The sequence below is a fragment of the Phragmites australis genome, chromosome 6 (assembly GCF_958298935.1).
Source record: "Phragmites australis chromosome 6, lpPhrAust1.1, whole genome shotgun sequence".
Taxonomy (NCBI): Eukaryota; Viridiplantae; Streptophyta; class Magnoliopsida; order Poales; family Poaceae; genus Phragmites; species Phragmites australis.
This window is the reverse complement of record NC_084926.1, coordinates 2,665,741-2,735,221: the sequence shown is the minus strand read 5'-3', so window position 1 is coordinate 2,735,221 and position 69,481 is coordinate 2,665,741. Positions and strand designations below refer to the sequence as shown.

The window sequence follows — 69,481 nt, the reverse complement described above, 5'->3', positions numbered from 1 at the left end:
GTAAGATTGAAGACAACCTTAGAAGAATTATAGATACAGAAACCATTAACAAATCTTATATTAACAGTGAAAGCACTAGATAATTCGTTTTATGCTCATGCCACAATTATAGTACGTTGAAGTGTTCTTGTTCATAGTTGCTAACGTCACTATCGATGAAGGTAGTTAGTTTCCATCTGGATATTAAAATTCTGGAACTCATAGATAATCGTGACGAAGAGTTTGAACTTCTTGACGAAGAATGGCGGAGTATTGAGTAAGGAGGTATTCTGGCTAACGGATCCCATGAGGAAAATGACAACCAGCGGGGGATATTGCTTGAACCCTGGCCCATCGCGCGACCAGGTCAAGGCTCGCTCGACTAGTGTGAGGCTTGTGCGACCATCCTCCTTGCGATATATTGTGCTCTCATGATCAGTTCTTGCTGGTCATGGGACATCCATACCTAACATGTCTAATCGCATTTATTAATTTCTACTCAAGTGTTTTTCTTCCCGAGGAACCCCCTTCAGCAAACAAAGTAGTGATCGGCGCAGATGGGTGGTGCCCCGTCTCGTATCATTAAATGCTATGGAGTGGAGTTTTACGGACCGACTTGGTGCCGCATGACAGATGAGACAGGGTCTGCAGAACAACCAGACAAGTGGATGAGTTCGCAGGCGGGCTCATGGAAGGCTGAGTGGGAACAGCTTGGCAGATAAGCTTCCTGCTCACGGCGAGGGGGGCATGCAGGGCTACCGAGGTAAAGTAAAAGTGGAGACATCCAAGAGGATGGAATGGATCCTGTAGTACCACTGGCGCAAGGTGCAGCGCGCATGCTCTACATGGTGATGGCTGGAGAAAAGAATATCTAACTAGGTATGGATCTACTGAAAGGGACTCACTTATACGTTTTCCTTCTCTTGTATATAAAGGGGAGGAACATGTCTAGATTGGGGAGGAGTAATTCATTTGTAACCAGTTTACAAACATTCATAACAAAATACACATGACGTTGAGTTATTATCCTTCAGGAGGCATGAACCTGAATAACCTCTGGTGTTCTCGAGTTCATCACACCGTAAGCGTCGTTCACGCGCCTATCAACTGATACACCCGGAATCATTATCTGGGATTAGCCCACAACAAAGAACCTCCACAAAATATTTTTCCTCACGTTGTCATCTTCTTACTTGTTGTGAGTGCCAGTAGAGGTCGTTGCAGTCGAACTCCATCATACTTTATTTGATATTTACTATAAACTTTGAATAACTTAGAATGAATATTAGTATAATAATTAGAATAATCATGACTAAGAGCATCATCTAGAATTGAGAGAACTCACATAAAGCTACAATTTTAGCTTTATGATATAAAATAAAGGCAAAGGTGTACAATAAAGGAATTTCTTTCCAATACTTTAAGAATTTAAAATTTATAGGAACTACACAATCTCTTAGAAGATTGTCATTTTCATAGCTGCTTAAATGAGTACAATTTTAACAATATTATGCATTACTAAGCAAGGTGTTGGATAATAAACTCCTGATAAACTCATTGTTGAATCATTAGAAATTCTGGTATCCTTTCGGTAACATACCAATACGCTTTTGTGAGTAAAGTGTGACCCCATGCTAATGATAGTGTGCATGAATAAGTATACCAAATGTACTCTTATATGGTATAATATTTTTTAGCATCAAGAAAGTAAAGTTACATCTTACCGGTATGCGCACAACAAACTTACATGGATACACACCCATCGCAACATAATATTGCTTATATAATGCAATTCGTTAGTTAGAGGAGTTCACAAAAGATATTGCAGTATGAAAATCTTCTAGGTATTGCAATAACCTCTTCAAATCGAATTTTATAATAATATTGATAATATGACAAGCACAACGTTGATGTAACAAGAAAGATTCAACATATGTACTAAACAACGGAGTAAGAATATCTATTTATCTAGATTTTACACCGGTATTATCTAAAGTGATAAAAAATATTTTATTTGTGAGATCAAAGTCTTCAACTACTTGAGATATTTTGCAGCTATATTTTTATCGGTATGCGTATTGTCAATCAACCGAAAACCTATTATTCTATTTTCTAGTTCCCAATCATTATTAACAAAATGAGAAATCACACTACAATACCTCTCTAACTCCACCTATCCATATGTTCGAGGTCAAAGCAACTTAAACTATACATGTTTGTAACAATTATTTAAGTTTGCGATAACACGTATTGTAGTATTTTACCATATTCCTACTAGTTATCTGTCTAAAACATACATGAACCTAGACTTATGAGCTTGCTTAATTTAATCTTCAAATGTAGCAGACTCACTGATGTTGAGTGGTAGATCCGCTCTTACAATGAAGCAGCATAAATCTTTTCGTGCATTGGTAGAGTCACACCCCAATGATGAACATAGCCATCAGGATTGTACTGCAGCACCGTCTGTTTTATAGCTGCTCCACTCTTTCAATTGCAAGTTATGGCGTGCCTCTTCAAGTGTCTCATTCCACCTGAGGGTTTGTAAATAATTTATTTTCGCAAATATAATATTTAGCATAACTGATATCTACCCCATCTTCCTCTCTATAGATCTTTGTGAAGTCTTGCCAAACTTCAAAAGTAGTGACTCTTGATCTTTTAGAGCTGGTGCTTGCTGATGTGTGTACACTTGTAGAGCATGATGATAGAGGTGTTGCTGGAGGGTCACCGTTGGATCTATCACATGTAGCACCATCAAAGGAGCTGTAGTCCTTTGAGAGTCCTTAATGAAAAAAATATGATCGATAGACGTGTCATCATGATCATGACCACCGACGTCCATGATCAATATCGAATAGCACTACAAATAATTCAAATATTCAGAGTTAGAAATAATCAAATAATAAAATAAAGATTGGAATAAACAACATAGAACAATGATGCAAAAAATCACTAAGATTTTTTCAAGACAAGAAGATGACGGTGTTGAAATTTCTCAAATTTTTGGCAACAATTCAATCTAATTTTGCCAAAATAAATTTTGCAAATTCATAGGAACCTTGAGACAAGAATGAGAAAAGAAAAGAAGAGAGTAAATGATGTTACTGGTGTGGAATAAAATGGTAGGGTGATGCTCTATTTATAGGTGAAATTAGTAATTTTTGTAATTTTTGAATTTTTTAGAGCTCAACCAGTCAAAAAATAACTATAAAATTCAAAAAACCAGGTTAACATGTTAAACAGGCCGAACGTATCCCATTTAACTTGTTAACGAGTCGTGCCCCCACGTGCTTTGGCGCGCCCCTGTGCTTTGGCATACCGACCGTGCCACTCGTGCTCTGGCCATGTTGACCCCATGCCCCCAATGGGTAGCGTAAGCCAATGGCGTGCCGAGCATCCCATGCTGGGCGGGGCGATCGTGCCACGTGTGTTGCATCGGCCATTGGCATGCCGTGTTGGGTCGGGCCAAACGTGCCGCTGGCATGCCAGGGCAAGCCATGGCCGGTCGGGTCGTGTCATGCGCTCGGCCTAGGCACGATTTATCGCACCGTGCCATATCAGCCTAGCCTGGCTACGCTCAGACCGTGTCTTGCCTGAGCCGTACCTATAGTGATGGGTCTCGAGCTAGCCCAGTAAACATGGTCTATTTGCACAGGTCTGGGTCAATATGTGTATCAAATGTGTTTCTTTAATTTCCTGTCTGGAGCCTAAGCTTTGGTGCAGATAGCCTACTCGGCTAAAAGCCTAAAACAATGCTAGCTTCTTGCATCGCTAGCCCACCTTGACCCAAATGTCAAACCTCAAAGAGACATGGATACGTCTGAGAAGGTTCGGTTCGGGGTTTGTCTGTCCGGCTACTGTCCCCAACAACCAAGTCCTTCAGTTATCTGCCATGTATTTTCCCTAGATGAATAGTCAATTTCCTCTGCAAGCAAAGCAACGGCATGAGAACACTGCCAAATTTGTTTTTAGTAGATTCAAGTGTTTGGAGTGCATTACACAAGCCAGCGAAACATTTCCATATTTTCTTATTTTTTAAGATGGTTGAAAGAAAGACTTAGGTTAATGTCCCTTGAGCAGCCTCTCGGCTGGGAGAGGGAAGATAAGCGGTAGCACTTTGAGCCAATGATAGCGAACTAGCCCTGTCAACGAAGTGGGTCGGGCCCAGGTGCACTAAGAACGCAATCGATTTGAAACCCGAATAAAAAAATCCGACTCTACCCCTAGAACGCATAACGAGTGAAAACTCATCCTGACCTCGAACCTAGTGGGGACACGAAACCCGATGGGGACCCCGCGAGTGGCTCACGGGAGGGACCGACGACGACGGGCGCATACGGCGATTCAGGACGGCGGAGAGCGCGGATGGCGACGCGGATGGGTGTTGTGCTGTTACAGTGCTATTGGCAGGCACCCGCGGGTGGATATGGGCTCTCGCCCCAAACCTGAACCCAAATTGGGGCCTAACCCAGGACTCAGCGGGGCAAAATTTGCCTTTGGCCCCGCCCCTGCAATGTGTAAAACCTACGTGATCCGATCTAGCCTGTCCCGTTGACAATCCTACGACTAAGAAGATGAAGTATAGTAAAATAAGATAAAATAGATGGACGACGGTACCACATGATTCTTTTCTCTTGTGCATTTTCAGAAAAAAAAAAACCAATAAAAAAGCAAAAAACCTTTTCCCACCTCAAAACAACACGAATCTCAAAGAATAAAATAATGATTGCTAATCAAAAGATTGGCCATTTGATCACGATGCCACTTATGTCAACGAAATATAGGACCATCTGAGTTAATGACTATGGATCAGAGTGGCAAGCCATTTCTTGATGGTGAAAAAAATCAATTAGTCCGAATCTCAAAGCACAATGGACGGAAAGGATAGTGCCTCCCACTCAAATTAGGTCCAGATCAGAGTTTCCTGACTGAATGTAATTTTCTTTGAAGCATTTGGATGGTTTTGTCTAGCACTTTTTCACGGATAGACTCATCCAACATCTGAGAAAAATATTATCTTTAGATAATCATCACTTACAACTTGTCCTATAATCAAATATCTAAAAAACAGATGAACATATCTCATGTAAGAATATGGCTCCAACCAAATACACCCTAAATTCCCACCCCGCCCACAGTCCAAAACAAACATCAGGTCCAGCCCACTAAAGGCCTGTACTAAACCGGGCCAGCAAACCAAAACACGTAGCGACTCGCGCTATGAGTATTAAACCGGGCCCAGCCCACTAAAGGCCTGTACTGACTCGCGCCAGCAAACCAAAACACGTAGCGAGCCCGCGTCCCCCCCCCCCCCCACCTCCAAAACCCTAGCGCGTCGGCTTCCGAGCTCCCAAGGCTTTCGGCGCGTTGCGGCTTCCCACACACGCGCTGACTCGCACACCCGCCATGGCCGACGTCGACATGGGCGAGCTCCCGCAGACCCCGCGCTCCACCGCCGGCGATGACGACCTCTCATTACCGGAGGGCGAGGCCGACCTCGCCGCGGCCATCTTAGCGCGGCTCGGCAGCTCGCCCAGGGAGGACGACCAGCACCTCTGCGCCACCGCCGCCGCCATGGCGCAGGCCGTCAGGGACCGGGGCGTCGCCGCCACGCCAGTGGCATACTTCGCCGCGGCAGCCGCGGCGCTCGCTCCGCTAGCACGCGCGGGGGCGGTGGGCGCCGACCGCCACGTCGCCGGTGCGCTCCTCGCGTTCCTCTCCGCGGCGGTGCCCGGGCTCCCCGCAGCGGTGGTGCGCGCGCGTGGGCGCGAGGTCGCCGAGGACGTGGTGCGCGTGCTCGAATTCCCGTCGATGCCCGATTCTGGTGTGAGGGCGGGGATCAGGTGCCTCGCGCATTTGATATCCGCGGGGGAGAGGGCGAGCTGGGAGGCAGTTGAGCCTCTCTTTGCAGTGATTCTATGGTTTTCCACCGATCACCGGCCAAAGGTACCGGACAAGGGAAAGCTCTCAAACTTTTTTATTTCAAAAGTTCGTTCTGTTTCGTAGTATAGAATGATATTCCTCAGTGGGTAGTGCCATTGTGTGTCGCATGTTTAACTTGGTTGAAATGCCGGTTCAGTCAGGGTTCATTATTATGTACTATGTAGGAATTTCTTGCTGTTGCCCCTCATTTAGCCAGGTTAGAGGTGCAAAACAGCCAAACAATTAGAACATTTTGGTAAAGTATCGTCCAGCATTAGTGAGAATTTTGAAACTGTCCACTTTTACAATTACCTAGCAAATGACTATGAATGGGGATTTTTCATGACTTAACTACATGTCTCAGAGTTTTGACTCATGAACAAAATGTATTAGTCCATTATCATTGAGAGAGTAATTCATAGCTTTCTTTGGTGGGTTGTAGGTGAGAAAGCAATCTCATTCATGCTTGCGAGATGTTGTCCTAAGTTTTCAAAGGCAAGCATTTTTGGTTCCAGCAAGTGAAGGAATAACAAGATGTTTTGAGCGGTTTCTGCTGCTTGCTGGAGGATCAAGTGCTGTAAATACAGGTGTAGCAGAAGAAGGGCCCAAGGGGGCTAAGGAGGTCCTGTATATTTTGAATGCTCTGAAATGCTGCCTTCCTCTTATGGCATCAAAGCCTTCCAATACCATCTTAAAATATTTTAAAGCATTGTTAGATCTGAACCAACCGATTCTGACAAGGAGTATATTGGAGATTCTGCATGCCGTTGGTGACAGTCCAACTTTACATGTCAAATCTGATGTGTTATTGGATCTTCTGTGCTTGTTGGGGCTGTCAGTGTCTTCAGAAAGGAAATCAGGAGATGAAATGGCTTCAATTGCACGGCTTTTACATGTTGGTACTAAAAAGGTTTACAATCAGAATAAGAACATATGCGTTGCAAAGCTTCCATTGGTATTTACTTCGCTTGGAGGTTGGTTCTTCTCATAAATTTGACATTTCTTAGTTGGTCTTGATACTTACAAAGCATAATTGCGTATTTTATCTATATTTTTATTATTAATTGTTTGTCAGATATATTGTCAAGTGAATTTGAAGAGGCGAGATTTTCAGCTGTGGAGGCTTTTAAAGGTTTAATAGATAATTGTGTCAATGAAACCTTGGTGTCACAGGGCATTGCACAGATCAAGGCTAGACATCAAGGGTTAACATCGGATCCCACAATCATAGAGAAGATATGTGCTATCCTGGAAGGCTTGCTAAATGTACGTTATAGTGATGTCTGGGACAAATCATTTCATATAATTTCAGTGGCATTTGACAAGTTAGGTATGTATTTCAGTGCCTTAGCTTATCCTCCCCTCATCCATATGGATAAATTAATATATTCTTTCTCATGCTTTAGAAATACCCTAACTATCTGGTTATGCTTGGGGATTAAACTTGGCGTCTGCATCATGTTATTGATTTTGTTATGATGGTGATAGTAGATAATCATTTTCATTATCAATAGCTTCACCCTACTGGAGATTTGGAATTCCTAATTTTATGTCTTATCTGGTCAGAAAGGCATCATGGTTCGTTTTAACTTTCACTATATTTGTTCTTGGGCACTGTGACTTGTAAATCAAACCAACTGCTCATGTCCAAATATTTTCTGATGAATTGAATTATTGTATCATTGTACTTTCATCAGTTAGTTGCTTGTAATCAAGTGCCATGAGTTCCTGAGCTGATGGCTAACATTAAAAAGAACAGGAGAATTTTCATGTGACCTATTGCCTGAAGCACTCAAGAACTTGGCAGACATGCAAAACTTGTCAGATGACGACTTTTCTTTCCGGAAGCAGGTACCTTTTTTTCTGTATAACTACACAGACACTTAAATCCTGCTTGCTTACTTGCCATGCCACATATAAGAATATATGTTTTGTGGTAAAGTACTTGGGGTATGCCGTAATGTTGCATAGTGGAATCATGACTGTTGTATGCTTGTGCTATTGTATAACTCTACTTTTACTTCGGTATATTCTATACTAACTTATGCTGGTTAAGATGTTCCTATAAGAATGGATGATAGATAAAGCTGTGCACTTGCATGGCCTTCATACTGCTCGAATTTATTTGGTCTCTGTATGATTAGTTAATCCCCTGGTCCATGTTTATTTGCTTCTATTCTGCAGCTCAATGCATGTCTTGGTTCAGCGGTTGCTGCGATGGGGCCAAAGAATGTTCTTGAAATTCTTCAGATTCAGTCAATATGTGATGAAAATGAATGGATTCTTCCTATTTTGGAGAAGCACATTGTTGGTGCAAGTTTACAATTTTTCTTAAGAGATATTTTGGATATTGTTAGAGCTGTAGAGAAAAGCATTCCTAAGGTATTATGCATTCATTGAAAATTCTTTGTGCTTTACTGGATATAAAAAGACTTCTATTTTGAACTACTTTCTTACTATGTTTTGAATATATCAATTGAACAGCTTTTAAAGGGTGATAAGCTTTTCTCCGCCAAGAGAGCTGAAGGTTATGTGTATTCTCTGTGGTCTTTGTTACCATCTTGTTGCAACTATCCACGTGATACTTCAAGCAATTTTAGAGTTCTACAAAATGTTTTATGTGACACTCTCCAAAACCAGCCTGACTTGCGTGGCATTGTCTGCTCCAGTATTCAGGTGCTTTGCATTGGCTCCTTTATGTTACACGAACAGTTTGCTCTTCTGAATGTCTTCTATATTTCTTTAACTTGTGTTCTTTGTAGGTTCTAATAAAGCAAAACAAAGAAGCTCTGTCAGTTGAAGACATTCTTGCTGAGGATGAAATAAGCAAATCTGAACGAAGAGCAAAGGAATGCTATACTAAAGAACTGGCAGAGGAAAACTTGAAAGCGATACGGGCTTTTTCTTCACAGATTTTGGAAGTTCTTTGTTCTATATTCTTGACGTCTTCGATGGATGCTATTGGATTATTACAGGTATATTATTGTTTTGTGTTATTTAGATATGCTACCTTCTGATTTGTGTTGGTCCCGCCATTTATGATCCCCCCAACAAGAGACTAGCATTCTTGTTTGAGAAGAGACTTCTCTACCCTATGAAATATTGATCGTATTGTTGTGGTTGAGTGATCCAGTTTTATGGCCAAAGAAACTTAAAGCTTCTGTATTTTTTGGGGATTGCTTATTTTGGCTTCTGATGTTGGTCAGCAAAGAGCCAATTTTGCAGCTCTCCTGCCGGTTCGAGAAAAAGAGAGCCAATTTTTTCCTTGGTAGGCCAATGGTCATAGTTCTCAAAGTTCTGTAATAATCTCCATGATGTCATCAGAAAAGATTACTTGGACTTCCACGGTGAAATCTATAACTTGGGTGCGCTGATTGTTGATTTTTTTAATTTTTTTCGGGAACCAAACTATCATCTGTACTAAGGAAGTCTCCTATTTTGTGGTTTGAAATTACAGTTCTTGTTGTGCAAGTCTCTTAATTGAATTATTTTCTGATTGCATTTCAGTTATGTTACTTGAAAATACATAACTTACATACTCTTGCCCTCGTGATTGAACCTGTAGCCTGCTATAAGTGAGATAGCTTCCATATCAGACAAAGATGTCATTGGCAAGTTCTTCCGCAACTCAATAAGAAAGTTGTTGGATGCCACAAAAGCTGTTAATTCAGAGCCAGTGGATGATAGTTCTATGCAAATCGAAGCCAATTCCAACACAAATAGCACGGCGAGGTTTGCACAGACTTTACGCTCTCGCAAATTTTTAGTTATTTGTAGATTCCATTTGAAGTCTAATGTTGATCTTATTCCTTGATTTGAATTTCAGGGCTCTACTATTAGACTTTGCAGCTTCATTAATGCCTGGTTTGGCTGCGAAGTCTATCAATGTCCTATTCAGTTATGTAAAACCTGCAATTAAGGTACATATATGGTTTAATGCAAGTTATCCTTTCCTTTTCCATGTAACCAATAACCTAATTTCAGTGGACCTGATGATTTTTCTGGTTCTAGGACAGTGACTCGTTGATTCAAAAGAGAGCATACAAGGTCCTCTCTATGCTACTTAAGGTCTGTTGATGTTTTCAGTTTGTTCTTCATATGAACTATTGCACATAACAAAATTTAACTTCCATTTTTAATTAATATTTGATCAGGATGCTGAATTTATTGAAAATAATTTGGATGTTCTGTTGGAATTGATGATTTTGTCGTTGCCATGTCAATTTCCCTCGAAACGCTACAGGCTTGAATGCCTATATCACCTTATCGTTTATATTTTGAAGGTTGGTAAAAAAAAAAGTAGTTTTTTTCCCTGACAAATAGGCACGCTGTACCCGAGAGAGTAGTAACAAGAACTCTACACTTGTCCTTGTCTGCAGGATTCATCTACGGTTAGAAAGAGGGAAATTGTTAGTTCATTCATCACTGAAATACTTCTTGCATTAAAGGAGGTAAATTAAATTTTACATTTGGTTTTGCACGATTTCTCAATTATAACCAGGAATTTCTATACCGCTGAACCACGATGCAGGCAATTTGACCTTTTCGTTGTGTGAGTTGTTCATGTTGAGATGGGTTGTACTTTATTCAAGCAAACTAATTTATTCTGATAGGACAGCTTCTGCAAGTACATTTATGGCACACCAAAGAAATCTGCATGATTAACAGTGACTGGCGGATGTTTATTGACAGGCTAACAAGAAAACCAGAAACCGAGCTTATGATTTGCTTATTGAAATTGCCCGTGCATGTGAAGATGCTGGAAATGATGAGAGGAAGGAGAGCTTGCACCAGTTCTTTGACATGGTACTTCTATGCCAATTGCCTGACCCACTCAGCATTTTCGCAGAGTGCCTAATTGTTATGCCATGAAATATAGTATCTCTTTGCTATGTTATGTTCCTATGCATAAGAACACACATTCATAGTTTGGTTGAACTTTTGCCTCATTTTATGTTTAGGTTGCTGGTGGTCTGATTGGTCAAACTCCATATGCAATTAGTGCTGCTGTAACTGGGTTAGCTCGGCTGACTTACGAATTTTCAGAACTTATTGGAGTCGCCTACAAGCTCCTCCCTCAGACTTATTTGCTTATGCAGAGGAACAACCGGGAAATAGTCAAAGTGAAACACATAACACAATTCTGTTTATTTCTTTCCCTTTTGACCATTTTATAACTTCTATTGGCTCCTTACACCGACATCAATATTGTGATTAGGCAAACTTAGGTTTTATCAAAGCTTTAGTGGCTAAATCTAAAGCTGACATGTTGCATGAGCACTTGAAGGGAGTTGTTGAGGGTTTGTTGAGCTGGCAAAGTGATACAAAGAATTCTTTCAAAGCAAAGGTATCTGTTGCTTGCTTTTAATATTACAATATTTATTTGTGTGACGAAATCTATAACTCTTGTTGAATTACTGACACTTCACTAGTTCAAATAAATGTGCGGGCATGATACTATTTGTTTTATTACGAGGTTGCTTCCTTATTCTATGTTTAGACAGATGAAAGAAGCTTGAGAAAAGAAATATGTATTGTTGACCTTTTCTTGGAGCTTGCTATTAACCCCACACCCTATTGTTAGGTCAAGTCACTCATAGAAATTCTTGTGAAGAAATGTGGCTTAGATGCTGTAAAGGCTGTGATGCCCGAAGAGCATATGAAATTGCTTACCAATATTAGGAAGGTAACATCCAGTGTTTTATGCTGCCCTCTTTACAAACTACAAAGGAAAGGAGGAGCATATTTTTCTCCTATCCTCTAATCTTTTACTATTGACTGCATGCGGTATTTAACAGATTAATGAACGAAAAATGCGTAAGGCAAAATCTTCTGAGGATGGGGATGCCGTGTCTATGACCTCAGGAGCCACAAGGTATTATGGGAGTAGTTGTGCCTTGATAGTTCTGAGCTTGACATAACTAATGTTTAATGTATGCTTGAGTTTGTGCTCCCGCAGCTTCTGTTTGCTCAACTGTCTTGCCCATGTTTCCTACAGGCAAAGTAGATGGAATCACACACAGATGTTTTCGGATTTTGGAAGTGACGATGATGCATCCGATGGTCCCTTCTCTACCCAACATACTGTTGCTTCTCGAACTGGATCAAAAGCTTCAACGCGGTAAGTGAGATGACAGTGGCATACACGTGAAATTCCGGTATGCAACTGAAACAATATTCTTTTGTTCATCCTGTCTAGGTTGAGTCGGAAGCGCCAAGCAGACAAGAGCTTACTGGAAAAGTTCATTGACCAGTCGACTGGTGAGCCACTAGATTTACTTGACCAGAGAACAGTGCGGTCGGCTCTCAAATCAGCAGCAGGGAAAGAGAGGGCCACACCCAACGACGATGACGACGATGAGTTGGAGATGGACCCTGAAGGTCGTATAATTGTGCGCGAAGAGCGAGAGAAGCGTAAAAAGAAGCCTGTCTCTCGTGACGACGAGGTTGACGAAAGGAGCTCTTTCAGAAGCCAGTCCGTTAAGAAGAGAAAGACGTCCAGCTCTGGCTGGGCCTACACTGGGCACGAGTACACCAGCAAGAAGGCCGGCGGTGATCTGAAGAAAAAAGACAAGATGGAACCTTACGCATACTGGCCATTGGATCGTAAGCTGCTCAACCGCAGGTCAGAGCGCAAGGCGTCTGCGCGCAAGGGCATGGCCAGGGTCATGAAGGTCACTAAGAGGCTTGAAGGGAAGAGTGCAAGTGCCGCGCTTTCTGCTAAGCGGACGGCGAAAATGAAGCACAAAAAGAACAAATGAGAGGGGTCGAAGGAGCTTTGTATAGAGGAGCTGGCCAGTTGTGTCAGAGCAAAATTTTGATTTGTACAGTGCGAGGATGCAGAAGTAGTTGTGTTCTTGTGCCGTTATTTTTTGTTGCTCTTGTTTCATTGACGCGGACATGTGTTGATTAGAAGCTCGACACTTGAGTTTGTATCACATTGGTTTTTTCTACTTGTTTGATGACTGGTAAAAATCTTCGATATTTGTTGTGCATTCGATTCATTGACGCAATGACGCTAGTTGGCCTCAAGGTAAAGGTGCCGTCGCGGCAAGAACAGCCACCGGGGACGAACAGCGAAGCTAACTGAGGAAGATGAACGGACGAGAGGCGTTAATAGTTGTGTTTGGTTGACTGATGCCGTTTCGTGTTTTGAAGTCACTAACACTTTTACAGTATCTATAATTCTCAAGCGGGCAGACTTAATTCAATTTGTGGTTTGATTCCTGCAGTAAGTTTGTACAACCACATAAGCACTGTGCAGACGGCAACGCTTGCATGTTTTTTGGCCTCAGGAATCAGTTCTTTGCTCCGGTCCATGCATAGCGTTGCCTGGTGAGGAAGCGGGTGGATGATCCAAACTGTTGGTGGAGATAATTTACGCAACTGATTGATTGAATATTTAAGGTACATGGGTCATACGTATATATAGACGGCCGAGGATGGAGTGAACACAAGGTGTGAACATGACATCTGTCTAATAATTGGTGTGAACATGAGACTGGTGTGAACACAAGGTGTGAATACGACATATATCTAACACGCTCCATAATTTGAGCATCTACTCACAGACGTTCAGGCTAGACTAAGATAGATATAGGCAATCCCTTAGTGAAGACGTAAGCAATCTCGAACATCATCACAGTCGTAGCATGAGCAACGCAAACGCTCATACTGGAGTGGAAGCAGACGATTTGCTCAAGATGATGATAGTCCTTTTGTTGCCGAGGTAGCCTAGAGTGAGGTGATCATGGTTGAACCGTGGAGGATGCAGGCTTAAAGCACCAACACAAGCACACGTGTGCACAAAGTTAGGTTGATCCGTCCTAGGACCTCGACTGGCGACGGCCTGGAGGTGTACGAGGAAGACGCTAACTCGGAGCGATAGCCGGCATGGTGACGAGGACGAGCAACATGGAGTGGAGTCACTGCTTGGAGAGGTGGCAACCCCTACGATGATGGCATGATCACGAGCGTCGACGCTGCAGCCATGATGGGAGATGCAATGAAAAACTCGGTCTCGATGGTGTGATAGGCTCATGCTTGCGGAGGACGAACCGACAATGTTGATCCGACGTGATGACGATGACGGACGGGGTGCTCGGAAGGCCACTGTCGAGGTTTAATTTCTAACAATGATTCCAGGGTGTACCGGTCGATGGGCGCGTGAACGAAGCTTACGGTGTGCGTGTGTTTGTAATGAACTAAAGAACACCGGAGTTATCCAGGTTCAGGCCTCCCGAATGATAGCAATCATATGTCATGTATATTTTATTATCAGTGTTTATGAACTGGTCATCCATCCCTCCTCTTACAAACCGGATCCTCCTCTCTTTATATACTAGAGAGAATGAAACCTTACAAGTGGACTCTTTTCTGCTGACTCATACCTTAGATAAACCTCCCATCACTAGGCTATTTAAAATAGGAAGCACACGTATCCTTTTTTGTTCTAATGAAGCAGCTGAGCCCATCCCATCCGCTGGACACCTCCACGCCTACGTCACCCTAGTTAGTCGGTGCGCCATGACCCATCATCGGTCTCACATGCGCGTTTGTGAAGTAGTCTGACACGCCTGTGAGCCCGTCCCGTAACACTTAATACTACGGGACGGGGCATGGCACCACTGCGCCGGTCATGACTTGTCAGCTGGGGAGGAGTGCCTAGGAAAAGAAAACACTTGAGTGGAATGTATTTAATGAGAATAGACTAGTTTGATATGTACCTGTCCCGCGACCAGCGAAGGCTAGTCATGGGAATCCCTTATGTGGTAAGGATTCCGATCACGAAGATACAGACTGGTCATGCGGTGGGACCCTGGTCCAGAAAAAAAATCTTCTGCAACTGGTATTGGCCGGTTTGAGCCCTCAGAATAGGGGACCCCTATTCTATACACCGATAGTAACCCCAAGCTCCCTTGTGGATGTGGTGGTTTGAGTGGTTCGCCGTGTGATTATGGATGGACCTGGTCGCACCACCTAGGCCCCAAGTCAACACAAGTTCAACCTGGGAGTGGCCATCAATGCAATTCACTTTCGTGTTAGGCCCACAAAACCGCATCCCGATGGGAGGATTTAAATTTCCAAAGAGAGAGAAACATCATGGGAGAGAGAGAGACATTGATTTCCACCGGACCTTAGGAAATTTCGGCCCCCAGAGTGCGGCCTTTCGAATTTCGAGATGGCTAAGCTCCGCACGACGATTGGGATATCATGTTGGCCTTATAACTTGGAAAGCCAACACTTGCACATGAATCCTTTTGCCATCGTCCACCGCCTCCAAGCCCTTACTCAGAGCCCATCTTCTCCATCTCCACTCGTGTTCCCGCAACCACCCCTACCACTCCCAATGGTTTCGTGCATCGGTAAAGAGCTAGACTTTCCTATGTCCAAGTGCACTGCAGCAAAGCTGAAGCAGATGTACGACAACCATCTACCCCCTCACTATCTTTCTTTGTGGTACCGCCTGCAAGAGGATGTGTTTGCTCCCGGCAAGGGGGAGATCGTGTTGTTTGCCTCTTTCTTTTTGGCCGGCCTTGTGCTATCCTTTTCTAAATTCTTTATCACCATCATCTCCTTCTACGATATCTGTCACCTCGACCTCAATCCTAATTTCATCATCATGCTAAGCATGTTTACTAATATATGAGAGAACTTCATTGGGATCGAGCCATGCCTCGATCTCTTTAGGTATTTTTACATGGCCAGGTTGCAAACTGGGCCGACCACTTGGAGCTGCGGATTCCGCCTTCGTGACGACATCGTGGGCTCCTACTTTGAGATGGGTCTTAAATCATCATGGTCGGGCTGGAGGGAAGAATGGTTCTATCTTAAGACGAATGATCACAGATCTCCGAGAGCTGGAGGAACTCCCACGTGATCACTCCGGAGCTATTGAGCCTCGCAGACCGGGTCAAAAAAAATCACGAACGCCGGGCTGATGTTGCCCGTGACTTCATTAAACGTCGGTTGTGCCCTTGTGGAAAAGAGCACATCCAGCATATATGTCTACCGGGAGTGATGACATCACTAGGGAGAGCTCTCTAAGTAAGATCACGAAGATCGATGTCTTGTGTCCGACAATCGACCAGATCACGAAGACCACCCAGGAAGTTGATCTTGCTGCTAGCATGCCTTCTCCACCGCCTAGCATCACTTTGGGTCGCCACCCATTTGGTAGTTATGGCGACCAGACTACCTAGAGTTGGGTAGCGTCCGCAAGCGGCGATTCTGTGAGCGGCGTCTGTCTGCAGAGGCTCGACCAACATCATCTCGACTAGACTCTCTCTGACTAGGCACGCTCCGACCAGTCGTGCTCTGACCAGATCAGAAGTGGTCAGGCCATCATTAGCCCACCGCTGACACAAGGGAGGAAGAGACCGGTGGAGGGTCTGTCTATCGTGGAGGCATCCAAACGTGCTGGTGGGACGCCAAGCTCCGGTGGCTCGACTACTGGTTTGTCCTCCTCAAATAGCCAATCTAGCGGCTTTACGAGGTCCAGGCTTGTGCTCAGAACTCTGCCACACAGTAAGGTTTTCGGTTAGGCACAGATACCTCGAGTTTTCTTTCTTTTCTAGATTTTGTAAATCTATTGTCATCGTAGGTCCTCGACCTCGCCCACGATCCCGATTGTAACTCCATCATCAATACCTCAGCAACATGTTTTGACCCTCCAACCAATAGCAACTTTGACCTCGGGAGCATTGATCGTAGCTCCCACACCTGCTGAACCGGTCATGGAGCCCGTTTTGGCCTCCGACCTACTCTCCATGCCCACTCATTTCTTGGCCTTTATCTGTAGTTGATTGACGATAAGGAAGAGGCAGCCAGTAGGTGTGCTGAACTAGAGAGGAAGCTGGCTGAAGAAAAGGAGACGCGTCTCGTGCTCCAGTAGAAGTGTGGTGAGCTCCAATGATAAAAAGCTGCGCGCGTCGCCGAACACACCCATCTCAGGGAGGACGAGAGCACCACTTGTAGCGTTCTCCAATATGCTTTTAAGGCGTTCAAGGAGCCCCAAAGGAGCCTCGAGCTGGAGATCATCGAGCCGAATGACCCTCTCACAGCTCAGGCCTGGGCTTATGCTACCAAGGTTCTCTCGGAAAAGTTTTCCGATCTCCTGGGTATTCTAGCGGCAAGGTGTGCCGAGGATGTGGCGCATGCAGTGAGGGATGCGAGGGGGGGGAGGGGGGGTACGTCCTCTGGTGCTATCGGAGCTGCGATCCCAACTTCAACCTCGATAGTCGGGCCCGTAGCCGAGGAGAGACTGCATGAGGAGTGCCAAAGGGCGGTGGACTATATGGGATCCATCTTCCGAGTGGAGGCCATCGAGGAGTAAATATCAAACTGTAATTTAGGTTATGTATTATGTTTGGATGAAATTTTTTGATTTCCCTTATGAGTTTTATTGTTGTTGCCCTGGTCGTATAAGCCTGAAATGACTGAAAATCCCCCCCGCTCCGGGCCCACGACCACACCTATCGACAACGCCAATGACCAGTGCTGTCGGGAAGAGGCGCAACTAGAACTGACCGACCCACCTGCTCGCCGTGAACTCCTGATAACGCTTATTAAAAATTTTGTTGACCGGCATATCTGAGAAGCGGTAAACGAGTGTGAGCTGGGATTTGTTGTTGAGCGAGAACCTGCATGGTGATCTTCGAGGTGCGTTAGTCCTAGCACCTTGTAGCCACGTGTTAGTCCTAGGCTAGTCCGGTGAGACCCAATCAATTAGCTTATGTGTGATATGTAACATGTTTTATTAATCAGCTTGCCGAGAGGAGCTGCTCGTGATACGGAGAGACATAGAGCATATCGCCATTTGACACAAACAACGCCCAAGAGATATCGCCATTTGACAGTAGTGGCTCCTCGAACCGTCCAGCCGGGTTACGATTTTGGTAGCCGTCGCGGGCAGGGCCGACCTATCACTTGCATCGTTGCATTGCATTTGCGAAGTGCGGCGCGGACTATCGGTGCTCCTCGAACCCCACCACGGCCAAGGGCCCGATTTCAGCGAAGGCTGCTCCTGCTGCGATTGGCACGTCGAATGGCACGAGGCGGCTCTCACATAAGCGCGCGGACGAGGCAACACAAGCGTGCCAGCAGCCTTTTCAACGAAGGCCAGTGCGGGTTCTTTTGCCATTGCATCCTTGCAGGTGCACTCTCCACAATACGGTTGATTCCTGCAGTAAGCTTGTCCAACAGCATAAGCAGTGGGCATATGCCAACGCTTGCTTGTGTTGGGCCTCAGAATCTGTTGTTCTTTGCTCCAGTCCATGCATGGCGCTGCAAGGGGAGGAGAGGGTTGACTGAAACAAAACAATGCTGACGAGAGATCGCCGTTTGACGGTGGCACAGAAGCGCAAAATCCCCAAACAATCCATGGAGAAGGGGAATGGATCGCCGAAGCCTCTACGAAATTTCGGAACTTCAGACAAACTGTAGAGTGAGAAACAAAAAGGGGAAGGAACTGCAGAGGGTGGTCGGTAGTCGGTACTTCAAATAACGACCACCCCAGGTCACTAAATTTTCCGGCAGCACATATTACACTGCATGAAAAAAAAGTTTTCAACTACAGATGGTAATCATTATAGGTGACAGATCTATCTAACATGTAAACACGTCACTGATAAACTACATAAGTGACGGGTTATGACCCGTTATCAATGAATATATTAGTGACGGATCATAATAGCGACATATCACTTATAACTCTTAAGTAACGGATCAGATATGTCACTTATATAGTGTATTCTTTATCTATTTTTTCACATAGTGCTATTAAAAATCATATAATATTTGTGAATTTATTTGATGGATTGACACACTATCGTGCAAAATTTCGGACTCTAATACGATCCATGGAGGGAGAAACAAAAAAGAGAAGAAGTAGCCGGGGCTGGTCGGCCAACCCAGTCCCCATATTTCGCGGCGACACATTCTTACAAGCATCCGAAAATCTTGACAAAATTCATGTAGATTGGCGATAGATTGCCGAAAAATAATTCTATAAGATTTGGTCCCGTGCATTTAAGGATCAGATCTAATTTATTATATGACATGCGACATAAGTTGTTATAAAACGTATGGATAAATCAGAAGAAACTATATATGAAAAAACGGATAAAGAAATAAAATGTCACGTGCATACCATAAATTATGTCTAACCCTTAAATGCATGAGACTAAGTTCCAGGATTTCCATGAATTGCCGCACCAACGTGCGAATTGTAGGACTCTAACATGATCTGTGGAGGTAGAAACTAAAAAGAGAAACACCAGCCGCGGGTGGTCGGTATTACAAATACCGCCCATCCGAGGTCCCCAGATTTCCAGCTTGCCTGCGCGTGCAGACACATGTAGAACCTTCGTACGCCTTCAGCTTGCTTGCTTGCTGCTGTAACAGCTTCCATGGACGGGCCGGCATGCACGGAATCGGTTGATCCATCGATTGGAAACTTGATCACTGGATTGCATCACTATAAGCTCGGCGGACGGGGGTCTATAAGAAAGTTGTGGACTCAGTCGTGATACTCATCCCCTGGACCTTATGGCTTGTGCGTAATGCCCGTCTGTTCCGTGAAGACAGATCATCTAGCGCCCAGCTCATTGCAAGGATCAAGCAGAGCGTGTTGCAATGGGTCGCTGCTCGTGTAGGCCTGTTCAAACATCGGGCCAAGGCCGGGTTTTAGGTTGGGCTTTGAAAAGCCCAATAGGAAATCTGCAGGTCCAAGTTTGGCCCGATGTCAAGCTCAGGTTTTTTGGGTTTTTTTTCAGATCGAGCCAAGTTTTTTCGGGTTTTAAATCTATTTTGATGTTTGAGCCTGGCCCAGCTTGAACTACGAGTCTATGTTTTGAAAACCCAAACCCAACCTATGAGCTGATCAGATCAGATCAGGTCGAGCTTTTTGAGCCGGGTGAGGTCAGATTCCTCAGGTTGGGTTGCTGTACCAATCACCTTGGTGGTCTGCATGTGCAGGATTAGCCGGTCTATGTTACTAGTTATGTTGTCTCCACTGTGAGTAATCGGCTATTTCTAAGGTATTTTTGAGTTACATATCGTGTTTTAATGACATTTTCAGTGGTTATCTTTGACTGCTATATCTTATTTCTTTCAGCACACTTCTTAAAAGATTTCGGTCTCAATTTCTCGTACCTCGTAATGCTTAGAGCTATATCTTATTTTCTCTCCTTTAAGAGCTAGCTCTCCAAGATTACACTCCACTTGAACAAGATTTCTCGCCGTCAATTTCATCTCCACCCCCCCCCCCCCACCACACTTCTTTTCTCTCTGCATGATACAATAGTAAGAGCTGGCTGCTATCTACGACCACTGGAGTTGTACTAATGGAACATTAGTTTATAATATTTTTCTTTCTATTAATACAAAGATATGGAGCTCTCTTGCCTATTCAAGAAAAAAAATCACTATACTGAATTGTTTATTAAGACTTTAATATAGAGATATGTAGCTTTTCTGCATATTTAAGGAAAAAATCACTGCATTGAATCGTTTCTTGGGACTCGTTGCGCATGCACTCAGCACGCAGTTTTAGTGCAGGAAGAACCTTCAGATCAGCACTCCTCAAGGGATTGAATCGATGAAATAATTCATTGTGTATGTTTCCAATCATAAGTAGTCTAATTTTCGCAAGCAGATGTACTGTAATCTGGCACAGACTGTCACCATCTCTTGTGTACCTGAGCTATGTTTGACCATACCTTTTTCAAAAGGACAGCACGAGTATTGCTGATTTTATATTAACATAATTGAATTCATTCAGTTTATGAGAAAAAAATCCGAAAAACATATAACTAATCAACTACAAGACGACACCGGATGAACTACAACTAAACAACCACAAAATAGCTCACACACCACTTAGCAAAGCTCTACAATGATGAGGTCTGGCGCCAGTCATCGTTGCCTCACTCGTCGCAAAGTACACATCAGCTCTGACTTCCATAGAGGACCACGACCTCCAACCCATCATCATCACACATATATCCAAAGGCACCACTGCACCTTGAGACAGACCTTGCTTTATGTCATCATTGCCTAGCTCCATCACACCATCAACACAGCAACTTCGACTCCACCTCCACAAGCTCCTCTCAAAGCGAGTTTGTCGTCCCTCGAAACGAAAAACACAACTCCTTCCGAGCCTCCAAGGTGTGATCAAAGTCGTCGCCGAAATGACCACCAAAAAGCTACGATAGATTTCCAATGCGACGCCTTCAAGGAGGACATGACATTTTTGCGCCGTCATCACACATCCAGAAGCCCGGACAGGGCTTTCGCTCGGAGAATTCCCCACGAGTGGAACGAGGGAAAACATCACGACAACGCCTCAAGGGAGGAGAGCGGCACCCAAGGACGTCACTGTCGTCAGCACCAGTAAAATGTCGAACAAGGCTTTCGCCTGTGTCTCCCCCATCCCACCCAGCTTCTGGCAATAGCCAATTGTACTTACCCCGTCCCTGAACCACCAGGTTCCCTACAGGCAGATCTTAGAGAGGAGAGAGATCAAGCAGGGGGGGACCCGGTAAAACATGGGAGGGGATGGAGCACAAATGACAGCAAATGAGGCTCGGCTTCCACAAACTGCACGCACAACGTTGGGCGTCATCCCTCCACCTGCAAAAACGAGGCGCACTCGAAGGTGTGCACAACACAGCAACACAAGCAACTGCCAACACATGGTGCCACGAGCCAACGACCTCCGAGCAGGGCCGCCACCTACGTTGCACCTCGGCAGGACCCCATGCTTGTCGCCGTCCGTAGCTGCCACCGCCATAACCTAGCAGGATGATCAGAGAGGGGTGGCCTGGCCAGGCGTAGAATCGGCAAGCATGAACAGGCCGTCGCGCCACCACCAAAATAAATCAGCGGCCGTAGACGCTTCCACCACGGCCACCACAACCCTGGTAGTCGTCGCCATGGCCAACGAGGATCCGGCCGTAGCCACTGGCCCCTCATCCCGAGGCCGGGGTAGAAAGAGACGTGGTAGACCACAAAGTTGCTGCAGCCCATCGACGAATGCGAGGCAGTACACCTGCAGGCATCGTGCCTCGAACAACCTTGAGCACCCTCACGGCTTGCACAATGTCGGCGACGCGAACCGCCCATGGTAGCAGTACCCAACCGTCCTAAGCGCCAGGCACACGCACACGCACCCTACCAAGGCCACGTCACCGTCGCAACCCCCGGCGAACCACAACTCGCTGCCAAACCGCACGCCTACTAGGCAAGTGCCCTCCAATGGAGGGCTTGTAGATCCGGTAGGCGAGGGCATGGATCTGGCCGCGCGAGGGGGGGGGGGCAGATCCGATCGCCTCACCGTGGAGGTGAGAGGGAGAGAGGAGAAGCAAACCATGACGACCGCCGCTTGGTGCCGCCGCCAGCCGACATTAGCGACGATGACCGCACCGAGAACCACTGATAAGGTGCTAGCGCGGCGCTAAGAGGTTCGCGCGCGCCCGAGTCATCTCAGAGGAGATGACGCATGTTTGACCATACCTAATAACGATAGTTTTCATTTCTATTAAAATTAGTGCAAACAATTTGTTTGCGCGGATGCTCGGGGCCGTTCCACGTCATTGAAGCCTCCTACAAGGTTTCAAAACCTAAGACAAACTGTATAAGGTGAAACTAAAAAGAGAATCCAGCAGCGCAGAACGTCCAAAAATCCCGAGAAAATTCCTGCAAATGGGTAACGATTTTCCGCACCATCTTGCAAAATTTCAGGCTCTAGAACGATCTAATCGTCAGAGTGCATCATTGGTAAGTACCGTTTGGAGCAACGATCGCCAGTTCGGAGATTCATGTTACATTTTTAGCCGTTAGACGATCGCCACGAGGCACAACCGTAAGGTAATGCCCGTGTGGAGCAAGATTTTGAAGAAATGGCTCCGTTCTGTGATTGCTACCAGTTCTAATAGGTAACAGGCAGCAATCTTCAGTAGAATCGTCGAGAAAACCAAGAAGAAATAGCGATTGTGTTTGGTTGCGGCCGTCACCCACAGTTTCAAATGGGCTGGCCTGATTGGTTAGGCGGCCGCCGGCTGACCACCTAGATCCATTGTTGGGACTCACGAGACGATATAATACGCCAGGAGAAGACCACTTAGCACGTGAGCTCAACTGTGCAGCCAACTACGTTTCGCCATTTGAGGCTGGAAAGGTAAAATTGTGCAGAAAACTAATCCTAGGGAATGTTACAGGGAGTACAAATCCCAGATGATGAAAGAAAAATGCAACTGTTATTATCACTGTTTTAGTATAATTACAAAGGGCTGCCAACAGGATATCATGATTTCTGTTCTGCAGCCTCCTCTCCGCAGATCAGTATGACCTTAGTTTCTGTGTTCTCCCTGTCCTGTCCAAGAGAAACGAAGGCACAAGTTATGATCAAATTACACCCAAAATTAAATGTAATCAACTCAATTTTTCTTTCAAACAAATAATCAATACAACCAATCATGATTAGATGCATTAAAATGCATTACTAATTTTGTTTACACATCAGGAGAAAATAAGATGTCACCCGGCGCTATCATCTTAATCTTTTGAGAAACATTAAATCGGTACAGGAAGCGAGGTTCTACCGAGGATTTGAGGCCCATTTTCCTTATTAGATAGATCACAAAGGAATCTCAAGAACATGTCAGCAACTTTGCGGTTTTCTACTACAAATGTAATTGGAACGCCATCGGAGATATTCTTCCCTAAAATAGGGACGCAACAACGCCTTGTAGTCAGTAGTTACTTTTAACAACAAGCATTGCTTTTCTTCCCAGCAAAATAAGTGCAGTAAAACATGTCTGCCAAAAAAATACCTACCTTAAGAGTTAGGCAAATGATGCTGTAATCTGAATATGAGATTCCTGGGCCCATCCAACAAGGCTAAAACTTGAATCAGGACTCAGGAGGTACCTGAAGAAAATAATGTTATGTTGCAAATAATAGAAAGGATTGCCTGGTACACAGGGAACGCTAAACAATATCTTGGTTACCGGGAAAAGTCTTACCCAGAAATTTTCACCTAACATTTTGAGCTGCAGAGGGCAGGGTTGGCTTTTTCTCTATCAGCTCGTAATGGAGAACAAAGTTGTCCTACAGCAAGACACATGATGAACTGTAATTTTGAAAGTGTATAGCAGATGTTACATATTCCTCCAATATAAGTCAACATGACCAAACCTTACGGACTGTCTCCCAGCTATTTGGGTCAAAGCAACCATAAGACCCACGCTCATAGAGAGGAGCTTTGACTAGAGGTTCTACATTCGGAATTCTTGTGAACCATAACCGTAATTCTCTGTGGTAAAACCATCCTCGATTATATCTGAGGAAGAAAAATTATGTACAGTTGCATCATCGGTTTATCTATGGTTAAAACACATCAAAAAAGTAAAACTTCATTGACTAAAAGAATAATAATGAATTATTATATCTGAGAACAACAAAATTAAATTCATAGCTGCGCTAGGTTGTAGGGTAAGGTACATGTGACAAGGTAGTTTTTTGAAAAATATAGTTAGATGCTATTGCTATATTTCAAGACAGATAATATCTTACTTCCAAAAATGGCTAGATTAGAAGAAATTTTGAGGGACAAACAGCACGCTACAGAAACACTCGGCAAACTTATCAAAATATCAACAAAATGAATATTGCCATAGATTGAAACTTCATTAACTGAAAGAAGAAATAGTGAATAAACTTGAAAACACTTGTGAATCTCAGGTAGCCAAACCACTTGGAGTGACAGTTTCAAGGCTTTACTGCCCAAAACAACAAAGAGCAGGTTTATACACAAATTCTAGTGTATAGGAGTAACAATTTCTTTCAAGGGAACAAAAAATCTGCTAAATTACATTAAAAAAAGGCTTGGCTGATCCAACATTCACTGGGTTAGGTCCATTATCCGACAGATTACGTTACTGGTAATCGGTGGAAACTGGCACTAGTGACCTATTGGCAGGCTGGCAGCTGGTTTATTAACAGGTTTTAAAGCATTGATAAGGATATAGCAGTATGTTGACCTTTGACATAAATAGCATTGCAATACAATCACATTTCTTAATACAGTACTATGAAATTGTTCAGAAACATTAACAAGCAAGCAGCATGCAAATTCAGATAACTATAGCACCAAGATATGCAAATTCAGATAACTCACAGTTCGTTAGCAGAACATAGCTGAGTTTCATCTTTCGGCATACTGCAAGACAAAAGATAGTCACCTTAAAATTTAGCGCGACTAATGACGAGCCTAATACAGTTAAATAGAACATTTTATGGTGGAAGTACCTATAGAAGATGTAAAACAGTGTTAATGTCTGAAGCTTCTGAAAAAGTAAGGGCTGCACCACGACAGAATTTGTTACAATATAATATGAACTGGGCACATCAAGAGAGAATTGTGGGATTTTACAAGATAATGTGGTTTGAAAGATCTCATTAGTCAAAAATAACCTACAATTATGGGGGGCTTACCTGTAGCAGCGGAGGTGGCTCAGCAAAGTAATAACAAGCTGGAATATGAAAATCAGAATCCCCTTTTGCTGGCTCATTTGACCATGGTGAGCCAAACGTCTTGTATAGATTGTCTGGTGAATTCAAATTTAACCCCAATGTCGTTAAATCTATTCCTAAAGCAAGAGATGCTAATTCAGCGTCGTTCATCCTTATAACTCCCAGCAATCCTAACAAGCCATATGGATCAGGCGTTGTTGGCATCCCCTGAGTAGATTTTAGACTTAGATCCCGATATGAATGTGCAGCTGAAGGCATCTGCTGCAACCTGAAAGGATTTTGAGCCTGTGGCTGCTGATATTGCTGCAGAAGTTGATCATATGCTCCCAAACTAGAAGTTTGACTTAGTGGTCTTAGTCCAATATTTTGGGGTCCGGCATTCTGGACCTGATAGAACATAACTGAGATTACTATCATCGTTGAATTAAGGAGCAGCATAAACAGCAATGCTAAATCATGCATCAGAGTGATTCATGCCTTTGGAAAGATACTGATAATTTGATGGTTATTTTAAGATAATCACAGGATCACTTACTGAATTAGCTCCTTGCTGGTGTTGCTGGCGATTTGGATGGTAGCTACTTCCCAAATTAAAACCAACTGACCGTGCCATCTGTGTAGGTGTGCATCTTATGTCAAAAAATAAAATATTCAGGGAACAATGATTCAAAATTCAGAAAAATGAACTCACAGGATATTGTTGTGCTTGCATTACAGGTACATTCTCATGAAGTTGCTCCTTATGATGCAACTCCACAGCATAATCTGAAGAGTTACCTGATAATACGAAAGGTTATAATATTGTCCAACTTGTTAAAACGGAGTTAAAAAATGCATTATGCTAGCACAATGTTCAACAAAAGAATGTCAATTAAGGAAAGAAGTTCGAAGCATCAATAGAGCATAACTAAGATTTGCTTCAGGTTTGTGAAGCATTGATGCTCAAGCATGTCCCATGAGAAAAGAACCGGCTCAAAAGGCAGGTAAAAGATAACAACCATTCAAGACATGTAACACAATTAACGGATTCAACACGTGAATTGACCATTGAACAGATAAGTTCCAAAACAATCGACCTTTTGTAGAAAGATGATTCAGCAGCAAAGATTTGATGCAATTGGGCCAAAGTGCGGCATCATCATCATCATCATTATTATTATTTTAAAAAAGAATGAATAAAAGCTGGTTGTAATTGGGCCTAAAGTAAAACCTTATTGCAAAGTTTTGTTTTCGATCTTTATTACCATCTTCGTGCACCACAACAAACACAAGAAAACAAAAGGCCTGCTTCATACAGTATACGACTCAAGGTACGCATGTCTGGCCAAAAGAGACACAGCAACATTCTATCAATAGCAATTGCATCTCATCACTGTGAGGTTCTTTTGATCTATTTTGGTCAAAACGGCTAGGAATCCCAAATAGACTTGAACATCTGTGATGGTTCAACTACCACACCTCATCCTGGCCTAACTTATATCCCATGCCTTATATGGATAGTAGTGACGTACTGATGTCACTTCCGTATATAACCACAACATGACAAGAGCATACAATAAATTCTCTGTACGAGATGCGACACGAAAGGTGACAGACTATCATCATCTAACGAAACTAAAAGCTTAGAAGTTATATACTCAATTGGTTGTCTTAATGAGTGCCTAATCATATCTCACAGTATACTGCAGCTTCTTGCCAGCATATTGGGAACTTATTTTGGTAATCCGAAAGCTGACGGCGGGATAACAGACTGGCTGGCACCTATGCAAAAGTAGGCAAGTTCTAATTGGACCCTTTGTTTTAAATGATGTTTGGTGTATTTTCTTTTATTAACCATCAATGTTTAATGATGATTCATGGTAATTCCAGTTGCCCGATTATCCTATTAGTTTGTTGTCAATGGTTGGTGCATAGTACCATCACAGATTTGCCATTGGTTAATGAAGAGCCCCAACATGCCCCCTTCTTACTCCCAATGCTCTGCACTGCAGCTGTACCACCCCTCCTCCAGCATTCTCCAATTGCCCCTCCTCCCCTGTTCCAGTCTCGCCGCTAGTGAGGGTAGAGGGAGCGGCCAAGTCTTCTATTGAGACTCTTTTCTTGTTATTAGGCTGCATATCGATAATATTAGGCTCGACGCTACGTTTCCTTTTAGGGTTAGGTATTCCCCTCTTCTACGTTGGTACTCCTCTATTGTTGTCAGCAAGTCGCTGGAGAGCTAGAAGATGCAAATACGTCGCGAGAAAAAAAAAATACCGAAACACTTCGCTGGATCCCCTCTTCCTATCTTGCGAGGTCCATTCGTAATGTTTATCCACTGAGGTGGAAACCAACCACAGGAATGGCTACCCTCAAGGTATAGATGGTTAGAGGGAATCCAGCTATGTAACTCCATCTCATGCCATGGTTTTGATCACTGACAAGATTGTATTGGCCCTCTTGATCTCCATCGTCAATATCCAATAGAGTAAGGGAGGCCTGACTTTTTGGGTGGGGTGACGAATTTGCCGTTAAGAACCATTGACATCATGTTACAGCTTTGGCTGGACCATAGTCAACACATGCAATTGCTCATCTGGATACTAGTTGTGTCTCTCCTCTAGAACGTTCTAGGAACAAGCTGTACTTTCCTATTTTTAAGGGTCCTCTGTCTAAGTTGGGACATAGTAATAAACCTTTGTATGCTACAACAGAATGCGAAGTTAGGGCCCTAGTGTCTTCAAAGAAAAAAATTAATTGCATTGAGATAGTAAAAAGATGTCACATAGATCATATGAAAGGGTAATAACCTTTGATTAAATTGAGGGAAAGACGGCAGCCTTCCACAAAAGACAAAAGGTGAAAAAACAATGGAGCTCAAAACACAGAAGTTCATAGCAGGGTAATATTGTTAGGAACTAAACTGTTCAAATGCTAAGCTCAACAAGTACAGAGTAGCAAGGGCCAGTTGAAACAACGAATTGTAAAAGGCACACACAGCTGATATTGGAAGGTCAAGGACTCAAGGTCGTATAGTAACATAAATAATAGATCATGCACAACCGAAGGCTTAATGAGAACACTCTCACTAAATCAACAGGCAAGTTATAGTAACAAATTTGACTGTAACAACCTTTGAATCCAGGCAAAGCCGGGAAGTCTTCATTTTGAATGCTGAATTCCTGGCTCTGTTGAACGATGGTATTAACACCAACTCCCTGCTTGCGTAGTGACCCTGCAAATTAAAGAAATTGGCAAAGCATCCTCCAAATCCTAATAAAAAAGATATATTCAGGTTTCCAGCACATCTACCATATTGTCCTTGTGGACCACCAGCAGAACTAGGTCGACCAGTCAATTGGGGAAAATCATTTATGTCAAATGGACCAGTGTCACTGGCATCATGCAGCATCCCCATAGAACTTAGAGAATTATTATTTCCTGCTTGTATTTGGTTCTGAGATAATGAACCTCCAGATGTTGGATATGAACTTCCAAGCATATTTAACAACTGAGGAGATGCTGTTTTCAGAGATAAATAGGGAAATTAAACAGGCTGGACGAGACATGCGTTCCGATAAAAGGAAGTAGCACACGACATACTTATTGTTAATCATTCAAACTTCACGAAGCCAAGCTATCACTACTATGCAAAATATAAACTGTCCAATCTTTTATCAGGACCCTATTACGGTGTATACGTCTAGGCTTCTTGAGTTTTTCTGGGATTAAATGAGAATGAGAAAACTAGTAATGTTCAAAACTTGGTTTAATTGGAGGTATCTTTCATGAGAACATTGTTCTTGCACAACTTTTATATCTTACTTTTGTCACTCAATGTCACAATTACAGAAACTAGCATGCAATTTGCCCTCTAGCAGCACCTATTTCCACAAAGCAGAAATATCATCAGCTACTTGCTGATTAAAAAAGCTCCCAAAAAACTAAATTATATTGGGGGGACTGGGGTTTGACCACTTATTTCATATTCCCAACTTTTCGTGCCAACAAATGTTGAAAGGTGAGGATGCAGCTTAAAGAGCAAGAACTGTAGCAAGTGGACAGCCAACATATAAGTAATATAGCAACAGGATAACATGTTAACAGATAATATTGAAGCTACAACAAAATAGAAAAGAGAAGCAAACAAACATGAAAGCCATTTAAATTTATGGAAAATAGTATATTACACATGTTTATGCACCTATGCGGTATGTAATCAATTACCTTGCTGGAGGAGGCCATTTATCATCCTGTTGGATCCTTGCACATTTAGACTACCACTCCCAGCGTTGCCACTCAGATTCATCCGTGATGCAATACTTGGCACAGACAATCCACCAGAGCTTATATTTCTTCCAATATTACTTCCACCTACAATATTTCCTACAGAACTTGTGATCCGTGGACCCAAATTTCCTAAACCTGGAGATACTGACATCCCAGGAACAGAATTGCGACTACCACCGGTGCCCAAGTTCGAGGATAATCCTTGAATGGTACCACCAATATTCATGCTGCTACTAAATGCTGGACCTGCACCAACATTCATCCCTCTAGCACTGACACCTGAATGTGCATGAGGAATCTGCAAAGGAACCAAGTAATAAATCATCTTGCTCAACATGGATGCACAGAATGAGTACACTGTCGTTTCAACTAGCAAAATTAGTCCTTGGATTCCATAATCCATTAACATGCATGTGTATGCTTACCACCAAATAAGAAAAGGAATTGCAATACGCATAAAGGTGAGCATTACAACCTGAGACATGGCAACCGGAAGGTTGTTTGAAGTGAATCTCCCAGAAATGCTCCCTCCAGGTTGCTGAACCCCAGAGGATGGAAGGCCACTCATTGCGGCATTCCTTTGTGCAAGTGATCCAGGCATATTTGGAAGGTTAAAATTTCCATGCATGTTGTGCAAACCTTTGAAAATATCAGGAAAAAGAAGGCTATTATTTCATGGACACTGCATAATATCTATGGTCCAAGGTTTTGTATTATGTGCTCACCAGAATGACGGAAACCTGGAATTGATCCGGATTGACCCGAAAAGGATGATGTAAATGGTCTTCCTGTTGAGTCTGGAAGATTTGATGCAGAACTGTTAAGGTTTGACTGCCAAGGAAAGAAGAATCAACTTATCAAAAAAAGAATAAAACAAGATATTTGTGCAGTCGTACTAGCATTAATTGCAAAACCATATTGCGTTAAGGAGGTCCTTAAAGATGTTGGACTAGGAGACAGCTATCAAGAGTTCAAAAATGAAATACTAGTCTGTTGCCCACACAAAAATGCAGCATAAAAAAACAAGTCGATGACCTACTAAACTCACAGTGTAATAGTACTTCTGATCTGATTTACTTGTTGATACAGTCTCCAATGCACAAATTTGAGCATCACCTTTTACAAGTATATGTTACCATGAATAAATAAATTTTGCCATGACACTGAATTTTTTATGAATAATCTATTAATATAATTTTCATGCAGCAACTCTTAAAAATTTATGCATTCTAAAGTAACATCTATCAAATAATAAACTCATGCAACTAGTAATGGTTAAAAGTTGTGTAAGTTTGACTGCGTGCATCATACAATAACATCTATTTTGGACCCAGGGCAGTAAATAAATAGAAATCATGAAATACAGGACACAAATATATAGTGAAAGCAAGATGATCCGGATGCAAGCAAAATTGTGTAAGCACGTACATTAAGCAAGCCTGACATTATGAAGACAAGAAAAGATGTCAGGAACTCAATATTCAAGGGAAAATAAAGAATATCCACCAAAAAGGCATGACACGGCGAACCCTTCTAACCTGAAACGGAAATCGGATATATTTATTAGTCTGTACAATAAGGGAGTCCTTTGAACAAGAGAATTAGCTTATATTTAAGTAAGATAAACAATATTTAGCAAGTACATCAATGAAAAACGCAACTAATTTCAAGCTTGTCCCTTGATCAGTTGTTAACTACCGCCATTCGCTTAAAACGGCAGGAAAGGATAAATATAAGGAAGGCACTCGAAAACAGAATCACTCTACTGTACTGCTTACAGGGTTATAGTAACTACAGAAAATTTGAACCCAGTATACGATTGATCGGGGCAGCCTTTCAATAGAAACCAAAGCACAAGTCAGCACAACATGAAAACATCCAGATTTTTCCAACAACTTGAAACAGCGAGAAAGATCAACGTGCATGATTACTGCCATAAACCACCTGGCTCGACTAACGCATTCCAGAATAACCTGGTCGGCACAACATGATAGCAAGTCAGCAACACACTACTGACTACTCTTAACACAAAAACTACTGAACCCTGAGCATGTAGCCCCACTCCCTCAAGTCTGCCCAGCAAGTACGAGCACGCCGATCTCAACACTTCGGCGCGCCCACACCGAAGCGAGGAAGGAAAATTCCAGCGAATGCCTAACATAATCTACTCCACAAGCGGTTACCGAACGGGCGAAAACGCGCATAGCCCAATCTAAGGACGCAGAGAGCGTTTACAGGAGTTGGATGGGAGCGAAATTGCGGAGGCTGTGTGGGGAATTAGGTCAAATCGGGTCTAGGGCTAGTTTACCGAGGGCGAGCCTGCGCCTGCGCCTGCGCCGCAGGACGCGGAGGACGACGGGCAGAGACAGCGAGGCGGGGGCGGAGGCAGGGGCGTGGACGTCGCGTGTACCGGGTTTGAGAGGAGCTGGAGCGCGGCGCGTCAGGCGGAGACGGGAGGAGTCGGCGACGGCGAGGGGGAAGGAGAAGGGAAAGTACCGCGGATTGGCGACGGCGAGGAGGAGGTGGTGGGTTGGGTTTTGGTGCGTGAGATGAATGGATCTGGTCGGGAGATTGGTGTGGGCCGGGTCAAGAATAGATGGTTTTTTTTCGGCTTTTTTTTTTGGGAAAACTGCAAAAAACCCCCCAAAAGTCACTTGGATTTTGACTTTCCCCCCCAAAAGTTGTTTTGTTGCAAAAAGCCCCCCAAAAGTTTGACTTTGTTGCAAAAAACCCCCTAAAAATTCAAAAAAATAAAAAAATCATTAAAAAAATTCTAAAAAAAACTAGAGACAATTCTAAGACCTTCTGTGAAATTTGTTTTCAAAAATAATATCCTTTGCATCATATTTCATGGAGAGGAAGTTTGGAAAAAAAAGAAAAATATGCAGCTCATTTATTAACTCATGTTATTTTAAATTTGTCATGTCTACCATTATTTTTCCTACACAAATAATTATTTAAGTAAACTAATAAAAGTGGTTTCACTAATTTTGGGGGTGTTATGGATTAGTTATGAATTAATCTATCTGCAACCCATCTACTGAATCCTGCACGTTACAATAACTATTTCAAGATTTCATGTATTTTTACAAGATAGAGGATCATGTAAGAAGACTAAAAAATTTTGTTTCATGATTTTTGGATTAGTAAATAATTAACTATGCATTTAACTCGAATTAATAAATGAGTTGCACGTTTTTCTTTTTTTTCAAACTTACTCTCTATGAAATATGATGCAAAGGATATTATTTTTGAAAACAAATTTCACAAAAGGTCTTATAATTGTCTCTAGTTTCTTTTAGAATTTTTTGTGATTTGTTTTAAAAAAATTTGAATTTTTAGGGGTGTTTTTGCAACAAAATCAAACCTTTGGGGGGGTTTTTGCAACAAAACAACTTTTAGGGGGGAAAGTCAAAATCCAAGTGACTTTTGGGGGGTTTTTTGCATTTATCCCTTTTTTTTTGGGTGGGGGGGGGGTTAGGGGATTATTTGGGCTTCGTTTGAACAGTTTTCGTGTCATTTTTTTTTTTTAATAATGAGATCTATTTTTACGGCTTTAGAGACAAGGTCAAGCGAGACCGTTCCGTGCGTGCTTGCTCCGTTCATGCCCGTGCGAACGCTCGGGCTCGAATGCGGGCTGGCTCAAGTGCGAGCGTTGTCCTTACCAACCGGACTAACGCACGGATGCTTTGGTGTCAGATATGTACATCATGTTGCCTTCTCTTATTGAATTTGTAATGTTTAGATCTTCTTCTCCTTTAGGTTAGCAGCAATATTCAGAACTTAATGCTTCACACCTCTTAGAATTCAGAAGCCTAAAAACAAGAAGCTTTCTCAGTCAGTGTGTATGAACATGCGTGTTCACACTGGCATCGGCAAAAATTATCAGGGTTAGGAGAGGAGGGGTTTTCAGGTCCTCCAATGACCCCCGAGCTTAGAGAGAAAGAGAGTCACAGGAAGCAGCGCCGACCGGGGGTGGGGGTGGGCATGAGAGTGGTGCGATGAGGTGACTGGGAACATCACAGGCCATGGGTGAGGCGACAAACGACTGGATGGGTGGGGAAAAGGTGGGGCAAGAGGAGACGCACCGATAGAGTTGATTTAGCGTGGTGGGGGCAGCGGCAATGGAGGAGCCGCCGAGAACGGCCGGAAGCGGGCATGAGGTAGGGGAGCATGCGGCATCGAGCGAGTGAGTGAGAGAGAGTAGAGGTTAAAGATGAAGTGTGACTGTCCGATCTTGAACCTACGGTTGACAAGGTCAACTAAAGGAAGTCATTTTTTAAGGTGCCTGAAGTTTAGCATGGCCCTTAATGCTGACCTTACCTGAATGCTTACAATCCACATGCAGCACAAAAGAAAATAGAGAGAATTGCACTTTCCATTCATCATGTAGAAACTGGAGGCAAATTTTAGCCCAATAATATAGAAAAAAGAGGTGAAATGAACTAACCAATCCCAAAATGAAGAGAACGCCAACATGAAGGCACCGGCAAAAACGCAAGAAAAAAGAAGGCAAAACACAATTATGGAGACACATGCGAAGCGAGCACCCTACCATATGATCTATGTCTCCCCTACGATGTCGAGAAATAGCCTTCTGCTTTATTTTCCTATATTTAGTGTTAGAAAAAGACTTCGCTTATTTATCACTCTTACTCACAATCATTGACTTAAATAATCCTACATTTTATTGATATGATAATAAAAAAAATAGGCAGTCATAGGGTTTTCGGTTTTACCAGAGGATATCGGTAAAGGTTAAACCGGCCAATAGCCGATTTGCTTTAAATTTGCTCTAAATTTCTTTTTTTTTAATCTCATCTGAAAAATCCAGTTTTCGGTTTTACCGGTCACCTCAGGTAAAATTCTGAAACCGAAAACGTAAACCCTGGTCATCACTGCCCACCAGAGCTTTCATTAGAAAGAACCATAACATCTTAGAGCATCAATGCAAGAAGGTACAGCCGGCGCTAGATGTTAATAAGAACTGAATCATTTGCAGGTCAAATGTCTAGGTGTAACACATGAGACACAGAGGGAGAAAAAAATGTAGTAGCATCTACGAGTTTTACATGAAGATCTCGTACAGGCCTAAGGTAAGGCCTACGATGAGCTAACCGCCTATTCAGATCACAGCAGCTGGCATAGGCAACACGGTGCTCTGCCTGCTGGCTGCACTACAACCCTTGACCTGAGGTATCATCTTCGGACCAAACATCGTGCTTCAATGACAGCTTCTGTTTCCGGCCGTTCCTTCTCCTGCTGGTGTTCTGGCCTCGCATCTTCGGCACTTGCTTTGTGTCACTCATCTGCAGAAGACGAGATGAAACGATAAACTCTGTAAAAGATCCCTGTGAATCAGTCAAGCTAAGGACAAGCTTAAGCGCAACTTTCATATATCACTTGCACACCAGTCCACAGCAAGTTCAAGCTCAGCACCAGCCAATGAAACCGGCATCACTGGTTGGAATATTCTTAAAGAAAAAAGCAAATATGGAATGTCAGATAACAGATTCGGCCTTATCATAAGAGGACTTTTACGGTACACAATACTACTAGTAGAATGACACTAGTATTAGTTAGGGTATTATTGTAAATGGACAATTAATTGATAATTTTTAGGGTTGACTGATGATCATGATCTTGGAGCAGGTTCTTGTCAATTCTGCGGGTTGAATGCTCGCAACGGACGACGAACGCAGTGATCAAGCGGTGGACAACGGTGACTAAACTCATCGGGAAAGGCCATCGTCGCCATGCGAAAGCAGCTGTACGAGCAGAATTCAGGTGCCTTTGACGGTTTCAGGGACGAATACTTACTGGCCATCTCAGAGAACCGCATCTTGATCCTTCTCGAGTTCACGGATGGATTCACCGGTATCGCATCGCACGAGAAGCTCTTATACATCCTCAGCATGTACGAGGCTCTAAGTGATGCTGCTCCCGACCTCCTGATCTTGTTCTGCGGGGCGCGCAAGGAGCTCATTTCTGAGAAGACGCAGGATATCCTCACCAAATTGGCCGACGCGACGAAGACTATGATCAGCGGCCTCATGGCCAAGATCCGAAGTGATTGTTCGCACACGCCGATGAGGGAGCCTGTCATTCCTTTTCTTTCCAATATTGTCCTCATACTAGTCATATTACTCCTAAATACTACTTATACTATTGGTATGAAAGAACACTAGTATTAACAGATCTGGACCGTTGGATGTCTAATACTAGTGTCATTCTACTAGTAGTATTGTGTACCGTAAAAGTCCTCTATCATAAAGCATCCAACTGGTTGGCAATTTAAGGCATTACTAGGAGCGCGGAAAAGTTCCAATAAAGCATGCAGACCAGTCAACAAAGGCACGAGACACTGTAACAATCCAATTATCCAAGGGAGATGTGTAAAGCAGAAAATGACATTTGGGATCCATGTATCTTGTTCAGATGCCAAATTGGAAATAACAATCTCATTGAAAGTTGAAACCTTGTTATCTCCCAAAATGACATGAACATGAGACATATCACATCACAAAGATACAAAAAATCTACCTGCAACTAGCTATATACGAGGAAAGTGGCCCGGCGGACTTGCCTATCAGCTATGACACTTCTGGATAAGTCCTCGTGCCAAGATGCATCCAGTGGTGGAGCTTTTTGTAGCCACTTGATGGGGACCCCCTTCAATGTAAAAAGTTTCAGCAGGGTCCTTCACAGTACTGGACTATCATGTGTTTGTCATGCGTTATGACTTCTAAGTGCCCCGAAGGGATTAGGTGCAAGCATCTAATTGGATCCAGCGAGGGGCCCAGGACCTAGTGTCCTCTGCCAATGAATAGAAGCATAGACAAACAAAAGTTGCCTCCTAGAACCTTTTGAAGAAGGAGCAGCCATGCTAAACTTCTGCTTCTTCCACAGGCTTTAAGAATTCTAATTTCCAGATACAATGGAAAAAATATATGCCATAACATAGGAAGCAACAACAGTGCAAGCAACATCTATGATACCAGACAAAAGAACACAATCGTGTTTTGCATTAAAACAATAAAACAGAACTACAAATCAATGGCACAAGTCATTGTTGTTTTTATAACCATCTCCTATTGATGATTCCCATATGCCTTAGATGCATGGGCCATTGCATGACCACCTTCAAGAATAAATAGCATCTTCCTAACTAGACCACAGTAAGTAATTGTGGCCCCTGCTATGATGCATAATTGCCAAGCAACATGTAATTTGATACTGGTAGGTGTACTTACCCCAAAACAAAAGCCATTACATTGCTGATTCCCTGCGCCAGCTTCAACAGGTCTTGGAGGCTTCCTTGAGTCCATTGCTGATGAACCCCGCTTATTGAATCCGTTACATGCTGGCACCTCTGGTTCCATTACTATAGGAGGCGGCGGAGATGGTGATGATGAAGGTGACGTTGAGGATGTTCTACTTCGGCCTTGCCCCTGGACTTGGTGGCTCTTGGTAGGCCCATTGCAGAACCCTGAGTCAAGATCAGACTGGAACATATCAACAAACAGCTGCTGCAGCTCCTCAAAGGTTTCCTGCCTCTGCAAATCAAACGCCCAATGTTATTACGCTGCTATTTTCATATTTATTTTGGATACATCAGGTCCTGAAAAAAGATGTCAGTTTCCAGCTAGGTTCCGAAAAAATCACCTAAAACATTCAGCTTTTATTATCCACAAAAAACCATGGAACATATGGAGCTTTGATAACAATTCCTTCTTTTTTAAGCCTGACATATGAACATGGAACATACAAACTCCAGTAAAAAACTGTACAGATAATATTGAAGCTTATAGAAGTCCTTTTGGATAGACCAAAGCGTTAAATCATTGGTAACTCATTGTTCATAAAATATCCTAATATAGATTGGATACGAAGGGTCATGTGTGAGGTTAAAAGGTTCACTTTCTTGACTAGCTTGCAACTTCAAGAAAAGAAATTTGCAGATACCCCCTTAGCACCAATGTATATTTTTGTATGTCCCGGAATAAGCATAGTGTTGCTGACAAACTTTAACAAAACCAGGATATTTAAAGGAGGTGTTGCAATGCAAATTAAGCGAATGAGGTGGTACACGTTAAACAGATAAGACCAGCTGGCAGCTGTTAGGTTTGTTTTGATTACTTTTGTTAGAGGAAGTAAATGTTTATGTGCAGCTCCCACCTAGAACTATGAGAAAAAGAAAGTGGTGAGACCAAGAATGTTTGTCCTTGTAACCATAGCTACAATAACTAATTTTGAGTCCTTAAAGAAAGGGTGTGTTAGCATGTAACAACATGTGCTAGCTGGAGTTTCATGCAAATGCATCGTGCTTATGACTTTTGCAGGCAATCACCATCCATTGCAGCTACATTTGTGGTCATGTGCGAAGACTACAAAGAAGCAACTAGAATTAGGACCATAGTGCTATCATCTCTTACCGTTGGCCGGGCCTGGCTCATCATCTGGGACATCTCACCAATGAAGTCACCCATCCCTAGCAGCTGCAACAACAGAAGAAAACATCACCCTACCGTTACAACCAAAATTATGCAGAACAGTCAGAATTAGAATGCTTACACTGTCCTCATTGTCGTATACTCCCACGTCGTAGAGGAACCGCTTGTTGGCGTCAGAGAGGACTGCACAAGAACAATGGGATGGGAGCACGAGGGCCTCCATGCAATAAGTTTACCAGCAGGCTATAGTGGTCTGTTTGGTGGTGTTCGGTTTACTAGTTGGTTAGTCTTTGTAACACGTGGTTTGCCAATATGGAACAAAGCAGTGGGCGGGTGTTGAGAGAAGGAAGATTGAGACCGGAATAGGCGCTCTGGATCTCCTGGAACTTCCCCTTGGCTTCCTCCATGTGCTTCACGCTGCCGGAGGAGGAGCATTTGTCCGGGTGCCATCTCTGAAAAGCAATTGGACAGAATTGTAGGAATCTTTTTCGATGAAGAGAATTTTGAACAGGACCAGAGACCCGTCTAGTGTTGGCATGCATTGGGAATTTAGAGGTATTAGATCAGTATGAAAGTTTAATGCAAATAAAAAGAAATATTGGCACAATTAAATGAGCACCGAGGGGGAGGACGTCCTGGGATTTCATTTAGAGGATGCCGCGCCTTGAACCTGGGTCGGCTCAGTGAAATCGTGCTCGACCAACCGTTAGCACCGTGAGAATCTTGCCAAATATTGGCACAATTGAAGCTAACACAAAGGGGAAATACGAGTTTGATCTAATGATGATGCTAGATTTAGATCACAGTGACTATGTATTCATCTAGCAATCGCAAATGACACAGGACTGCAACACCGGGTCATCGGCACAGGAAAGTACGCATTGAGTTGGGAAAGACAAAATATGATATTTGGCGCCAATCTTTCTACCTCCAAACTCGAAATTACCAGCGGAAAACGTTTCTTTTCACGATAGATTACAGCAGCGCCCACATGGCAGGCTTATAACTAGCATAGTCAAATTCAAGAACCGACATGCAACAGCAGCAACCAGGAACAGAGACCGAGGAATCCAATTGCTCACCATGGCGAGCTTTCGGTAGGCGACCTTGAGCTCGGCGTCGGAGCACTCCTTCTTGAGCCCGAGTACCGCGTAGAGGTCGCTGCCGCCCTCCCCGGCCGCCGCCGCGTCGCCGCACTTCTCTCCCCCGGCGTCCATGCCGTCGTCGCCGGAGACGTCTACCTCCCCCCGCACGCACGCACGCGCTACGTACGAGTACAGCGACGCGAGACCCTGGAGGCGCGCGCGAGTACAGACGCCGGCTGGAGCGGAACAGGGAGAGAGGAGGAAAGCAAGCGGGTATCTCCTCTTCTTCTCCGTTCTCCCCCGCCCACCTGTGTCTCAGGTCGCTCGTCCCCACGCGCCCCAGGAAGCCTCCAGAAACACGGCCACGATACCCACTTGCCTGTTAAATACTTCTGCCTAGAAAATTATCGGGGTTTATTTTTGCGTGCTTCATTGGGCTTTACAACGAGCCAACTAGCCCTGCTTCCAGCCGATACTTTGGAGAACAGGATGTGCCCTCAAAAATATTACTAGTAAAAGCCTCCCAATTAAGCGAAAAATTATCCTTTTTAGGCCATTGTCACTCATATAAGCACCCCCTATATGCAAAAAGTGTGACTACCGACGATGATAAATCGAATTGCCCTTTTGTGTTGCCATGCTTCACCATCTCAAAATTCGAGCACTGAGTTTACCTCAAACTTAGTGCGGAAGTCAATAGTTCTTTGACTCCATTTTGCAATTTCGAATTATGGCTTCTCAAGTTTCTTAGCTTTGAATTTTGATACGGTTATTATATTTGGTGTCATTATAGCTTTCAATTGATAACAGTAGTAGTTAATTTTTTATTCGGAATATGGGAATCACACGAGATTACTTCGAAAAATACACTGTTTTTTTAAAAGAAGTCCTACGAAGCTCATATACAATACATGCGGTCCATGTATGGTCTAAACCTATGGCTTATCTATTACGATGTTGTAGCTTTTTTACTCGGTCAATATTATGGAAAACAATTAGTGAAATGCACTAACACTATTAGTGAAAAGAGTAACCTATAAAAGCACTTGATAATTTGCACACATTTCCTATACTTCAGTTGTCTGAAATCTCACAAATTTCCAGGTGATGGAGTGAACACGAAATTCCAACAAGATTTAGCAGTTGGGTTTTAGGATTTTAGCGTTTTCAGGGATTCTCTATAGTTCTAGGTTTAGAAGAGCCCTGGGGGAGGCATGCCAACCAGGCAAAGGAGGTGGGAGGCAAGTAGGGCGACTATGACATCGCTGACCACGGGCTACACAAGATCACATGTGGGTGGATGAGGAGCTCGATTGGAGTGGTTAGCACGGCGAGGACAGCGATATTCCGCCATTAAAGACAATTGTAGATGGGTATAAAGCGGGGTAATGTGTGCCGAATGGTGTAGATGAGAGAGAATAGGAGCGTGAGAGAATAACGTACGCATTGTGAACCTTCTGGGGAGGCATGCCAACCAGGCGAAGGAGATGGGAGGTGAGCGGGGCGACTATGACATCGCTGGCCGCAGGCTACAAAAGATCACATGTGGGTGAACGAGGGGCTCGATTGCAGTGGTTAGCGCGATGAGGATAGCGACGTCCCGCCATTGAAGACGGTTATAGACGAGCATAAGGTGGGGTAACATGTGCCGAGTGGTGTAGATGAGAGAGAATAAGAGCACGCGAGAATAACGTATGCACTACGAACCTTGTAGGGAGGCATGCCAGGCAGGCAGAGGAGGTGGGAGGCGAGCGGAGCGACTATGACACCGCTGGCCGTAGGCTACGAAAAGACCATAGGTGGATGGACAAGGAGACATCCCACTATTAACATGTGCAGAGTAGCGAAGATGAGAGAGAATAAGAACATGTGAGAATAACCTACACCTCGTTCACGCGGGGTAACGGCTGCTGCACTTTTCTGATCGCGTTGCAGGGTGCACGCGCCCGCAAGTCGTGGCGTGTAGGCCCCGCGTGCCATCACCAGCTATCCGGTGTACGTGCTTCTTTGAAACTACGACCGTGCCACTCCCGTAGTGCACCTGGCTCACGGCGGGGGCGGACGTGATGGCAGCCCCGCGAGCTCTGGCGAGCTTCGGGCGGGACGCCCTCTGTGCGTGGCCCACAACGTTCGGTACATGGTTGCTCACCGTGGAACTGGTGTATGACGAGGACGGCTGCTTTTGTTTGTTAGAGCAAACACCGACGACAGTGATGAGATGAGCAGGGGTGGAGAAGAAAAAGATGAGGCGAAACGGAACAGGGAGACGGGACGATGCCCTATTCGAATCGCCGAGAAGCTTAGATTATCTACAAGTATTATTGTCGTGTCATGGTCAGTGACAGTGGCTGGTTACTAATGATACGATGGCTTTATATGGTACGCTACGGCTAGTGCCTAGTGGTGATCAATCTAATCGATTCCGGTGGGACTCGTGTTGAGTACCTCAGTAGTCGGTAGGTGGCCGGTAGCCCGGTTCCACCAGCCTAAAATTTTGTAACATTCCGGTGGACCATGGCAGAGATTAGTAAATGGTACTAGTACGTACGTGGACTTAGTTGAGTATTATTCTACGTGGTAAGCGGGGTGGCTTTCTTACTTTTCAAAGCTGGGGAAGGAAATACTACTTGCTGTTGGAGCTTTGATGGTCGTGCCATGTTCGACTTTCTTAACCACAGAGCAAAGAGTACAGATGAAGCAGCGTCAGGACGGTATGCATGCCAGGCAGCCACGAATTCACAGATTCGTTGTCACAGTTGTGGTGACGCTCACGACAACCTGACAAAAACTTGAGTTGGCGTTGACCGAGCTGGGCCCATGCTTCAGTGGGCCAGCCCGAGCTTCTTAGCATTGCCCCACAAAGAGCCCAGCCTTCTAATCAGTCGTAACGAAATTCGATTGTGCGGCCTGACCATGTTTCGCCAGTATAGATCTTCTCCGGCATGGAAGGTTCTGCAAAGTGCCAAAGTGTGTTGGCGCATGTTTGGGTTGGGTTTACAACCAAAAGCCCAACCGGCCCAGCGTAGATCGGCCTAATTGCAGGCCGAAAGCACGATTACCCTGCTGAACGGGCTAAAAACGCGCGCGTTCAGTATAGCCAATTCGTCTTTCCCTAAAAGAATTTTTGATTGTTGATAAACTGCAGCTTAAAGGAATGTGATTTCTTGATGGACAACAAGAGCTTTATCTCCAGCCTTAGTAATATTGATGATTCTATTCAGGATTGGAGAATTAAGCAAATAATCAAAGAGATTGTTGAAAATAGATCTTCCATCAATATGGAGTTCCTGCACATTCCTAGGAATGACAATTATATTGCTGATGCTTTAGCTAAGAGTGCTATACATGTTAGAAATAGTAACCAAGTTGTTTCATGTTCTAATATCAACCATCAGAACGGTTGTCCATTAACAAATGCTCTTTGTACATGGTCTCCTTGGTTAAACTTTGTAAAATTTCTTGTGTTTGAATGAAGTGCCCTTAATGGGCGTGCTTCCTTAAAAAAAAAAGTGTCTCCCGGTCCTTCTGGACGCGACAGCACGCCACCTCTCTGAAGCATCTCGAACTTTCGATTCCCCTCGCTTTATACCCCCTTCCATTCCTCACACTACTCCGCCACATCGCTGAACGCGCAGCAGAGCGACACACTCACAGTTGAAGTGCCAGGAAGGAAGCCATGACGGAGCTGTTCGACACGGCCGTGACCAGCCTCCTCCACCTGCCGGAGGTGCTGGACCGCCTTGCCGCCGCGGACGGGGATCGTCGCTCGGCTGGGGACAACGTCCACCACGGCGCGCACGGGCACGGGCACGCCCGCATCCATGGCCTCAGCGGCGGCGGCGCACCGGTGGACATCGTGGAGACCCCCGGCGAGTACACCTTCCTGCTCGACGTCCCCGGTCTCTCCAAGTCCGACATCCAGGTACGTACATGGCGCAACTCTCCGCTTCTTGGATTCGTGGCGAACTAGGAATGAGTAGTCTGACATTGGGCGTGTTTCTTGGGCGCGCGCGCAGGTGACGTTGGAGGAGGACCGGGTGCTGGTGATGAAGGGCGGCAACGGGAAGCGGAAGCGGGAGGAGGAAGGCGAGGGGTGCAGGTACATCCGTCTCGAGCGGCGCGCGGCGCCGCGGTCGTTCGTGCGCAAGTTCCGCTTGCCGGAGGACGCGGACACGGGCACGGGCGGCATCGCGGCGCGCTGCGAGAACGGCGTGCTCACGGTCACCGTCAAGAAGCAGCCGCCGCCGGAGAAGAATACCAAGTCCGTCCAGGTTACCATTGCCTGAGGCTCGAGCCGCGGGACGTTGGAGCAATCAATCGGTAGTGGCAATGTAGTCGTAGAAGAAGAAAGTGGGGAGCAGTGGACTGTGAGGGGTAGAACTGTACGTAGAAGGTTGCATGCTCTGCCCAATGTATCCATGTAGAACAGTAGAAGTCGATGATGTGCTTCTTTTGTGATTTTAGCTACGCTATGGAGCTATCCATGTGCGAATTACTATCTGTTAATTCCCTACTCCTGAAAACTTTTCGTTTGTGTTCCAAACTAACGCCTTCATGACCCTCGCCAAATTGCGGGTTACCACTGTTCAGTACCAAGGCCCCTGCCGCGGCCGCCGCCGCCGCTTTTTTTTCTCGATCTAAATTTCGTCCAATTTGGTTTGTTCCATCTGGTTAAAATTCGATTCTTTTGTGTGCTCCAGTTCGAAAAGAAATGGAGTACAAGGTTTGCCGCACCCCCAATCTTCTGCCGGTCAAACTTGCAAAAAATCTGGTGAGAATGTGGCTCGCCCGAGTGCTTCTTCCCTCGCGCCTTTCGCATGTTGCAAACTTGCAGGTTACCCCACCTGTCCCTGCTCTTGTGTTTCCTTCCTTCGAAACTGGCATTATTAGAACAGAAATATAAACTGAATTCCTAGCTAGATCCATAAAGCAAAGCAAAGCAAGGCATTCGCATGACAATAGCACCAACCCATACGGCAGCGTTCAGACAAGGAACGTTGCTTGAACACAAAGGATCCTCTTTACAGAGAGCAAAGTCACGGGTAGCACGAGTACTGTTCATGATAAATACTGTGCTGTTCTGTACATCGAAGGATGATCTATTTTCAATTTAACGGCTCACATCAAAGTAAAATCCAACTGCTCACATCGGATCTCTGCGTAAAGTCAGAGGACCTTTCCTTGTGACCAAGCAAGAGCGACAGCTGAAAGGAAAGGTTCGCCCTTTCCGTCGCTTGCCTGACTGCCTCCTAGATTCTTCCCCCGGTGTAGATGCCCGCATCTCGACGCGGCCCGCACGGTCCGCGGTGCTGCGCTGCACCAGAAGGCGCCAAGCTGCCAACTTCACGGCCGGGCCAGAAGCGAACACCAATTGGTGGCGACAGAGCTCGTTCTTGGCTCGCTTCGTCCGTGGCATCGCCGTTAGGGATTCGATAATTCGGCTCACGGATGTGGACCGTGTCGCCCTCTTGATATCGATCCATGCTCGCTGAGGCACGGTGGAGGGGTGTGCATAATTGACATGGCAGAAACCCTTGCCGCTAGGAGTGAGACCGAGGAGGACAGTCGGCTGGGGCTCAGTGTGAAGTTCCCACACCCACCCGAGTTTGATTCCTGAGATCGGCATGTGTGCTCGCTTGGGGGATTCTCGCAGGGTAACTGGCTGGGCGGTTCGAGTCCCCTCGTTCCTGACAGAAAAGCTCGGCAACAAAAAAAAAAACAGACTGAGATCGGCATGTTGCTTTCTCACATTGTGCCTTTGAGATCAGTCACCTCAGCGGTCAAGACCACCTTTCCAGCACAAGTAGAAAATGTTCGCTACGAGAACAAAGTTGTCTATGTTACTATTCGGTGGACCTCTCCCGGCACAGTGCTAGCGACTGCTTGAATGGAATTGGACCTCAGAAGCCAGGCTCGGTACCTGTACCTGTCACCCGCCCACTGTTCTTGACGCTTGAAGGATCGGTGACGGTGAGACTCTCTCATTCGTACGCAGTGAATTATTGCTCGTAACTCAACGGGGCCCTGACTTCCCGGCTCCAGTCTCCCGAGCCTTCTCCAGTTCTCTAGTCGGCCAGTCCTACCCTGCACCTCGTCAGTCACTCAATCGGCTGACGCCCACAGCGCCAACTGATGGACTACTGTGCACTCTCTCTCCCGCTGTAGTCCGTGTCCATCTGATCCGCCATCGCTGCATGCACCGGGCATGAAGTACACGGCAGGCAGCCCGCCGCCGAGAGCTAGTAACGGCGTGCTCGACGGCAGTACCGCGACTTGGACGACCGGAGAAAGGAGGAGGGATTTATAAGTGCAGGGAAAAGTGAAGCGCTAGACGAATAATGTGAGATGCTTGTTTGATACTACGGTATTGTTTGACAGAGTTTAGCTTTCAGCTCTATCTCAATCTAGAATTTATATTTTAAAATAAAATAGTTTAAACATCTATTTTTAGTTTAAATAAAAGTAAAATGACTCACATAAACATCCCAACTTATCCATAACTTTAATTTTACAATTTTTTAAAGCTAATCTGTTCAAAGAACTCTCGGAAATGCTTTAGTCCCGATCAGTACAGATGGGCCTGGTTGGCGCATTTAGACCAGATTAGCCCATTTAGAAAGAAAAAAAAAATCCAAAAATTCATTAAAAATTCAAAAAACCGTGCCTAGTGCCAGCCGTTTGGCCGGGCCCATTTGGCCAGCTCTGCGACCACCGCTGCCGAAAAGTTTGGAGTGCGCGGCGCCTTTAGAAAAGTTGTTACTTGGACGCATGAGGATGAGGTGTCTCTGTAACTCTGTTGTACTTGCTGGCCCCAAATTAGGCCTTTTTTTTTTCGGAGCCAGCTACTGTTCTTAGTGCTGCTCTTTTAATTTCATTTCTACTTGCTACCATCTCTTTCTCAATCTTTGATCGACGAGATGAACTTGTCGTGTTTATTAGGTACTACGCCTCGTCAATTAAGAAGACACTCTGCCTAAGCGTAACAATGAGATGGTCTGCCAAACGGAAACCGATGAGCTTTGCTTCGGCGACTCGTACGGCCGTATCAGAGACGCTCGATTGGAAACCGGACGGCTGAGATTGGCATACACAGATGATTCTCCACGAGCAGAGCGGACAACCAATCCAGTCCGTTCTGATCGTGGTCCTTGTCCGGCTGATGACGATGCACGGAGCCATGGCGTCGGTTGCTTTTCTGCAGCCCCCTGTAGCGAGCGAAAGCAAGAGGTGCCTTTCTGCAGCGGTCGCTGTATAGTCCATGCGTCTAACCTGCCGCTCTTTCGCGTTTTATTCATCGCACTGAGGTCTTCCCAGTTGTGCAATATATGTGGTGTTGTACCTTCTAACTATAAATAATCAAATTTTAGTTTTAATCACGGTGTGTTTTAGTAAAATTGAATTTTCTTTCAGTCATAGATGTCGTCCACCGATTGCGAGACATCTATGGTAATTTTGTGAGTGAATATGTGTTGTGGTGTGAGTGTAGAATTTTTTAAAATAATATCATTTTATCAGAAAAATACAAAAAATAATGAAAATAGGAAAATTGTAGATATACATGTCAGTCAGCATTCTAATTGCCGACTAGTCTCTTGTTCTGTGGATGATATAAAAAAATCATAATGTATTCCTATGATCTTAAATAGAAATGATCTTTATATAAAAATTAAATATATCTACGATATCTACAACTTTAGCACTTTTTATTTGAATCCATTTAAATATAAAAAAGTGGCTATAAATTTTATATCTAGAAAATTACTTGTCAGCATATCAAATAACGATAGGCTATCCAATTACCGATAAGGGACTATTCGGTAATTAGAGTACCGACTGATAGCTATATATATATATATGTATGTATATATAGTATGTATGTATTTTTTCCATTTTAAATCATATTTATAATTTATTTATAAATAATATTATTTCAAAAAAACTTCTACACGTATATATGTGAGTCTATAAGTTGTAACGGTGTTTATAAAAAAAAATATGTTCGTAACCTGTTTTGGAGTGTAATTATGATTTTACATATTTTGACTTTATGATTTTACTTCTATTTTTTAAAATTGGAACTTACACTTGCTACTATTCTATTATGGCAATTAACGGTGTGAATTGGGTTCTAAAAAGATACTATGCCCTTGCATGCTCTCGCGGCGAGCTCGCCCGCCCGCCTAAGCACCCTCGTGGTGCTTGCGAGCGAGCGAGCGAGCTCGCCCTCCTGTGTGCCTCCCGCAAGCGCGTTGCGTTGTGCCGCTCGCCCTTCTGCGGTATGGATGGGTCACGTGGTAGAGAAAAGAGTGAGAGGGCAATATGGTTATTTAGATATTTTTTAACTATTATCTTTTTTATTTTATTTTTTTTAATCAGTCTACCTGTGACGGGAGTTAAAACTAAAAGTAAACGGCTCCTTTCTTTAAAAAATAGTAAAAACATAAAATCTAAAAAGTATGAGTAAAACCTAAAATCACAAAATCTAAGAAGTTTGAGTAAAATCTAAAAAGTAAGAGTAAAATCAGAAAGATACTACTAAGTATTATTCTAGTATTATTCTAGGGCAATTGTGTCTGTATCCCTGTTTTAAAGTTGATTATTTTTACGATCTCCTCCCTCTAATGAATGAATAAGCAGTTCGAAAAAAATTCGCATGATCTTGATCAACCAACCAGATGAAGAGAATTTTTGTGCTTCTACTCAACGTTATCACTTCGTATCAGGAAAAGATTTGACAGGGCAGATGGCTCCATGCATGTCCATGCTCACATGCTAGAATTATCGGTTTGGATTTGTGCACGTCATAAAGCTCGACCATGGCCGCTCATGTGTTCCCAGCCAGTGATATTTTCGATCAGTCTTGCCGCCTCTGGAAAAGGTTGTTGGCACTGTATGTGATCCTGCCGTGCGCATGGCTATCAGATGGGTGTTTTCAAAGAGCAGCGTGAAGCTGACTGTGGAGTATATTGGTTACTCCTTCAAGTGCACACTTGGAAAATGGAACGGGTGGTGAACAGCTGTATCGGTAGGGGCCGGATTTTCTTTGTGGTTCTGAAGCATAAACAACAAAGCAACAATAGTTCAAACTCCATTAGTCAGAATTTTTTTTGATGACACTTCATCTATGTCGTGTTTCCATCTTCATAGAAGAACTATTTTAATGGTTTTTTATACGATTAATTATATGCATATTGAGAAATCAAATTAAGATGTAACTTGATTTATATGTGATAAGTGATTGACATATGTGTTGATTTGGTTTAATGTTTGCTTGGACTTGTTGGAGTTGGAGTTGTTTGTTTTAGAGTCCAGGAAAAATGTGCTTACAGAATCATAGAGAGTCTTTAAATGTTATGTTTGTTCGTTTTGATATACTCTCTCTGATTGTAAATATAAGTCGTTTTAATCTCCTCAACTATTCTCTAAATATAAGTCATTCTCAAACTTCTATACACTTTTTTCTCTTTTTTTCCCTTCTTGCCCTTATTTAATAAATGCTATCACTCTCACAAATGAATAGGTTATCTTTTCCAATGCAGAATAAATAAGGGGCAACAAGGTCATTTGATCTACTTTCTTAATCCTTGTGCATAAGTCTAAAACGACCTATATTTGCAATCGGAGGGAGTAATTGTTAGCAACCTTACATTTAATATTATTTTGCGCTATTCTGATCACGAGAGAGCGATAAAGCTTCTCTATGCTCTTGACCGTGGTATATGGAAAGTTAATCTTAAGCATTAAAGAGTCACCAAGTTACAACACGTTAACTTGTGATGAATTCTTTAGCAAGCTTAAGTCCACCGATATGGCTAAGGCAGCTCGGATCGGTCTCGGAAACCCTTTGTCTCAAAGTATGACGTTGGTTTTCAAACCTAGTAGTGGCAATCAAGCTGTAGCTAGTTTTTCTTGTACTAACACTTCACATAGTGGATTTACTTTGTCTTCCTTGGTTTCTATCACAGAGGAGCAGGTGGACGCACTGGATGATGAGGACATGCGCTCATTGAAAAGAAGTTCACTCGTTTTTACAACAACAGAAGAGACCGAAGGAGAGGGGGTTCTCGTGCTTATTTTGAGTGTGGTGAAACCACTCACTTCAAGGTGGATTGTCCCAAGCTCAAGAAGAGGAGGACACTGACTATGACTACAATAAAGAATAAGAAGAAGAACAAGAAGCCACTTCAAAAATAATTGAGACAAAATAGCCAAGAAGGCGGCCAATGCGGCTTCTAGGGCATTTGTGGTGGCACTCAGCGACATCGACACCTCTTCACGCTCGGAGGAGAGCTCGAGGATTGAGGAATCGCAAGTGAAGAGCAAGAAGAAGATCAAGGACTTCACCGACCTCTTCTTCATGGCGGATAACAACGACAACGACAGCGACCCCGAGCTTGATCCTTTCGAGGTATTGTCTTCTTACGATCAACTTTCTATCCAAATTGATACCTTGAATGATGCTCTTGTTAGCCATTTGCGTGGGGACAGGACCTGGCAGACCAAGCGAAAAGGATGGCGCAGGTGTGGTAGCGATGACACAGACCCTGCAGACCAACAGGGCAAGTGGAATGCGGCCACTTGCCATAATATTGGGCATAGATTAAAAGGATTAGCTAGGCCGTCCCTATGTAAGTCCTCTCTCGCTGGATATATAAAGGGAGGGACACACGGGGAAGAGAGGAAGTGTATCCAGTTCATTCAGACACATATCAAAAAATACATATGATGTAGGGCTATTATTCTCAGGGAGGTCCGAACCTATATAACCCCCGATGTTCTTGAGTTCATCACACGCACACAACTAGGACATATAGCCCTAGGATGCATATCACGCACCCATCATCAGGTATAACTCAGTATCATTATCAGGAGCAACCCTCGACATTTGGCGCGCTAGATAGAGGGTGTATTTTTCGCATGTTGGTAAATTTCTGTAATGTGTTTGAGCTACCCATGGCTGGATCCACCACTACCGACGAGAGTGGATCCAAGGACTCGAGTTGTCGTGGGGTGTTCACCATGAAGTAAGATCCAGACAAGCCCAAGGGCCGCAGAGACCTTCACGCTACTTGGTCCTGACGATAGACTCCAGGCCGTGTGCCTTGGGGGAAAACCACCCTAGCAACTACAGGGCCGTTCGAAAAGTCCCCATCCATGCCGGGATGGTTCGCCAGCCACCCGTGCGTTCCCCTCTTTTTACGGAATGACCCAGAGCCGTTGGTAAGATAAGATCCCTAATTAGGGAAAAGAGTACCCTGAAGCTAACTAGATATGAGCCCTCTTTGAGCAGGTTCATCCGGAGGACGAAAAAAGGGTCTTCCACTCTTCAATTTTTCTTAAAGAAAGAATAGTCATTTTTTTTTGCAGATAGCAGGAAAAGAAACAGCTTGTTCAAAACATCCCCCACCAACTAGCGATCTCCTCAGGTACATAGTTCAGTTATTTTTTTTCCAATTATTAGACGATATTACACAATATAAGGTTCTATTAACTGGAATACGTGAAACGCCTGTACAAGGGTCAATATACCAACTAGCGATAAGGGACTCACTACTAGGTGTAACCCAATTACATATAGGGCGCTAGTGCTCGAGCCAGCCAACGGCGATGCTCTGATGTAAGAAAGCTAGAGAGACGCTTCATCGGCTTTGAAGTCTAGCACTGTCCCTCGCAACGATAACTTCTTAGGGCGGTGAGCTGGACCATCTGGCCTCTTCTTGCGCACCTATCCTAGTCAGAGTCTTTGAAAAAAAGATTCACATGACCACCCACTACGGTCTCGGACCGACGTAGAAGGGATGCTCTGCCTGGAAATGGAGCACCAGAGGCAACGCCTTTGGAAGCAACGCCTCCTTAGGTGTCGTCGACCTCGGGTGGTCATCATGTGGTCGATTTGCTTGATTCGGGTACGACCTGGATGGATCATATCCTAAACTACCTTCAGAATAAAGCAACCCCTGACGATGATATGTCAACAGAAAAGGTCATGCGGTAAGGTCATCGAAGGAGCAATGACTTTTTACTGAAATACGTTACCCAGGAAGGGGGAGCACAGCGTTTCCCAACATCCTTGGAGGCATCAGTGGTGGCCGTGTTTCATACCGCTCCCTGGTCAAAAAAGCGTTCCGGTAAGGATTCTCTCGGCCTACGGCCCTCCAGGATGCTTGCAAGCTGATGAAATAATGTGTGCTATGGCTGTACCATGACCGATATATCAACCTACCAGCCCAAGCTCCAAATAACTACTAACCACGAGACTTGATTTGCCTGTCAACCACCTTAGATGGCCAACTACTCGGGTAGTGACCAGGTGGCGTCGTGGGAGGGTGATACAGACCCCAGCGAAGAGCTTCGCGATCGTGTTCTAAATCCAAGCAGCCCAATGCCGACAAAATCCCAGGTATTTCTACAACCACAAGGTTCGGAACGGACACTAGTCGCGAGCAACCCCGATGTGGTCTATAGTTCCCGACCTGGCATGGTCAAGTCCGCCACGGAGGTCGACCTCAAATCACACAGCTCGCGGAACATCCGTTCTATATGTAAGGCAGCTCAGAAATGAGCATGTTTTACTATTTTGTAGAGCCTTCCAGACAAGTATGGAAACATGGCTTGTAAGTCTTTTAAAGTTCTAGAAACTAGGCTCCCTATTTTGCAGGATTTCACGAAGAGAAACAATTTCCCCAAATTGTAAGTATTTTCGTTTCAAAGGCTTGACCGCCTACTCAGAGTTTTTCTTCTTCTGACCAGACGATCGGGGGCTAGAACTATTACAATCTGTGTTTGGTTCCCTAGCAGCCAAGTTTTTTTCCACCCAATCGCTCACCTTGATGGGGGTGAGAACCAAATGTAGCCACTCATGCAAAGTCAAAGTATAGACGCTTGTGTGATCATGACCATAAGGCCACAGGTCCCAATTCAGATCGAGCGTTGGTTGCCACCGAGGGGCTTATCATGATGAGGGCCACCCTAACGACCACAAGGTCATAGGTACCAAATTAAGTCGGGCGTTGGTTGCCACCGAGGGACTTGTCGGACCAAAAGTCATCATGAGTGCAGGAACCTAACTCACGAGCGACTACGCCATGGAACAAAAGCAAGCCACTCACACAAAGTCAAAGGTATAGACGCTCGTAGGATCGCGACCACAAGGCCACGGGTCCCAATTCGGGTCGAGCGCTAGTCGCCACCGAGGGGCTTGTCATGCTAAGGGCCACCCTAACGACCACAAGGCCACATGTTTCAAATCAGCTCGGGCATTGGTCGCCGCTGAAGGGCTTATCGTGCTAAGTCATCGCGAGCGCTTGGAACCTAACTCATGAGCAGTGCAACGTGATCCCCCCATGCATGGCAAGCATTCCTAATCTACTCGCTACCCGAGCGCATATAAATTTTCTTAAATAACAAGTCCTCTCATTACAAAGAAACACCCCGAGCAACACATAGGGGCTGGCGTTAACTTTCTTATCAGTACATATGGGACCCAAAAATATATGGTAGGGGATCAAACTAAACAGTCTAAAAAAGAGAATGAACGACAAGCAAATATAGGTCAGCCTGACCTCGAAGCTCCTCCGTGGTCCTCGTAGCGTCGACAAAGACTTCAGAGACTACTGGGATAAGGACAATATCTGGAAAATGATACTAGGCGTAGGTCAAGGCAAGGCAGGTGCGGTGGCTCCAACATCCAGCAAGTGGTCACCCACCGTTACGCGAATCCTATCCTCGAGATCACAGGCCTCCTCGAAGGCCACCAAAAGCCAGTCAATATGATCGGTCACGTTGTTCCTGGGTGTTGGGTGAACCTGAATGCCAACGAACTAGAGCAACGAGTCCCGAAAGGGGTAAAAGCCCGGTTAAGACGATCGTAGAACTTTTCATGCCGCTCTTCGTTCTCCTTGACCATCTGCTCCTGGTTCCTCCTTGCCGCGAGGAATTCACCCTGAAAGCGGCTAGGCGATCGTAGAACTATTCTCACTGTTGGTCATTCTCTCTGGTCATTTGCGCCAGGTCCCACCGTACTGTAAGCAGCTTCTCCCGATAAGCTGGTCGATAAATAGGACAAGAGACATGTAGGAGTCAGCTGGTCAAAATTTTAATCGGCTAGCCTAAGACTGCACGTAGCTCAGATGGTCGGACCAACGTGCCTTAGAGATCATTATGCAGACTCCCTCGCTCAACCGTAAAACCCTGCTCACACTTAGCCACTGCCTTCCGAGTACGCTGTCGTTGAAGTCATCGTTAAGCGTGGTCGAGGGCACACTGCAAGCAGAGGGGCCGGTCGGCTCTAGCCACGCTCCGTTTATGGGCGTGGTTAGGGGGCTCGGAGTGAGCACCAAGTTCTGACATGTTGTGGATTACGACCACAGCGATGACACAGGCTTATTAGAAAACAAAAGGCATCATCCAGATATATTACAAAATCAGAGTTACTGCCCGGTTCTTACTCATCGGCTGTCTCCACCCTAAAAACATATCTACGAAATCTACAGCCTCTTGGCACTCTTGCTGCAGCTTCTCCTCGGCTTCAGGTCTGGTGGCCGCGACTCCCTCCCGAATGATGTCTAGATCGAAGTTAGGGTCACAACTGTGGTGGCACCGGAGGATGTACCCTGTAGTCTCCCTTACTGCCTCTGCCACGTCCTTCACGGCTCTCACTGCCAGGATACCCGGGAGCTCAGAAAACCTCTTTGAGAGAACCTCGGTGGCATGGGCCCAGGACATGGCTGTGGGTCGTGACTGCGGCTCAATGATGTCTAGCCCGAGGTTCCCAAAGGGATCCACCAATGCCTTAAAGGAATCCAGGAGAAGGCCGTGGGTGGTATGCTCGTCCGCCTTGAGTTGGAGGTTCTCGGTGGTGAGTGCAGCTTGCTGGTGATGGAGCTCGTCGTACTTCTGCTGAAGCACGAAACTCGCCTCCTTCTCCTAAACTAGCTGCCTCTCCAGTTCGTCGCACCTACTTGCCACCGCCTCCTTATCAGTAACCATCTTGTAGACCGAGGCCAGGAAACGGGCGACCACAGAGAACAGGTTGAATTCCAGAAGGGGCTCCATGATTTGCTCCGTTGGCACATGAGTCACGATTTGTACTCCCAGGGCCGAGGACGACGCTGGAGGTGTGACCGGAATGCCCTGCTGTGGTGCCAGAGGGGGACTCACGACTGGGGCCGTAGGAGTGGTTGAGGGCCTGCAACAACAACGGAACCACAAAATCTAAAGGAGAATACAAACTCGATGTATCCTACACCTTCCAGAGAACTCATCGCGAACGCGGAGACGTGAGCACGAGCCTAGTCCTCGCAAAGCCACTAGACTGATTGTTCGAGGAGAACAGGCCTACGGACGACCCACGGATGTGCTTGGACGCGTCCAGGACAGACGAGTCCCCCGTCGGTCTTTTCCCCCTAAGTGCAGACACTCGGTCGGCAGCGGCATGATCGCTCTTGGTCTGGGCAGAAAGGGTCTGGTCGAGGGATGTTTGGTTGGTGGGCACCTGGTCAGGGTGACGCTGGTTGGAGCGACGTGGGTCAACCCCGTACTGGACAGTGCCACTCTCAAGACCGCCACCCGCAGCTTCCGTTTGGCTCTGGGCAATCTGTCCACCTCTGCGACCAGCTGTGTTGACTTCTGCGGTCATGGCCTCGGCAGTCACCGGACACAATACGTCGACCATTGGAAGATCTTGCTGCACAAGAACTATGAAACCTCAACCCATGGGAAGATCTGGGATAAAAAATTCTAAGAAAAAGCCAGGCATACCATGCGGTGAGCCCTCTTCGAAGGTGACAGATCGCACAGCAGAAAAGCGTCTCGCAGAGGTCCATTCTTCCTCGCAGCGGCCGCCATTAGAAGTTTGACCCTCTAGTTGACGACATCGTCAACCAACTCTGAGATAAGGGAATGCGTAAGATATCATACGATCAACAAGCAGACACCATGAAAAGGGATGCGACGTTACCTATAGAGCTTTCCCGAGTGACGTCATCCCTCCTAATGTATAGATAGGCCGGGTGCTCTCTCCTCCGCAGAGGGTACAACCGACGCTTGATGAAGTTGCGATGGCACAAGCCTTGCAGACCGATATGACAAGTGGAATGTGGCCGCTCGCCGTAATGATGGACATAAGTTAGAAGGATTAGCTAGGCTTGGGTCTAACTTGAGTCCCTACGTAAGTCCTCTCTCCCTCGTATATATAAAGGGAGGGAGACACGGAGAAGAGGGAAAGTGTATCCAATTCATTCAGACACGTATGAAAAAATATACATGATGTAGTGTTATTATTCTAATGGAGGCTCGAACCTAGATAACTCCTGGTGTTCTTGAGTTCATCACACGCACGCAGCTAGGACGTATAACCCTAGGATGCAGATCACGCGCGCGTCATCAGGTATACCCCGATATCATTGTAAAGGGCAACCCTCGACACAACCTTTTCGTGACTAGGTTAATAAATTGATCTTAAATGAAAGTACGTGTTCATATCTCATCCTTAAAGTAACAGGTTTTCGATTCTTTTCTTTGACTCTTATAATTTGCTTCCGTTTGTATGGTTTGAGGTGTGTTGGGTGATTCAACAGTAAAAGATCATCAAAATTTAGAAAGAAATTTTAAGAGGTGCCTATCACACCATCTACTCGTCATTTTGATCATTCACATATATATAATGACTTCTGGAGATATAGAATCTTATCACCCATTGGTACAACTGTTGGTCTTGAAATAGTTGTCAGGCAATTCTCTGATACATATCGATATCTGCGTCGTATCAATGTGCAATATATCAAAACAGGATATCCAAGTTGACTCTTTTTAATTATACGCCGATCATATTTCTCAGGAAGATATATAAGAGAAAAAACATTTAAATATTCAGAAGCCCTGAATTAAAAATGATTTTCCATTTCTCCCCAGGAGCAATGATCTGTGTGGACAAAAAAGGACTTTCATACGAATTTCAGAGATGCTTACGGTTCTTTTTTCCTACAAAATTCAGAGAATGTGGTAGTGCTCCGTGGGGTGAGGTTTATGAGTCATGACGAGGAGCCTCCTATCTGTCTATGATGACGTGGACATCAATTCTCACATGTCAAATATGAATGCGCCCAAGTCATGAGTCTGAACTGGCGATCGAAAAGCACATCAGCCGAACACTGCATCACTGCTTCCCGTGCGTGCTCACATCGCATCGAAGATATCAACGGTATTTAGTGATACAAGTGGTATTTAATACTTCCTTCATTTCGTAATATTTATTCACGTCCTCCGTTTCGCAATATTTATTCACGTCCACCATTACGTATAAATCAAGAATATTGAAATCGAATGAAAAAATGCATATAAATGGTCATGCTACCCCTAATCAATATAAGTATGGGAGTAAGTAACTCACTAACGTTAAAGTAAATATATGCATGTACTCAAGGGCATAGCAGTAAAATAGACTATAAAGCATCCTTATTATCGTAATAGACAAATAATTTGATACAGATATTCCCGAGGCTATGAATAAACATTGTGAAATGTAGGGAGTAGATAGTTTTAATCACTATTTAATTAATTTACTTTTTAATTTAATTAGATAAAAGTAAATCTCAATTTTTTTTTAGTTTTGGTTAACACAATAACTTAAAAAAATACAAAAATTACATCCCTAATGGTACTATACATGTGCCACGGATCCGCGCGTGGTTCCTTCAATTCCTTAGCTTCTTTCCTTGTGTCTACCTAGCACGCTTGTGAATCATACAGCTCGTGTTCTACTATTCTATTGCCTGCATTCGTTTTCGCGTGCACGGCTCGGCCATTCTCCGCGATGCCCTTCCTCCTCCATCGTCGTCAGCTCGGTCGCTCATCGCCGAAACCGACGTGTTGGTAATGTAATCGCAGTTGGCACCAAGTTCACGGATGAATGTGCTGTTCAACTTGAACCAAGTTTATGCGTGTGACGTGCGGTGGACTGCAAGGATCACATGATCATTTCAAAATTATTGTTGGTAGCTCATGGGTGTGAAAAATAATACGTGGGTGAGAATGAAGTGTTCAGAATGACAGGTTATATACAGCGGATTTTATGGACTCTTATTCATAGATATTTATCATATGTCTATATACAATAGCTTTAACAGACACAGACTGCTCGATTGAAGAAGTTAGACATAGTGTTTATTAATACTAAAGAGATAATAATGTACCGATGATGGTTTTATTGTTGCTACTAGGAATATAAGTGGGCGCTCAATGGGTGGTTCTGAGTGAATAATTAGTTTATTTTTTTCTTAAATTAATTGAGTGGAACGGATTTTTAGTTTATTTTTTAAAGTTTTGGGTTGACACATTGACTTATAAAATACAAAACTTGCACGTCTCTACCTACAGCATGCTCATGTTGACGAAGCCCAAAGTCTTTGCATTTAACATTTTTGTTTATGTTTGTCACATTCTATAGTATACCACGAAAGTGAGCAATTTGCGAACTGAAGTTTCTCTAGCAGATACGTAAAGCAAACATGCCAAAATTTTAACCTCACAAAATGTCGTCAAGTGGAGCATGTGTGTCATCAGTTTTAAAATCCTCAAAAACATTTGCTAATTTTCTTTTTTACAGTGGAACCCAGTTAATCACATTGATACGAGATTTTACACAAGTATCCCCTCAAAAGAATATGCAAGGTCTGGTGAGACTTGTGTCCAACTGCAAGGAGCCAAGGGTTGTGCTTCATGTGTAGCCAGGTAGGGATGCCCTACACCAGGCTCCAAAGTTTCCGGCGCAACAAAACGACGTGCGGTTTGGCTACTGCTCCCATCAAGCGCCCAATGATTGAGGCGCCCCCGGCACGCAAACCCCGACAGCCCAACCGATTCGCGCCACGTCTGCCGGTCAACCTCCCGGACTCGGCCCTCGCTCGCCCCCTACCCAGTTGGCTCGGCCATGCAGAGGATGCCAAGCGTGAGAGACGCAGCACTGGGTCGATCTTCTTTGCAGAGCCCGTAATTTGTTGGGTAGTCAGTGAGACTGAGCAGTGACGTGTATAGATACAAGATACAACTGGCCTACCGCTGGACCGTCATTTGATGGTCTTATTGTCGAAAAATTAAGGGTCTATTTGATTGGTGGAACTAACTCATACATACGTGGGATCGTGTGGAATTAGTTCGTTGAATCGTGCTATTTCGTTTAAGATGAGATGATTTAGATTTTTAAAATATATTGAGAAGATATTGTACCAGGTTGTACGATAAAATCGGCCAAATGATTTCTTACACGTTATATCAATCCGCTAATCACTTATATTTAGTGATGATGAGTAGTTATTAATGATTTTTGTTAAATATTAATTATAATTAGATATTATTAATCATAACTAATTATTACTGTGAGTATTTAGTGATGATTTTTGACAAATTAAGTTATGATTAATTAGAATTAGTAATAATTAGTATTGATTATCATAGTTTGTTGGTAATAGCAAATATAGAAACTATTATTTTTATAAAATAATTAAGTTGTACATAAATATAATACATAACTTTTAAGTAACTAAATATGTTTCTATATCATTTTATATATCTAGCCGAACATGTTCTCGTAAATCTCATATAACAATGAAACAATTTTTTTATCACTCGTCTAGAACGATCCTATCATATTTAACTTTGTTTAACCAACCAAACACATATTAAATAGATAGATTGTTCGAGTGACGCGTCACGTAATTCAAGTAGCGTTAGAATCTTATTATACTTTTGTAGTGTGCCACTTATTGAGGGACGGATCCACCGTGGGGTGGAGGAGGGGACTCAAGTTAATTATCCTCGTGGTGCACCTAGGAGCACTCAAGCACTCTTTTAATTTTTGAGTATAGAAATGAAGAAAAGAAGAGAAGGAGAAAAAAAGAAATGTAAAGCTTCTATTTAATGGCTCTAGTTCCATCACGGTACTTATTGTATGTTCATGCACCACCATTGAATAATGGTGTAGATCTTTCGTGCATTGCTATCTACCTGCTTCTCAAACCAAATTCGTGGAACAATAAGCAGCCACGTAGATACATCCTCCTTGAATTCCCAACTTGGTGAGATTATTTTATTCCATTATAAATCACAAACTATGATCCCTAAGTGCTAAGCAAATACAACTCAAGATTAACCTTGCTTGGAGACCCTGGCTGTACAGTAGAGATAGCAAATCACAAGCTGATTACAGGACACTTTCTGGCACCTTCCTCAGGATTACCGTAGAGGCAATAGTAACAGGCGTGAAGCCAGTGCTGTCGCATGGTGAATTGCAAATGAAAATGACCTGTTCTTCTACTTGGATTTTCCATTTTACGCTGTAATGAGGCTGTGTCTTGACGTGTGTGGTTACCGTCCCAGCAGGGAAACGGACTCCAACCAAATTTAAACGGGGAACAAACTCGCTGTAACAACCTACCTGTGCTGCCTGCATTCGCCCGCCGCGCCTCCTCACCCCTCCGCTTGCGCCTCCGGCTCACGGATTCCTTCGCCTCGCCAAGTTCGCCTCTCCAAAATCTCCCTGCTCCAGAAGCTTCCGGGGCCGCGATTCGAGCTCCTGATCCTTCGCCCGCGCGGCGGGGCCGCGGTTTCGGGAGTCGCGGGAGCTGCTCTGATTCGCCGGAGGCGCGGCGGGGAATGCTCTACCTCAAGCTGCCGGCGGGGGATTTAGGGTTCCGGCGAGAAGTGGCGCGGCGGGGAACCGGCGGCGGCGGCGGGGCCTGAGGTGGAGCGAGCGGGTGATCCGGCCGGACCGGCCATGGCGGCGGCGGCGGCGGCGGCAGCGATGGAGCAGGAGGCGGAGGCGGAGGCGACCTGCCTGCAGAGCTTCGAGCTACATGAGAGCGAGTCGGTGAGCCTCCCAATGCGCTGGTTCACTTCGTCTTCTGCAGCAGCGGCTGGTGAGGGAGGGATGCAGGCTTCCGGATCGGTTGATTCGGGTGAGGCGAGAGTGGGCATTCGACTCGAGCTGTTGGGAATTCTAGCTGTTCGTGTCGTTTGGAGTTGCCATTTTGCATCGATTCGTGCCAAGTGATTTTGTAGTCGAATCGTGTTGTGGCTTCGCTGTTATACTGTTTTTTATATCATCCGCCGCTGTGATTAGACTGTCGCCTCAAGCTTCTCTCTTCGCGGATTGATTTGGAATACTAGCTCCCACGCGTGGTATGGGTGCATGTTCTGGAAATGCTTATCGAATACAGGAAACCTTTCGCTTGTTTTGGTGCTCTGGCTTGCTGAATTCTTACGAAAACATGTTTCGAAAATTTCAGACTTAACAATAGAATCGAAGGTAACACAAAATTCTCCCGACTTCACATGTTAGAATCTGCCTGCCATCTGATGTTTGATTTCTCAGTATCATGATGTCCTTATTGCTAGCAACTATGATAGATCATTAGTGTCCAAAGTTAGGGACGAAGCAGATTAGTATTACTTGCAATCATGTCTAAGCCCATTAGCTATAATAGATACTAAACCACGATGAAGTTTACTAAGGACAGTGTTTTAAGAGGTGCTGGAAGGAATCAAGAGGGAAGGAGGAATGCTTCTAGGGCTTAGGGGTCCAATGAAACTCCTCCCAGACCCTCTTTTATAATATTTCACCTGTAAGTGCAAGAGACACAATTTGTTGGTCGCTGTGTTTGCTGATCAGTGTTCAAACAGTTGAGGGAACCATTAATATATTCGTTTAATAACTGATGTACTTCCTTCTCATCACAATTTGACATTGGGGCTAAGTATTGTTTTGCTTTGCTTTGCAGAGACTTTACATTCTTGGAACTGATGCTGACAAAACACTTTGGAGGTTACTCAAGATTGATAGATTTAAGCCATCAGAGCTAGACATAGATGAGTGTTCTACTGTGTATACACAAAGTGAATATCCTGATCTGTTGAAAGGTTTTGATGAAGACCACATGTCAACTGGTGGGGTAAAATTTGTTACAAAATTCTATGGCATAATTGGTAAATTTCCCTCTACTTGTTTGTTATACAAACCGAGAACAAATTAATTTGCATACACACATTTGATGATGGTTTTTCTTCCCAGGTTTCATTAAGTTCCTTGGGCCATATTACATGCTAATTATTACAGAGCAGAAAAAAATTGGGGAAATATTTGGTCATCCTGTGTACCAGGTGACTAAGACTTCAATGGTCGAGTTAGCAAATTCTAAGACACGATCAAGTTTTCAAAACTCAAAGGATGAGACCAGGTTTGTTTCATCCCATTTACTATCAAACTATTGATGCTCTGTAACTATTTTCTTTATTAACTTAAAATGTTTGGACTGATCCTGGAAAAAATTACAGTGGGTGAAAATGTATTTGTGAATGTCATTGTTTTGTAGCTTGTATGTTTTATACTGATTTTCTGCTCAACTTGGCAGTAGAAACTTTGAGTTATTTTGTAGTAATGTTCTTAGAACTTGGCAGTATTAAGGAACCATTCCATCAACTATTGGTAATTTCTCCATATCAGTACAGTACTATTTTTTTATGAAGCAAACGATCAGCTGCGAACATTCTATTCCATTTTTTTCCTTCTTCTAAAAATGAAGAATTAATGTAGTTCTTATTGATAAGCTGACTTTTTCTGTAATTCTGCAGATACAAGAAGATCTTGAACACACTTGATCTTAGGAAGGATTTCTTTTTCAGTTACTCATACCGTATCATGAGAAGTCTTCAGAAGAACTTGAGTGATCCACAGGATGGATGGACCTTGTATGAGACAATGTTTGTGTGGAACGAGTTTCTGACACGACACATCCGCAATCGTCTAAGAAATACTTTGTGGACCGTTGCATTGGTCTATGGTTTTTTTAAGCAGGTATGTGCTTAAGATATTGGTTTCCTTTAAATTAGGTAATCACTTTTTAATGAGAATACTAGAAATGCTTTCAGGAGTCTGTTAGTAGGTACTTGTTTATGTCAGCCATGAATTCAAAGTCGCCCATTTACTTCTTCATTGGTTGTCCTGTTTAACAGAATCACATTGCTACTCATTTCTTTGTTTTGTCTGTGTGTCCCGATCGTGATCCAGCCATTTCCTCACTTTGATAGAAAAATAACCGCTAAATACCATTCTTAGATTTTGTCTCTGAATATTAGAAAAACTGATGCCATGTTATTAGGATACATTCTCAATATCTGGGAAGGATATTATGCTCACGCTCATTGCTAGACGCTCGAGACATTATGCTGGAACCAGGTTTGTGCATGTGAAACTTATTTTAAAATAATTTGTCTCCCTTAATTGTTTGGCATGAAGTTTGGGTTCACGCAATTTAATGGATTTTGAGCAGATATTTAAAGAGGGGGGTGAATGAGAAGGGCAGAGTAGCAAATGACGTAGAGACTGAGCAAATTGTCTATGAAGCTGTGGCTGGACCTACAGAAGTAAGTTCTGTTGTGCAGAACAGGGGTTCAATCCCGCTATTCTGGTCACAGGAGACATCGAAGTTGAATATTAAACCTAATATCATATGTAAGATCCAAAAACTGTCTATGAGACTTTGATGCATCTTGCATTTTTCGACAACTTTGCAAATAAAAGTTTCCCATTTCGTCAGTGCATGAGATGGACAATAATTATGAAGCTACCAGGCTTCATTTTGAAAATCTTAGAGGAAGATATGGAAATCCTATCATTATCTTGAACTTGATTAAGGTGAGTTTACCCTCTTATCCTGATTAGCAGCATCTTGACATTATATCTGCACATGAATGATAATTTGCTATACCCTGCTTATATGGTTGTCTTTGTTGTTTACTTGGAAGACACGCGAGAGGCGAGAGTCTATACTTCGCTGTGAATTTGATAAGGCAATCAGGGTAATAAACAATAACTTATCAGAGGAGAATCAGCTGAGGTTCTTACATTGGGATCTTCATAAAAACTCTCAAGGGTATTCATTGTTATATTTTGTTTCCCATCTCTTATTGTCTTGTAATGTTGTTATTGAAGTAGTTCTATTTCAGCAAACCGACAAATGTGCTCGATGTTCTACTGAAAGTGGCATTTCGGGCTCTGAGTTTAACCGAGTTCTTCTATTGTCAAGTTGCACCAGGGTCTGAGACTGCTGCACATTGGCCCGCTCCATTGTAAGCATTTTTCTCCAATACTAGCTTATTCGCTATACAGATCACTTTCTGTTGTACCTCAAGAGTGGGTACTATTTTTTCTTTTGAGAATTTAATTAATCTGATTATTTGTTCATGCTTTATAGGAGTGGTCTTGATCCATATTTATGTGACGACAACAGCAATAGCGACAACACAGAATGTACTGATATTGTTGGTGACATGTCCCAAGAGGATATCTCTGGCAGCTCTGATTCCTCTGGTAATGCGACTGGAGAAGACAAAGTTGAGAATAGTGAATTGCCCCCACCAAAACCACCGAAATTCCAAAAAGGTGTCTTACGGACAAACTGCATAGATTGCTTGGATCGTACTAATGTTGCTCAGTATGCGTATGGTTTAGCTGCTCTTGGACATCAGCTGCATGCGCTTGGTTCTGTGCAATCTCCAGAACTCGGTTTAGAATCTCCCTTGGCCCATCATTTGATGCACTTTTATGAGCGAATGGGTGACACCCTTGCTGTACAGTATAGCGGTTCGGCTGCTCATAACAAGGTAATTTTGTGGTATGTTCTTCGGCTGCAATGGCAGGAAGGGGATACAGTATCTGGTTGCAGTTTTTCCACTGGTTAATTCATTAACTTGAGTTGCTGTGCACCACGTGAGCATACAAAGATGCTTGTTTTGGTCTTTATTCTTTCACGTTGAAATGAATGAGTTTGTTCGTTTTGATACCATTACTAAACCTAGCTAGCCCTGCCTATTTTAAGTCACATTATTTTATTTGCACCATATACTGACTTCAAGATGCTGGAGCCACACAAACAGTTCCTCGTGGCAGTTGCTCCTAGGAGAAATATTAAACTGGAACTTACTTGAACTGTAACACTTAGTCGAATGAACATAATATATTTTTCCTTGATGCATCACTGTTGTACGAACCTTGATGAAGACTAATCATGGCATATGCTAAGTGAAAAGTTAACTGCCAATATCTAATGAACATATTTTTCATTATTAAAATTTCCTAATAACCTAGCAGTTAAATGACAAGCTAAAACAAAAAGGGCCAATTTAATGCAGATCTCTATTATTTCCATCTAGCAAAACTACCATCGTTCAAGTGGATAATGTATCTGCATTGCTCTGTGTCAAATCATTTCTTGTTCCTCTATGCTATTGTTTCATGTTTAGTTGTTTGGTTTCAGCATTGCTCTAATTTTATGTCATGTGATCTTCTCTGAAGATATTCTCTGCAAAGAGAGGCCACTTGAAGCTTTTTATTCGGTCACAAGAGTTCTTCAGGACGCTACAACGGCACTATAGCAACACCTGCATAGATGCTAACAAACAGGCGGCCATAAACTTGTATGTTTTACTGAGTATCCATGGCAGAGCATTTTTTCCTTGAATTAATGAGTTATAATGTGGACTTTGACAATGTTTTCATGGTTTTGTTTTATTTATCACTTGGTATTCCCCTTCTTGTATTTCAGATTTTTGGGATACTTCCAGCCACAGCAGGGAAAACCTGCACTCTGGGAGCTAGAATCACCTTCCGGGGAGCATAGCAATGAACTTTTTGATGACTGCACAAGGTAAATTAAGAATATTTATGTAACCACATAGTACATCAATCGTTAAGTATTTTCATGCTTTGAGATAATTGCAAGGGCATCCATTAGGCTGTAATGCATTCACTATACTCGAAACAACGAAATATACAAAGCCTTTTGTCCCAAGCAAGTTGGGGTAAGCTAGAGGTGAAAACCAATGAGGAAAAAACAGAGGTTATATACTTTTTACTCTTATATATCCTCTATTTGAAAAAGGCTTTGTAGTTGTTTTAAAAGAACTTTACAATAGATAATTTGTATCAAGTTATGGAAAGAGTCAAGTTAATTTAGGCAAGTTATCTAGTTGTTATGGGCAGGAGATAAGTTGGATTTGATTAGGAGATAAAGTTTGATTAGTTTCCAATTCAGCTAGAGATAAATTAGGCAAGTTAGGATTTGTAGTTGGATTTGGATTGTAATTTCCCCTCTCTATAAAAAGGGGCAGCCGCGCATCATTGGAAGCAAGAAGAATTCAGCAAAGGGCTTTTGCCCAGATGGCATCGATCAAAGCCTCTTCTCGGCGGGAGAAGCCCGGTGATTAGAGGGCGATCTGCCCTTGGCATCGATCAGAGCCTTGAGTCTATGGGAGAAGCCTAGGATTAGAGGGTGATCTGCCCTATCTTACCCTTGTATCCATTGTTCCTCTCATTGCCACAATAATCCCCATTGTGCGGCTGTCGCTCTATTGTTGTGTTACTTTTCTTTTTGAGAAAAAGACTGGCCTTAGTCATTAATCAATAAAAATGGCATTACAATCCTTTCGCAAACTAGACCATAATAAAGCTGGATGTACATGGAACCATATTACTAAGACCTTTCCTTTACAGCCAATCCTAGTTAGACCTTGAGCTGCTCCATTTGCCGATCATCTGATGGTTTTAACTCTGATCTTGGCAAGGCTGTGTATCTTCTTCTTGATGTCCTGCACAGTATTGATAGATCGAGGCTTCATTGGGCCATCTTAGTTGTGAATCCTGAACAGTCTATATAAGGATTATCATTTGCATTGCATATTAAGTATGATCCCATGTGGACTAAAATTAAGTATAATGATAAAGACATGGTACTGTGGAGACAGACCTTGGAGTCGAAGGGTTTTAGGCTTAGTAGAACTAAAACTGAGTACATGAGATGCGATTTTAGTACTACTAGGCACGAGGAAGATGAGGTTTGCCTTGACGGGCAGGTGATACCTCAGAAGGATACCTTTCGATATTTGGGGTCGATGCTGCAGAAGGATGGTGAAATCGATGAAGATGTGAGCCATCGAATCAAAGCCGGGTGGATGAAGTGGCGCCAAGCTTCCGGCGTCCTCTGCGACAAGAGAGTACCACAGAAGCTAAAAGGCAGGTTCTATAGGACGGCAATTAGACCTGCGATGTTGTATGGCGCAGAATGTTGGCCAACTAAAAGGCAACATGTCCAACGGTTGAGCGTAGCGGAGATGCGCATGCTGAGATGGATGTGTGGCCACACAAGAAAGGATCGGGTTCGGAATGAGGACATACGTGATAGAGTTGGTGTAGCACCAATTGAAGAGAAGCTTGTCCAACATCGTTTGAGATGGTTTGGGCATATACAACGCAGGCCCTCAGAAGCGCCTGTACATAGCGGAAGAATAAAGCGTGCGGATAATGTCAAGAGAGGTCGAGGTAGACCAAACTTGACATGGGAGGAGTCTGTAAAGAGGGATCTGAAAGACTGGAATATCACCAAAGAACTAGCCATGGACAGAGGTGCGTGGAAGTTAGCTATCCACGTGCCAGAGCCATGACTAGACTTGCAAGATCTTATGGGTTTCATCTCTAGCCTACCCCAACTTGTTTGGGACTGAAAGGCTTTGTTGTTGTTGTTGATAAAGACATGGTACTTGCTTACTAGGTACTGTAATGCAGTAGCAAGAAATACAGTGACTGGTTGTACATGATACAGTTTTCTAATAGAGCTGAGATTTCATTGAAAGAAATTATCTTGCAGAGTGTTTTTGAATTTGCAGCAGTTTTTTTCTTTGAGTAATTTGCAGCAGTGTGTTTGTGTTGAACGCACTGATGAACACCAAGAGGCATGAGGACCTCTTACCACATTTGAAGAGAACCCAAAGTTTTAGTCTTAATAAAACATGCATGTCGTGAATCAACAACATCCTTCTTATCATTGACTATTTAATTTGATGTCACAGTACATTGAAAAGAGTGAAATCAGATGGCAGCATTCTTCGTGAAAGCAACACTTCTATATCTGGCTCCGGCCGTGGCCACAAGGAACCGTTGAATGCAGCGCAACCTGACGTTAAGAGTGGAATACAGTTTCCAAATTTGGAATCTGACTCAATGCATGAAAATGAAATTTCATCAGCCTGTGAAAGTGGGATGTCAAACCTAAGGTTGGTTTCTGTTCATTGAGGCCTATTTCCTTCATTTATCTTCTTTGTTGATAGCATAATAACTTACTAGAAGATGGTGTGGATACCGTGTTTCAAATTCAAATAATGAAAATTTATCATTTATATGTGGCAGTTTCTTTCTTTGCTAAAATTTGTTTCAGATATACTCCCACAGTGTCTCGTATACTTCATGTCCCAAGCGCTGAACATGAATATTGCAATGATTCTGGTGACTCAAACTTCCTGGATCTTGAATGGCTCTCAACTTCAAGCGATGAAAGGTCAATTTTGCAATTTTTGTTTATTTTTTTATAATGTCTTCTTCCATGCTCAGTTACCATCATAGCCTTCCACTAAAAACTCACTTTGTTATTTTGTATGCACCTTTCTTTCTCTCGGGCTAAGAAAATTGAAAAAGGAAAAAAAATAACAAAGGAAAAGAAGAAGATGAAGGACAATAATACTTGTCTTCTTGTTATTTCTGTTGTGCTTAGCTCCATATGCATACAAAGTCCCCTTGCACTTGCAATCACATAGCTATACCCGTACTATTGAACACAGATCTGTATGATCTTTTGTGGTACCATTTGATAAGATAGTATATGCTGAGAACCACATTCCTATGTTTTGTCTTCGTGCTCCTTTTGTTCATCTAATATTCCAATCAACTAGCGTCTTCTGTTCTGCTCCCTGCTGCTGCTTTGAAGACATCAACAAAAATATTATTCTTTTCTCACTGTATCTTGGTCAACTTTGCTTGATATGATGGATACAGAGTTGTACAGCAGAGATAAGATAGGGCAGATCGCCCTTGAGTCGCAGGGCTTCTCCCTGCAACAAGAGGCTCTCATCTATGCCAAGGGCAGATCGCCCTCGAGTCATCGGGCTTCGCCTGTCGACTAGAGGCTCTGATTAACCAATCTGGGCAAATCCCTTCCTGTGTTCTTGCTTGATTCCCTAAACAAAGACTAGGCTACCTTTATATAAGAGGTGCCTTCTAACTTAGGAAACTAGGAAATAGACTACCGGCTAGGACTCTCTAATATGCCTAATACTAACAAACTAGATAGCTTGCCTAAACTAACTGTCTCTTTCCATAACACTTAAACAGGTCTACTGCAATTACCACACCAGATGTGAACCTGTCAACCGAGAATGTCATCAGTGGCATTGATCCGTACATCAAGGTGAGCATACGATCCCAAAATCCAGATTGTCCATAAAACGATCTTCTCCCCCCCACCCAGCATTTTGGTGCATTGGAATCTGTTCACAATTTTTCGGTGGTGGGATAGACAATCCACATGGCGTAATATGCCTTTAATAAATATCACTGTGCCAATAGATTAAACCAAATGTCCAATCTTTGTCTTTTCAGGAAAACCAAGTCGCTGAAATGCAGGCTCAGAAGTTACCTGAGCATTTTGTGCAGTGGGTTTATCACGGAGACACCTTTTGGTATTGAGATTACTCTGGTGTTGTGTCATGTATGCCTGACTACTTGAAAGACCAGCTTCTCTTTACCAAGTAGTCGTCGGACAGATCCAAGTAGGAGATTAGGAGGTGAGCATGACATGGATGGCACAGCACGTCAGGCTTCGTCTCGTGATATATGCCAGCATCATCCCAGAGTCCTTTAGGGACGTATACTGTATACCATCTGTTTATGTGTTCACATGTTTTTACCTTGGGCGAGTAGATAGGTATTTTTCTTTTGAAAGAAAATAGAGATAGGTGTGGTTACTATTATTATTCTGAAATTGTATCATTATTCCTTGGAGCATTCCATGTTTCATGTGTAAATATATATATATGCTTGAGGTGTTTTCGGTGGAGGTGGAGTGCAAAGCACCGTTTTCTCCCAACGTCTTTTCTTATTCCCATCTAGTGAAATTGTATCGTTTTCAAGCATATTGATGCTATAGGTTATTTTTGTTGATGTGGACCGTGTGGCGCACAAGCTCGGCCGTATATGTTGCACCGGCTAGGCCTGTGGCAGGGACAAGGACGGCGAGGCTGTGGATATTGCATCGACGGCTGCCCAGCTACACATACACATTCTGGATGCCTCCCGGATGCATCGGCTGCCTTGCGGGCCCAGCCATAGACTGTTGTTGTATTTGAATGAGGTGA

At 43.7% G+C, this 69,481-nt stretch overlaps 5 protein-coding genes and 1 non-coding gene across 15 annotated transcripts; 4 read left to right on the top strand and 2 right to left on the bottom strand.

Moving 5' to 3' along the window:
* The first annotated feature begins 5,303 nt into the window (after positions 1-5,303).
* LOC133921072 (uncharacterized) lies at positions 5,304-13,135 on the top strand. The gene is made up of 19 exons (XM_062365796.1): positions 5,304-5,928; positions 6,347-6,878; positions 6,980-7,234; positions 7,664-7,755; positions 8,089-8,286; positions 8,389-8,580; positions 8,667-8,879; positions 9,470-9,636; positions 9,731-9,824; positions 9,916-9,972; positions 10,059-10,187; positions 10,284-10,355; positions 10,597-10,710; positions 10,866-11,027; positions 11,123-11,251; positions 11,489-11,590; positions 11,703-11,779; positions 11,903-12,025; positions 12,104-13,135. The coding sequence occupies exons 1-19, from the start codon at positions 5,389-5,391 to the stop codon at positions 12,663-12,665; spliced, it is 3,810 nt and encodes a 1,269-aa protein (XP_062221780.1). The 5' UTR covers positions 5,304-5,388; the 3' UTR covers positions 12,666-13,135.
* A 9,914-nt stretch (positions 13,136-23,049) lies between these two features.
* LOC133921069 (probable NOT transcription complex subunit VIP2) lies at positions 23,050-32,303 on the bottom strand. 5 transcript variants are annotated; one of them, XM_062365788.1, is made up of 16 exons: positions 32,021-32,302; positions 31,141-31,250; positions 30,438-30,543; positions 30,188-30,351; positions 29,650-30,010; positions 28,735-28,944; positions 28,556-28,657; positions 26,135-26,220; positions 25,979-26,056; positions 25,405-25,830; positions 25,219-25,271; positions 25,088-25,129; positions 24,106-24,250; positions 23,934-24,018; positions 23,746-23,838; positions 23,050-23,281 (listed from the first exon to the last, which is right to left on the bottom strand). In XM_062365788.1, the coding sequence occupies exons 2-14, from the start codon at positions 31,156-31,158 to the stop codon at positions 23,944-23,946; spliced, it is 1,866 nt and encodes a 621-aa protein (XP_062221772.1). In that variant the 5' UTR covers positions 31,159-31,250; positions 32,021-32,302; the 3' UTR covers positions 23,050-23,281; positions 23,746-23,838; positions 23,934-23,943. The 5 variants fall into 5 exon arrangements, with proteins under 5 accessions (XP_062221772.1, XP_062221774.1, XP_062221773.1 ...); XM_062365790.1 differs by having other exon boundaries at positions 23,050-23,276; XM_062365789.1 differs by having other exon boundaries at positions 32,123-32,302.
* LOC133923294 (small nucleolar RNA snoR35) lies at positions 30,438-30,515 on the top strand. Its single transcript, XR_009910556.1, has one exon. It is a non-coding gene; the product is annotated as a small nucleolar RNA snoR35 (small nucleolar RNA).
* A 2,386-nt stretch (positions 32,304-34,689) lies between the features above and the next one.
* LOC133921070 (uncharacterized) lies at positions 34,690-39,607 on the bottom strand. 3 transcript variants are annotated; one of them, XM_062365793.1, is made up of 6 exons: positions 39,248-39,607; positions 38,524-38,617; positions 38,287-38,348; positions 38,148-38,210; positions 36,966-37,268; positions 34,690-35,021 (listed from the first exon to the last, which is right to left on the bottom strand). In XM_062365793.1, the coding sequence occupies exons 1-6, from the start codon at positions 39,380-39,382 to the stop codon at positions 34,890-34,892; spliced, it is 789 nt and encodes a 262-aa protein (XP_062221777.1). In that variant the 5' UTR covers positions 39,383-39,607; the 3' UTR covers positions 34,690-34,889. The 3 variants fall into 3 exon arrangements, with proteins under 3 accessions (XP_062221777.1, XP_062221779.1, XP_062221778.1); XM_062365795.1 differs by lacking the exon at positions 34,690-35,021 and adding an exon at positions 35,041-35,186; XM_062365794.1 differs by lacking the exon at positions 34,690-35,021 and adding an exon at positions 35,967-36,384.
* A 3,211-nt stretch (positions 39,608-42,818) lies between these two features.
* Positions 42,819-43,793, top strand: LOC133921068 (18.6 kDa class III heat shock protein-like). The gene is made up of 2 exons (XM_062365787.1): positions 42,819-43,172; positions 43,267-43,793. Exons 1-2 carry the CDS (start codon positions 42,927-42,929, stop codon positions 43,534-43,536), a joined length of 516 nt encoding a protein of 171 aa, XP_062221771.1. The 5' UTR covers positions 42,819-42,926; the 3' UTR covers positions 43,537-43,793.
* A 15,827-nt stretch (positions 43,794-59,620) lies between these two features.
* On the top strand, positions 59,621-69,183 carry LOC133921067 (phosphoinositide phosphatase SAC2-like). Of its 4 annotated transcripts, none has more exons than XM_062365784.1 (16): positions 59,622-60,113; positions 61,024-61,228; positions 61,314-61,479; positions 61,874-62,096; positions 62,425-62,477; positions 62,572-62,753; positions 62,839-62,936; positions 63,047-63,174; positions 63,248-63,370; positions 63,496-63,904; positions 64,596-64,717; positions 64,846-64,947; positions 67,145-67,348; positions 67,510-67,629; positions 68,460-68,535; positions 68,727-69,183. In XM_062365784.1, the coding sequence occupies exons 1-16, from the start codon at positions 60,021-60,023 to the stop codon at positions 68,811-68,813; spliced, it is 2,391 nt and encodes a 796-aa protein (XP_062221768.1). In that variant the 5' UTR covers positions 59,622-60,020; the 3' UTR covers positions 68,814-69,183. The 4 variants fall into 4 exon arrangements, 3 of the variants coding, with proteins under 3 accessions (XP_062221769.1, XP_062221768.1, XP_062221767.1); XM_062365783.1 differs by having other exon boundaries at positions 59,623-60,113; positions 62,401-62,477; XR_009910206.1 differs by lacking the exon at positions 68,727-69,183 and having other exon boundaries at positions 62,401-62,477; positions 67,524-67,629; positions 68,460-68,536.
* The last annotated feature ends 298 nt before the right edge of the window (positions 69,184-69,481 follow it).

What these genes read in the sequence shown, in the direction of transcription:
- LOC133921072 (XM_062365796.1), top strand. Translation starts at nt 5,389, where the DNA reads ATGGCCGACGTCGACATGGGCGAGCTCCCGCAGACCCCGCGCTCCACC. An exon ending in AGTGGCATTTGACAAGTTAG is followed by an intron (nt 7,235 to 7,663) that starts GTATGTATTTCA and finishes TAAAAAGAACAG; the next exon opens with GAGAATTTTCATGTGACCTA. An exon ending in ATGACCTCAGGAGCCACAAG is followed by an intron (nt 11,780 to 11,902) that starts GTATTATGGGAG and finishes TGTTTCCTACAG; the next exon opens with GCAAAGTAGATGGAATCACA.
- LOC133921069 (XM_062365788.1), bottom strand. An exon ending in TTCCGGTTGCCATGTCTCAG is followed by an intron (nt 30,011 to 30,187) that starts GTTGTAATGCTC and finishes GTTCCTTTGCAG; the next exon opens with ATTCCTCATGCACATTCAGG. An exon ending in TGCAAGCACAACAATATCCT is followed by an intron (nt 26,057 to 26,134) that starts GTGAGTTCATTT and finishes ACACCTACACAG; the next exon opens with ATGGCACGGTCAGTTGGTTT.
- LOC133921070 (XM_062365793.1), bottom strand. Translation starts at nt 39,382, where the DNA reads ATGGACGCCGGGGGAGAGAAGTGCGGCGACGCGGCGGCGGCCGGGGAG. An exon ending in GATCCAGAGCGCCTATTCCG is followed by an intron (nt 38,349 to 38,523) that starts GTCTCAATCTTC and finishes GTTCTTGTGCAG; the next exon opens with TCCTCTCTGACGCCAACAAG. An exon ending in GTAATGGCTTTTGTTTTGGG is followed by an intron (nt 35,022 to 36,965) that starts GTAAGTACACCT and finishes CGTCTTCTGCAG; the next exon opens with ATGAGTGACACAAAGCAAGT.
- LOC133921068 (XM_062365787.1), top strand. Translation starts at nt 42,927, where the DNA reads ATGACGGAGCTGTTCGACACGGCCGTGACCAGCCTCCTCCACCTGCCG. An exon ending in TCTCCAAGTCCGACATCCAG is followed by an intron (nt 43,173 to 43,266) that starts GTACGTACATGG and finishes GCGCGCGCGCAG; the next exon opens with GTGACGTTGGAGGAGGACCG.
- LOC133921067 (XM_062365783.1), top strand. Translation starts at nt 60,021, where the DNA reads ATGGCGGCGGCGGCGGCGGCGGCAGCGATGGAGCAGGAGGCGGAGGCG. An exon ending in AGACATTATGCTGGAACCAG is followed by an intron (nt 62,478 to 62,571) that starts GTTTGTGCATGT and finishes GATTTTGAGCAG; the next exon opens with ATATTTAAAGAGGGGGGTGA. An exon ending in GCACATTGGCCCGCTCCATT is followed by an intron (nt 63,371 to 63,495) that starts GTAAGCATTTTT and finishes CATGCTTTATAG; the next exon opens with GAGTGGTCTTGATCCATATT.